We start from the raw sequence: 72,089 nt of genomic DNA on the forward strand, positions 1-72,089 counted from the left end.
AACAATATCTCCTTAGATAACTTTTGTGAATCTTTTTCTTTATCTCTCTTTGAAAATTACCTCTTCTATTGTGCTATTCATAACCTGATGTCCTTTCTTGAATGGAGTTATCCTTCATGCGAGCACATGTTTGTTACTTGGCTAGGATGTATTCCTTGTTTGAAACGATGTCTTTTATGAGAAATATCTCTCTATAAGTTGTGTAATTCTTCTCGTTGTCCTACACTTGGGGGGCAATGATCTCTGTCCTTCTCTCTTTCTCTAAGGATCCACTTTTCCCTATTGTGTGGATGGTGTGAGCTTTATTACTTGATGTCATGCCTTGTGTGAAATTGTTGGTTGTTTTCTCAAGGGTTCTCTCTTATACAAGAGGTGTTAGTCCTTGACTACAACCTCTTTTCACACTTGGTAATGTATATCTATGATAAATTCACCCATCCCTCATCGAGAATCCCTTTCACCTAGGAATAGGAGGAAGGATTACATTCTTGTTCATTACTTTTCTTGTTCTAGAAGATGTTATATTTGTCTATGACAACTCCTCTTGGGGATAGATGTCTTTTGAACAAATATCTCTTCTCCTCCAAGGATCACCTTTACACTTACAACAAGATATCTCTTTTCAACTATCTTATGCTTGCTTGAAGAGTATTCCCTCTCTTGCTTGGATTTATGACATTGTTGCATAGCAGATATCTTCTTTGTGATGAAGGTAGGTATCCTTGTTCCAGTTTCCTTAAGATATCAACATCAACCTATGTTGACATCTTAAGGGGGGGGGCACCCACACTGCTCCTTTGTACTATACTTCTCTTATACATTGTACAGTGAGACATTCTTGGAACCAGAGGGTGGCCTCTTAGAGAAAGATGTCATCACTTTTCTTGTACAGTGGGACATTCTTGGAACTAGAGGGAAGCCTCTTAGAGCAAGATGTTTTCACTTCTTCTTCTTTTTTACAGTGGGTCATTCTCAGAACCAGAGCATGGACTCTTAGAGTGAGATGACACCACTTTTCTCTTATGTAGGGTGATTATTCTCGGAACCAATGCACAAACTCTTAGAATGAGATATCACGCCTTTCTTAACACATGTACTATACATTTTATATAGGTTGTAGTGTACTCAGGCATAGAATCCTATGGAGTGCTTCAAATCTTACTTGCACACACATGCACTTGAGGTTGGTTGGAACTAATAGTGTTCCCACTCTTCCCCCTTTACATGGATCACCTAGATAGGCTCTAGGGGCTAGAATTCCATGTCCTTCTCTCCATGGATCACCTAGTTCTAGGGGTGATATATCCATGGTTTCTCTCTTGTTTGCCTTTCTTCTCATGGATCACCAAAGTGTGTATTCATGTCCTCTCTCTTCTTCCTCTCATGAACCCATAGTTTTGCTATTGATGGTTCATGGATGATGTCAGCTTTTCTCTTTTATGTGATTGCTTGTGTATATGTGATGGCATTGGTCTTTGTGTCCTGATTAGTTGTTGAGACATTTGAGTATCGAGGTCTCTTTGGCTAGTTGGTTTGTCGTCTTGTGTATTTTTTTTGTCATGTGTCTTTTGCACTTTTTGTTTTGTTTTGTACATCTTGATCCTTTTTGTTTTGTGTGCTCTTTCATATGTTTGAGTGAGTTAAGATCCTAAGATTGGGGGATTGGCTCCTCAATATTAGTGACAGCTTATACTCCTTGTGATCTTGCTCTGCATCTCTCATCTTCATCTCTCTTTTCTTCTACTTTACTGGTAGTATTGGCGTAAGCCATACTCCTGCTAAAGTGGGGGCTAAATGTAGTGTCTTAAAATTATGCCTCCTGCAATTTTAACCACATTTGAGGCCCTCACCTTGGCGACTCTCCTTTCTGATCAAGACCTCTTTCTGTATTTTCACCCCTTGACCCCTTCCTGTTTGAGCCATGAGGTAGCCTTAGGACCCTGTTTGGGCCCCAAGATAGGGCAGGACAGAGGCGTGCCACCCCTGTCCCACCCTCTTAGGGTGTCCCCAAGATAGGTCCCCCCGACCCTATCTGCACTTCGGGATCCCAAATCTCCCCGATGTCGGCCTTTGGTGAGATGAATTAATCTTCAGAGGCGTGTATAAAAGGGAGTTGGTTTTCTCATTTGTGAGAGGCAAAATTCAAGCAGGAATTATATAAGCAAGCATAGGCGAAGATATACTTCTTCAAGCATTCAAGCATTCAAGTCTTCTTCATTCATCCATTGGAGCAACATTACAACATTCTTTTGTAAGCATGTGTATGTGTTAGGGTTTTGTCATGTTACATGCCATTTCATGCAATACTTGTGATTACATTCAAGAAGCAAAGCAATCATCATTGACAAATTGTAGATCTACAAGGTATACATTTCCATTATTTACATTCAAGCATTTGCAATTACTTTCTTTCAAGGTTGATTCCTCAACCGGGGTTTGACTAAGGTAAACCCCTATCCACAACCCATTTTCTTCTCTTTTATGTGTGTAGGTTGTATATGCGCAGCTGTAATTGCAGGTTTTGGCTTCATTTGCAGATACGAAAGAACCCTTTTTCATTTTGCGGATTTTGTGGAGGACCATGTACACTCCCGCCACGGTTCCAATGACTTTTCTCCAAATTTGCAGGGCATATCCATATCAGTCTAGTTAGCTCATATCTGAAGTTACACCGCGATCCCGAACTCGTAGCTCCTCATTTCACTCATTTTCTCTCTTTTCCACATAGTCAACAAGTCAACTTTCCTATTTACAAAAGAGGGAAAATCACACTTCAAACCTTGCAATCCACTTGGAATTCGCATCCTTGTTTCCCTTGGATTTGGAGCTAGTGGATCCAATCCCCTTTTTTTAATGTAAAGTTTCTCCCAAGTGAAAATCATCCTAGTGACTTCCTTTCTCTCTCCTAGGTGGGGAGTCACTAGGATCCAATTTTTCACTTTACACATATCATGCCAAACCTCTAATCTACAATCAAAAGTGCATCATGACATAATATCAACCATGATAACATGTCAAATGAAAGCATAAAACCACATCTCAACCAAGGACTCCATGATTCCTCCAAGATGTCAACATACTCAAATATCATGAAGATCACATACTCCAAGTGAACATAACATGGTCTCAAGAGAAATGTATCATGCCAAACTCTAAATTGGTAATCAAGAGTAAACCATGACATAATAACATACTCTAAACCAAATATCACATATAACCATCTCCTACTAGTGCACCTACAAATGTGAAAGACCCTTTGCATCAATAGGACCAAGAGCTCCTCCAACATCTGCACACTAAGAAGATCATCCACCATCCAATTATGAATACACATCACTGCCAACAACTCCCACTGAACCATGATACCGAGTCACACATGGAATCGTGATAACCATCTCCTATATGAAGAACATCTAGGTCTACACACATACAACTAAAAAGTCAATAACATCAAGTGTAACCATGAACTCCAATCCAAGAAGATACATACAATCGCTAATAAAACCACCAATTAGGAATCAATCCTACACTGCCAATACATCACTACCAAAGCTCCCACTGAAAGTGTAACCAATTAATAACCAAGCTATCATGACATTGTGATAAATCACATGCTACAAGTCCCAAATCCAACTATCCAGGTACCATAAACATCATCCATCCTTCCTCTCAAAACAAACATACCAATGCACAAATGACCACATACAAGGCCAACTAACAAGTATGCACCACAATGAATCAAACCTGGTGGATATAGACAGTCCACATTTGAGCCATCCCACTGCAATTGAATAGGTGATCAACCCACACAACTACATAACTCATAGGTGAAATACTGAAATATGCAAACTCATCATCACATTAGTAAACTGCAAACTGAGATATCAAAGAGAATAATCCTATAGACCACATGACTCAAACACCAAATCAACATCCGATCTAATTTTCCAAAATAAGAAAACACTCCTAACATCAAACCAAATCACCACAAATGTGGTTGTGTCATGTCAATGCAAAACATATTCTTACATACCCATGGAATAATAATCATAACCAATGTTGCACCTACACTCAACTATCACCCACATGAAACTCCAAATCTCAAACCATATCCAAATCATGTCCTTAAACTGAGAACATCTTGTTTACCTGTCACCATTAAAGTCCAACTCTGAAAAATACTTGTAAATCTATACCAAGGAGCACCAAATTTGATAATCAGTTGTAGCATCATAAATGTCTCTTAAAAACATGTACTCCCTCAAGATTTTGCCTCATGACTCGTCCAAATGCACTCACACTTACACCTCGAATCTCAAGCACCTACAAGTGATCAAACAAGTACACACATCTCCAAACTCATCAAACTGATAAAATAGAAACAACACATTGTATTTAACTGAACATTCTCTCCAACGCTTGTTCGAAATCCAATTTCGTATGCAAAAGTTATGACCAAAACTGTGTAAAGGAGAACATTTGGCTTCCAGGCTCCAAAAACATGTCAAAATGGATAAATCATGGAACCAAACTAGTACCAAACTATAGTGCTCAAAATCATTTTTCCAATGAGTATAAGAAGTTGAAAAACAAACTCCTCGGGTGAAAGTTATGTTCAGTTGAATAAAACAACCAATTTCCTTAAATGAAAATAATTTGTGAATTATAAATTTTGTTTTAATTCTTCAAAACCAAAAAATTAATTAAACACTGTCCGTAATAAACATTTGTGGCATATTTAATATTTTCACTAATTCCAAAAAAAATTAACTAGCGGTTTAATTTTATTTTTGTTTTTAGCGTGGGGTAAATACCACCACGGGGTGGGGGGGGGAGTGCAGGGCCCATTTGACCGAGGGTCAGTGGGAATCCCACCAGCCTACAAAGTACAACCACAATCTGTGTGGTCGTGGGAGGACGGGGGTGGTAGCCCACCTCCCACCAAAATAACATTTTTCTAATTTTTTCCTTCTTTGCCCTTTTTCGCCCCCAATTGAAATTTTTCAGATTTTTTTTAATAAATTTTGTAGGTACATCGACAAGACATTTTTTATTTTATTTTATTTTTTGCAGACTATATACTCAAATTTGATGGTCGTCGTGGCCAGCAACCAAAACATTTTGCAATATTTTCAACTGTATACAAAATAGGGCAAGTTTTATATGATTTTCATTTCTTGGTTAACCTGTATCTAATGGTGAGGTCCATTTTGTCCCATGGGGTCATTTCTGGAAACTCCCCCTAAAACTCTCATTTATATGCACATTCAAAGGAAACCCTTTTGACCAAATATTTTCCAAACCCCAAATCTACAAACAACCCATCACAATAGAAAACCTAAAGCCCTCAGATCTACAATAAAACAACCTACAAGTGTGTTCCATACCTTGTAATGTCCCAATCCTTTCATGCATAGCCATGGCTTCCACTTTGCACCTCTTCCACTCAAACTAGGGTTATAATCCCTGTAGTCACATAAATATGTCCAGCTTAATTAAATGAATATTTCGTATTTATTTGATTAAAAATCCACTAGCCATCAATTAATTAAATTAATATTTAATTAATTTATCCCCAAACATTCTTCTATTAATTAAATAAATTATTCAATTTATTTTAATTAATTCATTAAATCAAATTCCATTCAATTAAATAAATAAAATCTATTTATTTAATTAAATCCCCCTATTCCTCTTTTAAATAAATTAAATAAAACATTTATTTAAATCATTATCGCCCCCCACTTGCATTTTCCTACAAATGCAACTTGCACACATTTATTGAAATAAATGAATTTTTATTTTAATAAAATCCTATTTTCCCTCACCCACCAAATCCACTTGCAAAATCTAATCCCCTTCTAGATTCTTCTAACCCCTTTCCTAATTAGCCTAAACCATCCCCTAAATATTATCACATTCATAAGCAAAATGGAGTCACTTCTCAAATGGCCCAAAGTCTTGGATAACCATTGAAGGTTTTCAACCTTCAACCACCAAAAACCCCAAAGTCTTTGAAAACCATTAAAGGCTTCCAACTTTCAACCACTTAATCCAAAAAGCCTCAATAACCATTAATGGTTAATTCAACTCTCCCACATGGTTAAAACATTTGTTTTGACTCAACCTCTACCCAACCCAAGGGTCTCATCAAGCCTTCAATGCTTTGACCATGATTATCTCTTAATCATTTGCACAAAGGTTTATCCTTGGATTAACTCTTAATCCAGTGGGTAATCCTAATTTAGGCTTGACTCTTAGCCTTTAGATAACCATGAGGTCTTCTCAGGCATTTAATGCCTCCAACCTCTTCTCTCAACCCAATCTTATGTTGACACTTGTCACCATTTCATTGGTGCAAATTATGCACATGGATCCCCAACTTTCAAGCTTGACCCTTGATTAAACCTTTCAATCCTGGCCATCCATTGCTCCATTTTTCCTATAAATAGAGCCCATTCCTTCATAATCCAGATCCTGAAAACTTGTAAGCATTTAGACTATAGCCATTTTAGAGAGCATTTAGCATAGCATAACTAAATCTTGTCTTTTTGGTAAAATCAATCATTTTAGCATTGAAAATAGCTTTTCATTTCATGTTTGGAGCTATTCTACAAATCTCAATCCTCCATAAGCATCCATAGTGCAAAAAGCTGCTGAGAGCTACACTATTTTGGAACTTGGAGAGGAGAGGAACAAGGGAGAAAGGAGCTAATATCGTGTTAAGAGATAGTTGGAGATATCTCATTGTCTTACTTCTTTAGTTAGATTCATTAGCATGTTTTTAGTGTCTCTCTTGGAATGCCTTCATATGTTTTAGTCTTTGATTGATTAACTCTAATGTCTTGTGTGTTTTGTGTTCTTCGATCTTAAACTAACATTGTGCCATTTAGGAGGGCATCAATCCCAATTCAACCATGAAAGCTCTGATACCACTTGTTAGGAAATAAGGCTTTCAACCCACATTCAAATAATCCATTTCCTACATAACCCATGAGAGAAAAACATGCATAGAAACTTATAAAATCACCATAATGCAAATATCAAAATAGACAAGCCACAAGATAACACAAGATGTATCCTAGGAAAACCCTAATGAGGGAAAAACCCAGCCTCCAAAAGAATCCATACTCCATTATATTAATCAACAATAAAGCAATATAGAGTTACAATGAATACCTCTAAATCGTCAAGCCCTCCAATGTATTCTCATGTATCCAAGAATTAATCCACACATCCCATGCCATGCTTCACAAATGCAATCCTCCAAAGGACTCAATACAATGATAGCCCAAAACCACCAACCTACTTTAACCACTAAACATGTGCTTTCTCATATAGACCCAAGCTCACACAAAAACATCTAGTGGTAAAGTAAAACCATGCGCTTACCTACCCCTTGACCCACATTTAATACAAGAAACTGAATTTTCTCTTTTTAAATATCTTTCCCCAATATTAAATAAATACAATGTAATAATCTCAATGTTACAATACAACTCATGAAGTGGCCCCGAGAATATTCCCAAAGAATCTCTACATGTTACACGTCCATGTGCAACATCACATAATAAATAATATATTACAATTACAACATTATTATGCAAGGTGTACAACACCTTATTTCACAACACAAAACACACATCAACATGTGTTCCTCCCTTTTACAACCCATTAATGTGTCTGATGCATTTTATATTTCTTATTTCAAGAGTCCAAACTTCTGGAGGCCATAACTTGTGAGCTAGGTGTTCGATTGATGAACTGTTTGATGCACTGGAAAGCTCGCAAAGTGCTCTATCACCTTGTAACCTGCTAAGCTAGTTATACCCACTTTTCAGGGTATTTCAGAGGGTCTAAAGTCCTCAAAATTAAATTTAAACCTTTCATCACACCTTCCAAAAATGGAAACTTTAATATCTTCAAAACTAGCTATGGTAGATTGCAATGAGAAACTATCAACATGATTATCTAGCCAATTTGAAGCTTTGGGGAGAATTTTGAATCATTTTATGTTCAAACAAAAACTTACTATAAATAGTAACCTCATGTAAATGCAAGGTTGAGACGCCATTTTCCCAACATTCTCCCACTTGTCTAACAAATTTCAAAAGAAAAAGGAGTATCAACATAATAAATTAATTACTAGGGGTCATGAGGCTCATAGACTCCAAACATCATCTGAGCTTCTTTGTGCTCATAGCCTTAGTCAAAGAATCTGCAACATTCATCAAAGTTTCTACCTTAACCAGCTTCACCCTACCACCTTCGACCATATCTATGACAAAATGATACTGAACATCATGTGCTTGGTCCGGGCATGAAATGTCGGGTTCTTAGTGAGGCCAATCGCACTCTGGCTGCCACAATAAATTGTCAATGCACCTTGTTTTATTCTAATATCTGAACACAATCTTTTAAGCCAAATGGATTCTTTACAAGAACAAGTAGCTTTCACATACTTTGCTTCCGTAGTGGACAAATTAACTACAACCTGTCGCTTACCCATCAACTAATTGCACCACCAAATAAAGTAAATACATAAGCACTAGTGGATCTTCTGCTATTAATATCATTTGCCCAGTCTGAATCCACATAACCATGAATATAAAGAGAAATCATGTCTCCAACCAAATTATCATGATAAAACAAAGAATACTCTAAGGTACCCTTCAAATATCTGAAGACTCTTTTGAATACATCCCAATGAACTCTACTAGGATTAGAAATATATCTGGAATGAACTCCCACTGCTTGGGCAATGTCTGGTCTAGTACAAAACATAACATACATCAAACTTCCAACTGCACTCTGGTAAGGCAATTTACTCATGTCTTCCATCTCTAATGGAGATGTAGGACAATATGAAACAGATAATTTTGTTCCAACTGTATAAGGAACACACAATGGTCTACAACCTTCGTAAAACTGAATTCACATACTTACTCTAGCTTAGCCATAGCTTTTTGTTCACTCTATCTCTTCTAATTCCCATCCCAAGAATGTGTTTTTCTGCACCAAGATCTTTCATTTCAAATTTAGCAGCAAGTTGAGACTTTAGTTCTCAAATCATACCTTTTCCTTTACCAATGAATAATGTATCATTAACATATAATGCAATGTACAAGAAATGATCACCATAATATTGTTGGCATTATGTGAACCGGTATGAGGACATAATGACATTGTATGTTGTCATTGATGTCAATATGTTGCGGAGGTGTGAACCGGCATATGTGAGAACCAGTATAACACTGTGAATCAGTATTTGTGCCAAAATGAAGCGGTGTGCTTGTTCAAGGTGAACCGGCATATGGTTATGGGAACCGGCACATGGAAGCGTTGTATGACTATCGGTTGGTAGTCTCAACTATATGGTTTTTGGTTGAAGTGCTTCAAGCTTGTGTGGCTCAACCGGTGACTTTGTGCGATTAGTTAGCATGATAACAAAGAACAAGATCATGTTGCCACGTAAGCCTTGTGTGCATGAAGGATCGTGCATGAAGAAGATCTTGCCTATCTACCTCAAGAATATGAGAAGACTGTAAAACGGTGATAACGTGTGATGGGTTATCAGCCGCCATGAAAATGGTGGAAAACAAATGATGGAGATTAATGCAGTATGCTCAACGGTCAGGATTGAACCATTTGAATTCCTTAACCTATTAGGTTTAGGGTTTAGGGTTTATGCTACTGACCTAACTATTTTCTATAAGCTCGATGTTGTGACTCTTTCTAGGGTTGTTGGCAAAAGTTGCGTGTGAGTATCCAAGAGAAGGGATACGTGATTCTTGCTAGACCAAAAGGAGAGAAGTGATACCTGCAGAGTGTAAGTGCAGAAGGTAAAGAGGAGCTTAAGTGGATCTGCATTGGCATTGAGTGTTGTTACGAGATCATTGTAATACCTGCTGATCTCTAACCACCTCAACAATTGGAAAATCCCTTAACAGGGTAGCCTTAACCGGCTTGCTATAAATCCTTTAACAGGGTAACTCTAAGCTACTAAGTTCGAAGTCCTTTAGCTATTGAGTTCTTGAAATCCTCTAACAAGGTAATCTTTAATAGGGTTTAACCCTTAATTGGGTATTGTAGCCATCCCTTAACCAGGTGATCTCTAACAGGATCGGTTCCTAGCAGAACCTATTGTAATGTCTCTAACCGGACAAGGCTCCTAACAAAGCGGACTTCCAAAGAGTTCAAAAATAGCTTGTGGGTATTCATCCCCACCGTGGTTTTTCCCAGTTGGGTTTCCACGTGAAAAATATGTGTGTTATGTGTGATGCTTTTATCTTGTGATGCTTTGCTATTGTTTGTCAAGCATATGATGGTTTTGTGTTTTATGCCTGTCAATAAAACATGTTGAACTAGCTGTTATTATGATCAGATGATAGATCACCTGTTTATGCATAAGGGTGAAATGGTAGTGTAGTCTTGAGTTGAGTGAAAAGCCAAGTGAGTAACCAGTTAATGCTTGTCTCAGACATTCTTAGCTTTACCGGTTGCACTCTATTTCAAACCGGTTTCACTACCTGCCAATCTTTTGAAGTGTTTGCTATCAAACCGGTTTTGGACTGTATTTTTGTCTGTACTAATTACCGGTTTGGTACTATTTGCTTATCATTGAGTTATCAAAAAAATATAATAAACACAATGATCTGATTTAGAACGTTCAAATCCCAAACCCAACACATATGTATCAAATTTCTAGTACCACATCCTAGGACTCTATTTGAGGCCATACAAATATTTCTTCAATTTACAGATCAAATTACTTTTACCTTTTACCTACTTTTACCTTTTACCACATAGTGCTATGGTTGTGTCATATAAATATCCTCCTCCAAATCACCATGAAGGAAAGCAGTTTTCATGTCCATTTTCTCAACCTCTAAATCATAAGCAACAACAATAGAAAGCAAAAATCTTATAGATGTCATTTTTGTAACAGGAGAAAATATCTCACCATAATGAACACCTTCAACCTAAGAGTAACCTTTTGCAACCAACCTTGTTTTATACTTCTTAATGCCTCCATCTGAACCAACCTTTTTCTTAAACACCCATTTACAACCAATAATTTTTCATCCTTTGGAAAATGGTACAAGATCCCATGTATCATTCTTTTTCAGCATTTTCATTTTTTCTTCCGTAGCAATCTTCTAGGATTATGCATCATTTATACCTAATGCCTCTTCTACAAATCTAGGTTCATCCACATTAGTATTCAAAGAAAAAATACATCTCCAATCATCAGGTGAATACTTTTCAGATGGCTGTCTATGTCTTGTAGATCTTCAAACAATTTGAGTTGGAGGTTCCTCCTCTTCTGAAGATTTAGAGCTAGATGAGCTCTCCTCAACTTCTTGCCTATCAAGTGGTTTCAATTCAACTCTTTCAGGCATAGAAGGGAATTGAATCACATCTTCCTACTTAGTTTGTTCTGACTGCAATGTAACAAAAGGAGACTTAATTTATTTTAAAATAACACTTCTAATATGTATTACCTTTTGTGCAACAGGGTCCCAAAGCTTGTATCCTTTCATACCATAACTATATCCAACAAAGATACATTTCACAACCTTTCTCTCTAACTTTGTTTGCTTCTCTTTTGGCACATGTGCATATGCTTCACAACCAAAAACTCTAAGATGTTTGAATGAAGGCTTTTGACCTAACCATTCTTCCATAGGAATTTTATCAACAAGAGCTGATGTAGGAGACCTATTAATCAAGTAGCAAGCAGTGGCAACAACTTCAACCCAAAATTTTTGTTCTAGACCAACATTGCTTAGTATACTCTTACCCTTCTCCATTAGTGTCTTGTTCATTCTTTCTAAAACTCCATTTTGATGTGGAGAATACAGAGTTTTCTTCAATCTATTAATGACACAGTCTTTACAGAATCTATCAAAATCATTAGAGCAAAATTCACCACCATTATCAGTCCTCAAACATTAATTTTTTTTTCTAGTTTGCAACTCAACCATAGCTTTAAATTCTTTAAAACAATTGAAAACTTCAAATTTACGAGATCTAGAAAGTATACCCATGTCCTTCTACTAAAATCATCAATAAATAAAACATAGTATGTGGATTTTCCAATGGAAGGAACATCTACAAGAACAAACACATTAGAATGAATAAGATCCAAAACACCACAAGATTTATGAGAACTCGCATAAAACAGAACATGGTTTTGTTTTTCATAAATGCAATGCTCACGGAAATCAAAATCAAGATTATAGTCATTCAAACCTTCAACAAGGTTTTTATTTTTCAAGGTCCTTAGACCCTTTTCTCCAATGTGGCCAAGCCTCTAGTGCCATAACATAGTCTTCTCTACATGTAACTTTTCTTTAGAAGAAAGATAACCCTTAGGTACCCAAAGACCAGGTCCATACGCTAAAGGTGAAACTCTCAAATATTTCGATGAGGTATACCTCTATCTTATACAAAGTATCAAACCTGACACCTCTAGCAATAGCCATGACACCCTTAATCATCTTACATCCTGCAACAAAAAATACTTCCTACACAGCCGCATCTATTAGTTTTCTCTCAGATAATAAATTTTGTTTTAAACTAGGGATATGAAACACACCGCTAATCCTTTTTATTCTACCATCAAGAAACTTGATTCTAACTTTACCATAACCAACAATATCTAAATGTGAATCATCACCCAAGTACACCTTACCTCCATTAAATTCTTCATATTCCAAAAACCAATCTTTATTTAAAATTCATATGAAAAGATGCACCTGAGTCAATTAACCATGCATCATTACATGCATGAGTATCCAAAGCTGCAATGAATGCATCACGATCTTCCTTCTCGAACTCATAATCTGAATTGAATTTCTTCTTTTCTTCTTTGGAGTCCTTACGAATGTGTCCTGATTTACCACAATTCCAACAAATGACTTTGGACTTTCCAAGAGATTTTGATCTCTCTCTGGACTTGGATTTATTACACTTATCATCATTATTGCCTTTTTCCTTAGTTCTTCCACAGACATTTAGGGCTTTGTTTGAACTGATGGATACCTTCCTCTAAATCTCTTCACCAAGTAGGGCACCCACCACATTTTCATACTTCAAAACAACAGAAGTACTACCGATAGTGATAACAAGATAATCCCACAAATTAGGTAAAGAACAAAGAAATATCTAGCATTTTTCCTCCCCGTCCATCTTAACACAAACAAATACCAATTGAGCCACCAACATATTAAATACTTCAAAGTGGTCTTTAATCCATCCACCATCTTCCATTCTCAAGGAATACAATTTCTTCCTCAAGAAAATCTGATTTAATAAAGATTTGGCTTGATACATCTCACCAAGCTTAGTCCATAACTTTTTTGTAGAGTTCTCTTTGTGGACATTGATTAGAATAGAGTCTACCAAGCATAATCTTATTAGGCCCTTGACTTTACAGTCCATAACATATATTGAGAAACTGTAGTAGGATCTGAGGGCCTAGAGACATTTGCATCAACATCCCACATATCTTGATCTATTAGTAGATCCTGCATCTTCAGCTTCCACATCTCAAAATTACTTTCAGAAATTTTGCCACCTCTATTCTCCCTAACGAACTTGCCATCTGAAAATTCCTGCAACAAGACAAAAAAGTATCTTCTGCACAAGCTCCCACAAAAATCTAGATTAGTTCAAAAAACTCAATAACCCACAACTGAAACGAAAGGTGATCAAGCTCTAAAACCACTTGTAAGGAAGTTAAGTAGAAAAAAAACTTCCTACATTAACCTTGAGAGGAGGGTAATGCAAAAACTTTTACATAATTATTACAATGGTTATAAAATCTTAACAAAATTAGACGTAATAACATGCATACCACAACACAATGATTTACGTGGGGAAAACCCTTTTGGGAGAAAAACCCCACACTCCAAAAACCACCCAATATATTATTCAAAAATCAATAATAGATTACAAGATAATTGTAGAGGAATCTCTTCACAGGAGTACCACCAACCAAAGATTCAGAGGTAACTCAATAACCATAAGACTCTTACACACAACCTCTATCTTAGGGACCTCATACATAGGAGATGCAATACAAGAAACAAATGGTATTACAAAATCATGTGCTAAACCCACCCAATAAAAAAGAGCCAACCTTATCTCCAATCTAGATGCCCTATGATGTGTCAAAACACACATCAACATGTGTTCCTCCCTTTTATAGCTCATTTATCTGTCCGATGCATTTTATATTTTCCTATTTCAAGAGTCCAAACTTTCAAGGGCCATAACTTGTGAATTGGGTGTCATATTAACGAGCTGTTTGATGCACTGGAAATCTCATGAAGTGCTCTATAACCTCGTAACTTTCTATGCTAATTACACCCACTTTTCAGGGTATTTTGAAGGGTCTAAAGTTCTCAAAAATAAATTTAAACCTTTCATCACACCTTCCAAAAATGAGAACTTTAATATCTTCAAAACTAGTTATGATCTTGTGACAAAACTTTACCCACATGCTTATCTAGCCAATCCAAATATCTGGGGAGAATTTCACACCATTTTGTGCTCAAACGAAAACTTACTATAAATAGTAACCTCATGTAAATGCAAGGTTGAGACACCATTTTCCCAACACAAAGCCAAGTGAAAATGGTAGAGGCAAAAAATCAAACCTTGATGGAGCAAAATAGGCTTCTTCCCTTGGATCTTGGCACTCTCAACAACTTTATTCATCGAACATTCTAGTGAATTGTGAAGGAAAAAAGGGAATGAAATGAGGCTAAAATTCCTGAAGTGGTTGAACAACGACAAGTGATAAAAGTAAAAAAAAATTAAATCTTCCTTCCAGGGTAAAATACTTCATAATCATGAGACATGCTTGGTTCCATGGGAACGATAATTTCTCTCTATCAAAACCACCATGTATCTTAACAGGGCTCTCGTTTCCCTTGAAAAACTGGTTGAGACTCTCATTGTTAGAAAATGTACTTTCTTTCTCCACTTCCTACTCATAGTTGGAAATCCCATAACTTGAGTGATGACCACTTCATTAACTTCAAAGAAAATTCTGCCAATAGAAACCCTTTTATCTGCCCACAAAGTTGCAAATTGAATTGAGAGGCCATCATCGTAGTTGTTGATACTCTTAATGAAATAAGACACACCACCCTCGTAGCGAATGTACTAGATGGTGGCATCATTTTTGAACTCATCGTGTTTTCTTGGTTCAATTAAAACCATGTCCCCACCCATTTTATCAATCTCATTCACAATAGCAAAAATCCCCACACAATTTTTAGAAAAACACTAAATCACATTGAAAAGGAAGGTAGACATAAATAACCAGATAAAGTTGTAATTATTAAAATGTGTGTCAACATTGTCCTTCAAACTCCTCGTCCTTCTCATAAAATCCCGCTCGTGCGCACAACACCTTCCTTTAAAAGTAATCAATATGACCTTAGATCACCAAATCTTTCTTTGGCTTTCCCAAATTTAAAATGCTTCAAAATTTTACCTTTTTCATCCCATCACGATGTCATCTCATCATTGGGGCCTCCTTCACAATACTCACAAGGTCCTTGCATCCCTGGGTGAACCACCTCATCTTATTACACGAGGACCCCTCCACATAATAATAAGATTTAGTTTATATTAATTTATTTTGTTTGTGAATGATATTTTATTATATCGATATGATTAATCATTCAAATTAAGAATCTAAAATTAGGTTCTTATTATGAATTTTACAATGATTTTTTATATGAATCAAAATAGGTTGCATCATTGAGGACGTGGATTTCTAAATTTATATTGTTTTGTTAAATTTCAATTGAAATGTACATTCCTTGTCCACAATAGTTTTCCGTTTGGAAGTTATTCAATGGAGTACACATCTTTTTGTTTTTTAAAAGTTTTTTTCAATAAGATGGGATAATTCAATTTAATTATCAATAGTTAAAGAAACAGTCTTGATATTTATTGGGATCATTTTTGTCCTTTTAATTTGTAGGTAGAAGGTATAGTCTCTAAAGTATTATCTTTATTTTCATTTAAAAAATAGAAGACAGTCAAAGGGTTGTAATTTAATTGGTTGAATACAATTAGTGAGGATAATGGTATATGATATAAGTCCATCCATCAAGGTTCAAACCCTTGAAGGTGCATTCAAGTTAGGTTCAACCCTTAGGTTGCTTTGATGGAGTGAATCCACTTGCACATGAATGTTAGTAAGTAGGTATATTATATCACAATGATTAATAAATTGAATTAAGAATCTAAAATTAAATTCATATTATAAAGATTAGAGTGATTATTTGTATGATACAAAACTAGGCCATGCTTATGGTTTAGTCTAAGGGTTTTTTAACCACATGGTCTACTCTTGATATTGTAGATTTATTCTTTACTAATGCAATATTTTGTGTTTTCTTCCTATCTTCATTATTCACATCTCATGAGGGTGTTATGCTAAAAATTGTTGTGTGGACTATTTTAAAATAGAGGGAAGATTGTCAACATCCATGACAAGAGTCAATCCCATTTATTGATGCAAAAAATTGAAAATATGTGAGTAATTGACCATAATGTACTACCTAGATTGATGTAGATTCAATGTAGTACTAATGCTTTTGTTATAAAGGATTTTGATTCAATCAATGCTAACAAATGCACTAGGATTATTTATAGATACAAGATCTTAGTCTATCAGCATGAGGTACTTGGCATTGGACCCCCTAATAATCAAATTTCAAGAAAGTCAATCTTAATAGTGGAAAATGTGTAATTTGAAGAGGGGGGACTAGGCCAAGTCTAGTCTAAGGGACAAGAACAGATATGTGGTTTAGTCTAGAAAGCTAAATTCTTAAGGGATTAAATTGGTCCCATCTAAAGTAATAGATAAGGTAATTTTCTTTGTGAGCATATGTGCTTGAAGATGGAGGGTCAAAAAGTGGTCAAAAGTGTTTTGGAGGGGAAATAAAAGATAGCACACTCATATTATAAAAATATATATAATGCATTCACATTATAATCTAAGAATGTTAAGGCTCAATTGCATTGTAAACATAAACACATTTAGGTTTGGTTAATCTAAATCTAATTCACTTGTGTTCTAATGTGTTCACATTATAGTGACATAAAACCAAAAATGTATAATAATCTAGAGTTGTCTTTTTTTAACTGTTAATAAAAAATGTGAACAAGAGAAAATATGAATGCATTTCGAATTTGAATCAAAATCATCTTCTCATCAATACTACCTTGGCAACTATTAATTTATTTATATTATATGAAAATTTTATTTAAAAATTAAATTATATTTTCTTGAATTGATTTTTTGATATGTGAATTTTTTTATAAGTTTAGTCCGATGCATTCGAGTTCTCGTAATGATTCCTTTGTCTAATCATTAAAAAAATGGCAGTACATTATTTTTTGTGACTTTTATAAAAGCATGCATGTGTATCCTTGAGGGAAATGATTAATAGGAAGAAGTTTCAAGGAGTTTGTGAGGAATATGAGAGACATAAATAAGGGAGCATAAGGATAAGAGCAATAAAATAATTGAAAGATTTTTTTTATATAGATTGAAGTAGTAAAAGTAAGGAATTGAATATCAAGCTATCAAAAAGACCATTCTAGAAAGGAACGCGATGGCAGGTTCTTGGTGGGTTCATGGCGGGTTTGAATCAAGGTCTGGTAGGGGGTTTGAGAGGCCAGGGAGCCCACGACGTTTCTATACTAGAGATCCTCCGCCGATGGTAAAGAAATCAGTGCATTTTCAAACTTCGCACTCATACCATATGCCCTCGATCACACAAGGGAAGAAGAATCAGACCCGACAAAGGCAATCTTGGCTGGGCTTTAATGCCTAGGCTGTAAACCCTCAAAATCACTCAAGCTTGAACTCCTGGGCTAAGAAAGTGGCCACATGCCCTAATAATATCCCCATCTCAGCTAGGGTTCAAAAATGCTCTGCATCCAATGCATCTCTGGCCCGCAACCATGATGGTCGCTAAACTAAGCAGACTTTCCCTGCAGCTTCTCCTTTCATGCCTTTCAGGAGTACCAAGAAATTAGGTTTCAAAAAACCCTTTTTCCACCATCCGCCTCCCATCTCTGCTTGCTAGGATCAGAAATGGAATCGGAAAACCATGGGTAGCAAACTCTTCATCCTACCTTTCGATTCCATCAACCCCATGATTGCCCGACTCAAATAAAATGCCTTTTTTGCACAATGGTGTGGTATAGGCGGGAACAACAAAGACATAATCTCCTGGTGGATGTCCTCTTTTCTAGGTTTGATCACAATCAGACCACTGCAGAATGATTTCTTTCTTCTAGAGTGTGTTGACTCTTCCCTAAAGAAAGTAATCATGGAAGGTTGCCCATTGTTCTTTCAAGGGTCATCTTTCAACTTTATAAACTGGAAACCAGACTTTGATCCGGTGAATCATAGATTTGAGAAATCCCCTGTTTGGTTGTCTTTAGTGGGCCTTCCATCTGAGTTTTGGTGCCCGGAGGCTTTGCTGAAAATTGGTGATGCTTTAGGAACCCTAGTGGGTATCGAGGAGGATTTTTTGAAAGGTCTTAAAGGAGATGTAGCAAACATCTATGCGGATATTGATCTTCAAAAAGGCTTCTACAACGTGCTAGAAATCATTTCAGAAATAGGAAGATGGAAGCAAAAAGTGCAAAGGCTGGGTAAGCAAATCCCTGGCAAATGTATTCTCTGAAACCAAATAATCAAAAACAACTCAATGGAAGCCTCAATGGGTGCTATTCACCTCACATACCAGCCTCAACATCGAGCTACCCCAGAGCAAGAAGGTCAGAAGCTGGTCAGGGATTAGGATAATCCATTGGTTCCACCTGTAGTGGAGGCAAACCAGCTAGGCAGGATCGCCATTTGTTAGCCTCAAGACAGAGCTCATGTCTCCTCTCTAGTGCCTTCAACTCCTCCAGAGCCTCAAATGCTTCTCACTCCTAGATCTACCCCCCGCCCTAAAGAATATCAAGGCCAGTTGCTGCCCTCTAGTACAGGTATGGTCTTCCCATTTTCTCCTCTTTCTCCTCATAGTTGTCCTCCTCTTATTCTCTCCCTGATTCTAAAGTTGTGGCCTCAAAAAGTAGTTAGAAGTCTATTTGGTCAAAAGCAAACTCCTTCCCTCTCTAGAGGAGCTTTTAATATCTTCTCTTAGCCTCCTTCCAAGGTACTTAAAAAGAAAAATAGTCTAAGGTATAACAAGCAAAAAGGTTCCCTCCACCTAAAGAAACCCATCAATAAACCTTTGCACATTCCCAAAATCCTGCAAGAAGAGGAGGTCATTGAAAATGATCTTATAGCTGATTTAGAAGAGGATCACGAGCCTCTTTTATCTGATGGTGAGATCCACTCTTCCTTAGATTTTCCCTCAATAGAACAGTATCTTAATCTATCAATGGGCAGCCCAATCCCATCCATGTTATCTTCAACTTCAGCTCCTCAAGATCTGGGCTTTTCCTTAGATCAAAATGCTAAGAAACTTCTGTAGGATCTAATGGTCCAGGATGAAGACCTGGACACAATTCTAGATACCCCTTTAGAATTACTGTACTCTCAGGTCAAAGAAAAAAGAACGTTAGGCCTACATCGGAATCAAGAGGGATTGGAAAAACCAGGCTTTGGCTCCTCCCGTCCTAAGAAAGGCCACAAATCTCTTATTGAAGCCAGATCTTTAGATGGTGCTGCTAAGAACCAATCAACACTTCAAGACCTCTAGAAAGTAGGGAAGGGGAATCCCCTTCCTGAACAACAATGAAAATCTTATCATGGAATGTTAGGGGCCTCAATGCCCCTAACAAAAAAAGGGTGATTAAAAGGAGGATTCTTTTGGTCAGTGCATAAATCATTTTTTTACAAGAAACAAAGCTGGATAATATGCAAGCAGTTGCATTTGGTAGTGGAATTAGCCCCCATTTTATTACTTCCTCACAAGTGATAGTGGACTCAGATGGGGCTTCAAGAGGCCTAATGATAATCTGGAAGCCTTCCCAAGTTAAAGTTGATGGCATTGCTTCAAATAGAAATTAGATCTTGGCAAAAGTTTCTCACTTCCAGTCCAATTCATCTTTCTTTGTTATAAATACTTATGGCCCAGTCTCCCCCCTCAAAAAACGTCTCTTATGGTCTTCCTTAGATGTAGTCCTGTCTTCTTTAACTAAGGAACAACTCTTTATAGGGGGTGACTTCAATGCTATCAGAAGAAATTTTGATAAAAGGGGAGGATTAATCCACTTAGGTGGATCTTAGCAGGACTTCAACGACTGGATTGACAGGAATGACCTGATGGAAATAGACTCAGGTGACTTGTTCACTTGGACAAATAGAAGGAAAGGTTTTACCAATATTGCGGAAAAATTAGATAGATTCTTATGGCAAGGAGATTTGAGGTGCTTTCCATTCTCCCCTTCCTGCTCAGTTATTCCCTGTTTAGGATCGGATCATTATCCCATATTGCTCTCCTTTCTTGGCAACAAGATAAATTGCAAAGCCCCATTCAGGTTTGAGAACATGTGGATGAAGGACCAAAACTTTCTCACTTTGATAGAAAACTAGTGGCAGGAGGCGTCAGTGGAAGGATCAAAACTCTTCTGCTTTAATGCTAAGCTGAAAATTGTCAAACACAAACTGCTTCAATGGAACTCCCAACACTTCAGAAATATCTTCTCAACAAAAAGTTCGATAGAAGGAAGAATGGAATCTCTAAATGATAAGATCATCCTGGAAGGTATGGACCTGGAATCCTTCCAACAAGAAAAGATGCTCCTATTGGAATATGAGGATATCTTGTCTAAAGAAGAAATATTCTGGAAGCAGAAATCGAGGAAGAATTGGCTTAGTATGGGAGACAAAAACACTAAGTTCTTCCACAACGTAACAAAGATTAGAAGGAGCAAGAACTGGATATCAAAACTGGAGTCCAAGGACAACCGGATCATAGAGGATCCTGATGAAATCAAGAAGGAAATCACCTCTTTCTTCTTCAATATTCTAAATAATCTTGAAGGTTCTCAGTTGTCAGAGAAAGAAAAGTTGTTGGAAGTGATCCCCAAGATCATAACAGATGAGCAGAACCAAAATCTTAATGAGAGAATAAAGATGGATGAAGTATTTCAAGCCCTCAATCAACTGCCCTCGGGTAAAGCTTCTGGCCCAGATGGCTTCCTAGTGGATTTTTTCAAGAAGTGCTGGCACATCTTAGGTCAGGATCTTGTGGAAGCTTTGGAATGCTCAAGAAGATCAGGAAGGCTTCTTAAGGAAGTAAACAACACATTCATCGTCCTCATCCCAAAGAAGGAGAATGCATTAAAACTGGGAGATTTCAGACCATCTCACTTTGCAATACAGTTTATAAAATCCTTTCAAAATTTATGATGAATATAATGAAGCCCCTCATGGAATCAATCATATCAGAAGAACAAATAGGGTTTGTTGTAGGTCGTTCAATTTTTGATGGGGCTATAATAGCACAAGAAGCAATCCATACTCTCCAAAGTACAAAAAGACCAGGTATGATGATTAAAGTAGATATTTCAAAGGCTTATGATAGTGTAGACTGGCGCTTCCTTTGCAAGGTTATGCAAGCCTTTGGTTTTGCAAAACATTGGATCGATTGGGTCTTTGAATGCATCTCCACTCTGAAATTATCAATCTTGGTAAATGGGAAACTAGAAGGCTTTTTTTCCTCAACAAGGGGAATCAAACAAGGAGAACCTATCTCTCCTTTTCTCTACACTATAATGGGGGAGGTTTTGGGAAGGAATTTAAAGAGAAGCCATATGAACAATCTGTTAGAGGGAATCAAAGTAACCAGAAACTTTGCAGTCACACACCAGCAGTTTGCAGATGATAATCTCCTCTTGGGGGCAGCAAAAATCAAAGAAGCTTCCCATCTAAAACAAATTCTAGACACCTTTGGGAAAGCTTCAGGCCAAATAAGGAATAAGGACAAGTCGAAGGTCTATTTCTTTTCTACCTCTACACTCTTGCAGTCTAAAATAATTTCAATTTTGGATTGTAGTGAAGGATCCCTCCCTTGTATCCATTTGGGAATCCCAATTGATCATGGCACGAGGAATGCTAAATCATGGGATCCTCTTAAGATAAAAGTGGATTAGACCTCAAACTCCTGGAAAGGGAAATGGCTATCTTGGGAGGAAGACTAGTGATGATTCAAGTAGTAATATTGGCCCTACCCATCTATCTATTATCCATTCTATCTCTCTTAGCAGGTGCAAATGCCTTTCTAATTAAGAAAATGAGGAATTTTTTTTGGCAAAATTAAGAGGAGAAACACATAATAGCTCTAATTGCATGGGAAAAAATAATCAAGCCCAAGGTCCTAGGGGGTTTAGGCATTAAGGACCTCAAATTGCAAAACAAAGCCCTAGGGGCCAAACTCGAATGGAAGTTCATTAAGAATCCCAATATCACATGGGCTAGAATGCTAGCTACCAAATATTTACCAGATCAAGAACCTATCAATCTTCTAAGAGCAAACTCATTCCCCAAGGGATCAAAAACATGGAATTTTTTAATCTTTTGCAGAAATCTGATCTTAGAACAGCTCACATGGGACATCCGGGATGGAGCATCAAGCCTCTTTTGGGAAGATTCTTGGGGAGGCTACCCACCTATTGCGAATTCACTTAACATTCCTATAACAGAGAACTGGCTTAAGCATCACTGGGGTGTCAAAGTGAGAGATTATCTGATTAATGATGACTCACCCAGCTCTCAAAGTTGGAGATGGAAATCATTGGAAGGAGTTCCAACCTCTAGGAATGATTTAGACCAACTCAAAGAGCTCTTAAAAGAAAGAAATGTCAATCCGAGAAGAGGGAATGATTCTTTAATTTGGGCACCTTCCAAAACAAGGCTCTACAATCCTAAAGATGGTTATAGAGTACTAGTCAGCAACGTTGTTCACGATCAACTGGATATTCCTAAGAAGTTGTTTTGGAGTTCTAAAGTCATTCCTAGGGAAAGGATCTTTGCATGGCTAGCCTATCCGAGGAAGATCTTAATTGCATAAAAGTTCACAAAAATGGGGTACGCATGACCCTCTAGGTGCATCATGTGCAAAGCTCAATCAGAGACAATGGTTCATCTACTACTCACTTGTCCCTTTGTGTCTAAATGTTGGCGATGGCTCTGTGCTAAACTTGGGTTGATCACAGCTCTACCAAATGACATTAAATCCCTGTTCCAAAGCTGGCCTATCCTAGCTAAGGAGTCCACCCCGAGCTTAATTATGGAAGTATCCCCTTCATGTTTAGTCTGGGAAATTTGGAAGGAGAGGAATCGTAGGCTATTTGATAACAAATCTAGAAGAATAGAAATAATCTTGAACTCAATTGAATCGGTTATAGTGGATTTAGTTAACTGTAAGATAGCCTTTTCTTTGGGACTACCTAAAGCTTTCTCATCATGGGATGAAAGCATTAGGAAAAACTGGCATAGAATCAAGATTTCTCCCTCCTTTGGGAAAAAAGACAATATGAGAAAGGCTGTTATCTGATCTCCTCCAAATCCTGGCTGGATAAAACTAAATTTTGATGGTGCTTCTAGAGGCAATCCGGGTCCTTCAGGCATAGGATATGTAATTAGAGATCACACAGGAGCAATTCTTGGGAAAATGGAAAAGCCGATCCCCCCAGACACAAACAACATAGCAGAATTCAAAGCATTGCAATTTGGACCAATAGATTGCATAAAACATGGTTTAAATAACATTTTAGTGGAGGGTGATTCAGAGATAGCAATAAATGCGATCAAGAGGAAAAATACTCCTAATTGGAGATTGCAGGGAATCCTAGAAAACATAATTGCAAGCCTGGACAGGATTGAAAACTATGAAGCTAAGCACATCTACATAGAAGCAAACTCAAAGGCAGATGCTCTCTCGAAAATAGCTGCTCAAGGAACCTATCTCTATAGTTGGGATCAGGGAAATCTACCTATTATTCATGCAGACCATCGCACTTGACAGGCAAGGGTCTCAAAGGATTTTAATCCAGATGCAAGAGTCTCTTCAAGAATATGAGAAAGCTATTTAAAGCTTCGCTAACAGGGCAAACATTAAATTTAACCTTGGTGGTTAAGTGTAACAGTTGCTTCAATTTCAAATTTGAATCTTACCTATTTCAGGGAGAGTGGGCCCGTATTCAATTACGTCATCCAAGCTGCAGTCATGACCTAAGCCTTCCCCGATCCTCCTTACGAGATCTAGCTGCCAAATTGTCAAATCAACTTATGGTTTGCGTGGCCTGAACGAGAGATTTGGCATGCCGAGGACAAACATCCCTCGCCACCTTAGCTGGCAAATTTATTGCATATCTGTCCCTCATTATTTGGTGTTAAAGAGTGTGCCAGCCTACTTATTCGCATTGGTTTTCTGCATTTTGTTCTCATTCTCATTCTCTTGCCAATTATTCTCAGAGTCCTGGTTAATTCTTCTTGTTTGATAGCCTGCATTGCCAACCATGTCGACAGAGCCTCCTTTTGGTTTCATAATGAGTGTGTATCCCAGACCCATATCCTATTTTGGAGCAGACACTCCAATTTCCCTCTCGGCATCGATGCACCCAGTTTCATTCCGAAAAATTATAGACCTGAGGCTCAAGCGCCTCCTCCTCTACTTAGATTTCCCTCTCATATTGGCAGTCAAGATGATCTTGGGTAGTGGACACCTGAACAGAGAGGAGTGTCCATAGGACAACACTAGCATCTCCTCAAGGTTTGTTGCCTCTTTGCTAGACCTAAAACTTGCCAAGCAGGCAGTTTGGACCCTCACGAAGAAGATTCTTCCAGAGGAGGTCACCCAAGAGCTCCAAGAAATTCTAAATAAGGCAATTCATGACTCTGGGGCTCCTCGGCCAGGCGATAGAATCCTATTCAATGCCCATGGAGAACTAATTAACTATTATCCTTTCCTGCTCGACCTGAAAGGAAAAGACTTGGATAGGCATCGGGTTTTCGCGGGAGTTGGCCTTGGCTACCTTAAATGACGGTTCCTGGGAGATAACTCAGAAGACTCGAGTAGAGAGGATGACCTAATCCAGTTTGCAAGACTCAACGACATTCTCCCTCCAAAAATAGAAGATGAGAACCCTCAAATGGAACAGCCATGCAGGGGTGGCGCTAGCAGGGGTCGTCGCGGGTCCAGACTAGGTCGTGGCAGGGGTTGCCCTCCGAGCAGAGGTCGTGGGAGAGAGAGGAATGCGCACCTACAATCTGAAGCCCACAAGGAAATTGCAAGCTAGGTCCCCTTTTAGTTATTTTAAAGCTTACTGTTTTGACTCTTGAGCGAGTATTTTGTTCTTATCAGCATAATTTCTGTTAATAGGGCAGCAAGCTTCTGCCATTTAGACTTTAAGTTTTTTAAAAGGGAATCTTAGACTTATATATGCTAAATTCGGAAGGACACGTTATGCCTTCCATGGACTGCCTGGTTGCATTCCTTCTACACTTATAGGTGCTTCCATTTTGAATTATGTTAAAAATCTATTAGCTATCTTAGCTCTGTAAATTCTACATAATCAATATAATTATGGCTTTGCCTTTACCGATCAAAAAAAAAAGTAAGGAATTGAATTATAAAAATTAAAGATTTTTGTTATTTTTTTAATAGTGATTTTTTTGGTAGCATTTTATATTTGAATGTTATCAATTGAATTTGACATTTTGACATGATATTTTTTATTATATTATCTTATGCTTGTATTTTTGGAGGCATTGATGTTACAATTGATTTCAAAGACACATAATATTAAGTGAATAAAGTATAAAATAGATAAACTGGAGGGTGGAGGATTCTTGCCATCTCAAACTAGCTTCTTGTTCAAAGATGTTGCTCTGTATTTGGTGTAAACTCAATATGGATTGCCATCTAAATAGTTTGGAAGTTTGTGGATCTTGGAATTATACTCTTTTGATGTAAACTCAATATGGATTGCCGCAATAAATAGTATGGGAGTTTGTGTATCTTGGAATTATACTCTTTGGAGGGCCATTGGACAATTTGATAGGGCATTGTAGAGGTAGCTTGACATAGATTATTGTCCAATAATGTGAAGACATTTGAGAGTTTGGGGAGGTGGTAATCTAAAACTCTAGAATTTAACTTGGAAACTACACCTTTATGAGGGTTACGAGACATCTTGATGAAAGTTTACTTAGATCGATAATTATTTAAAGAGAAGCTTTTAAAGAATCGTATTTGTGTTTTTTTTATTAGCATGTTTTGTCATGTTTAATGTAAATCTTAATGGGGAGAGGGTGTTGAAATATTAAAATTTATGTATTGTAATAAAGTCAACTTAGTGACTTTGTGGTTTATTATTTTAATTTAATATTTGTTGTTAAAATAAATAGTTTCTAGTAGGTAGTTTGAGAAGTCATTGCAATGCAATTCTTTATAATCATTTGTACAATTCATTGTAAAATCTGATGATTTTAAGAATAATATTATTATTCGTGTATTATTACTGTACAAATGTAGATGTTCTTCAATTTCCTCATTTATCATGCTTTTGTGACAACAAGCACTTAAGTGCATCCAATACATCTTGTCAACAATTAATATCAAAAGACATATTTTCTTAATCTCACATTTCAATTCTATCTGCATTATTAATTTATTATATATAATTTTGTAGATTTGAAAATAAGATGAGATGTGGTTGCATTGAAAGTGCTTGGACTTCTACTTTTACTCTTGTGATAGTTCTAAGAAATTGAAAAAATATAGCAACAAGATTAAAATGGAAATTTCTTTTAAAAATAAGAGTTTCATCTCCACAATTGCAAACTTGTGTTGATAAAGGGAAATTAAAAAAAATCTCTATCAACTTAAACTTTTATTTTTTTCCAATTCTAATTTCCATTTTCACGTAATGACTATAATTTCTCATATATAAATCTTTCACTTGCACTTACAAAGTCTTAATATAAAATAAAAATATCCATGAGACTCCTTAATCAAATTTCTTAATTTCCCTTCTAAGCTAAGAAATTTTAATCCACCCATCTTCATGGGAACAGTCTATTATAATTGATCAACTTGCCCTCCATTAGTTGAATTTACTGTCAACAAAGTCAAAGTCAGGGCATAATTGTTTACAGGCATTTCCAGACTTTAATTCATCCATTTTGTATGCCTAAGAAAGTGCAGCCAGTTGATGATATATAGGTCTGAACTCTTATGCTTTCTTTTTCTGTTGCATACAATACAAAAGTTCAGAGATTGGGGATTTGAAATGAAAGTAGTGTTTCTTCTTCATTTCTTGGAGTATGTTGTCTTCATGTTCTATACATGTAGTTCTGAACAAAGGCTAGAACATTTATGTTCTATGCATGTAGTTCTGAACAAAGGCTAATCATTTATGTTCTATAAAAGCTCATAGGATGAGGACTCTTCATTTCTGGGAGTATGGTGTCTTTATGTTCTATACATGTAGTTCTGAACAGCAACATATATATCAACATCTTGACAAAGTTGAGAGGTCATCATAGAATATCAACATCTTTTACTTCTGCATGCTCTCTATTTTCATTCTGATGATGGATCACGGAGTGTGATCCAAAACGTTGATACAAAATACTCACACACAATCTAATGTGGAAACATGCAAGATCAATAACTCATGGATTGTGGAAATCTGATATCTCTTACTGTAAGTGGTGTTCAAAGGTCAGAATATCTCTTCATCTTTCCAAACATTGCTTTCTTCTTCCTTGTAAATGAATTTCCTGGCAAAAGAGAGATAGATACATAAGAATAGTGAATTTAGTGCAGCCAGAAGCCAGTAGAAGTAGTCCAAATGAGCTCTGTTTAAGTTGTCTGTAAACCAGTTTTGTCCCATAACTCTGCTACTCAAATCCTCAATAATAGAAATAAGAATGCTGCTCAGGAAGCTACCAACTCCAAAAATACTCAAATACAGGGCGACTCCCAGGCTTCTCATTGAGTCAGGCATCTGATCATAGAAGTACTCTTGCAAGCCTAAATATGTGAAAACATCTGAAATACCAAATAGGATGTATTGAGGAAGCAGCCACCAAACGCTTAGTGGAATTGTCACTTGGGGCATGTCTATCAATCCATATTCTCTTGCTGCTTGAAGCCTTTTCATTTCTGTCATTGCTGCAACAATCATGGAAATGACAGAAATAAACATACCAACACCTATCCTCTGTAGCAGTGTTATACCACGTTCATTTCCAGTTATGCTTCTGGCCAGTGGGACAAAGATTCGATCATACACAGGCACTAGCACTAGAACAGTCAAACTGATAAAGCTTTGCATGTTTGCTGATGGGATTTTGAAGTCTCCAATGATCCTTCTATCCATTGTGCTCCCCTGTTTTGTAAAGAATGTTGGTGTTTGTGCACAAATAACACCATAAACCAAACAAGTCACCCAAATTGGAATCAATCTTAGAACAAGCTTGACCTGTTCAACCTGTGTGGCTGTGCATAGCCTCCAATCAATATTTGTTTTGTTCTCATGGTCCAAATCAGTTGCAATTGTAGCTTTATCAAGAAACCTACAAAACAACACCGAATGTCCTTAGAAGCATTTTCCTAAGTTTACCAAATGCATTTTAAAAAGCAGCAATGTCAAGCCTAAAACTAAACAGCAATGTAGCAACTTATGAATGAACTCTTCCAAATTGCATGAGCAGTAATCAGATGCAGATAAACAGGTAGAAATGAGGTATGCCTGAATTGATTGGAGGGCAAAAGTGTTCTCTTTTCATCCTTTAATCCTTGAATACCATATAACTTCCCTTCTCCTTGAGAATGAACAGAGACATTCCACTTGCAAATTGCTGCAACAAAAACCTGGACAATTTGAGTTACTGGACTGGTAGAAGGTATTTTATGTCGGTACATTTTTGTTCCACCGAGGAAGAGAGAAAGAGCTATAGCCATGGCTGCAGCTGGGAGAGCAAAACCCAAACTCCACCCAACGTTTTCTTGAATGTACACGACCACAGGAACCAATACAAATAAACCACTGCATAAGCCAAAATACCACCAATTGAAGAAGGAGCTCTTATTCTTCCTCTCTGCTGGGTCTCTCTCATCAAATTGGTCTGCCCCAAATGCTTGTAAACAGGGTCTGTGGCCTCCTTGACCCAAAGCAACCAAGTACAGTGAAATGAAAAAAAAAACCACCTGGAAAGCTGCAGGTCTGGGGCAGGAATATGATGTGTAGTCACATGGTGGTGGCCTAAGCAACGGCAGAGAAGCTGAAAGAGTCAAACAGATCAACCCCTGCACCAGAGAATATGAATGATGTCTTCTTTTTTCTGAATTATTTGTAATCTCAAACACACAAAACTGGTTAAAATATCTATACTGTCACTTTACTCTTTATTAAACATTATGCCATTCAACAAGATAAAAGTTTAACAATTATTTATTACTTTTCTATCTAAATAAAATTAAAATTCCTATTCTTTTAAATAGAGTGGACCAGTTATGGACATGGGTCATTAACCAAATAACCATAATGAGGTCTTCAGAAAGGTACCAGTTTCTATGATATAGATAATAGTTTGCAGTACAGGTACTCGTGGGGTAAAGACTGAGAATTGGTACACATGAACTGTGTAGATATAATCAAAATGATTTTGAGGTGGTGAGACAGAGGGCTTTAACACTATCACTCACTTATCAAGACCCATGTTAAGCTGAAAGTTCAGCTGTAAAGAGATTCTCAGATATGTACAAACAGCTGAATTTTGAATAAAATGAAGAATATTAGTGAATATAAAGTTAGCATGAATTGTTTCTGGATTTGATTGCGTGAATTTTTTTATGTTTATAATCAAATTCTATGATTCATCATTGCAAAGCAGAATATAAGAAAAAAGAAAAACAGACCAGTCAACAGACTAGTTAAAAAGAGTTAAAGCGAGTTTGATTCCTCATTAACAAGCAGAACACAAAAAAATAAATTTTCAGATATGTGAAAACAGTTTGAATTTTTACTAAAATTAAAAATATCAGTGAGTGTGTTCTTGTGTTCTAGGTCAAATCCTATGATTCAACATCACAAAGCAGAATATGAAAGAAAAGAAAATGAACAGTAATTAGCAGAAAGGGCTAGTTAAAAAGAGAAAAAAAAGTTTGATTCATCATCATGAAACAAAACCCAAGAAAAGAGAAATGAAAAGTTTTTACCAGACCAGACTAGTTGAAATGAGTAGGGAAAGAAAGAAGACTACTAACAGACCAGTCTAGTTAAAAAGAGTAGGGAAAGAAAGAAAAAAATTATTCATGTAACTGTCGGAGATTTTGTATCAATCTAATCAATGAGATGAAATCACATTTTTATCAATTTTCCATATTAATCATCAGAAAGTTTAAGGACAGTACAATTAAAAGAGGATGTTGGTTAAATAATACTGACCAGCAGATAGATGAGAGATGAGAACAGAATGGTCCAATACCGCCCAAAATAGGAATCTGCAAGAAAAGCTCCAAGAAGGGGAAGCATAGATGCAACACCATACCAGACATTGACATTCTTTGCAGCTGTAGCAGTGTTCTGTTGCATGACATTGGTGAGATATATAACCAAGTTGCCAGAAACACCAAAGTAGGCTAATCTCTCTGTCATTTCAACACCAATTATGAGAAGAGAAGCTGACCATCCTCCTGTAAGAAGTCTGCTTACAGGCCTTCCCCTAAGATCTGTAGACCCATCTTCAGCTATGTGGGTAATTGCAGGAGAATCAGAGAAGGAAATGGGTTCCATAGCTGAGTATTACCCCTTTCTGGGTCTTTCCCAAATTATATATGTTAAGTAGAGGCGGCAGGTGGTGGTGGGGTACCCACATGATGCATTTTTATATCAATTGCATTTTTGAGGATAGGGATTTATTAAAGTTTTTCTAATATTATTAAATTCCAAGTACCATGAAATATTTTTCTAATATTATTAAATTCCAACCACCCTGAATATTCACTGTCTGCAGTAGGTTTTGGTTTGGAAGTTATTCGATGGCGGCCGAATCATTTTGTTTTTTAAAAGTTCTTTTGGTAGGAAGGTGCGATAATTTAATTTAATAATTCAATTTAATTATCAATAGTTAAAGCAATGGACAACATGTTTATAGGGATTGTTTTGTACTTTTAATCTGATTGGTAGAAAGTTTAGGTAGTTTTATCCATATCCTCACTTTAAAAAATAAAAGACAGAAGAGTGAATTAAATTTAATAGTATAATATTGAGTAACAATTAGAATTGAATTGGATTAAGTCTGGAGAATTTGTGGTAGGTACGAGGTCATGAAGTCTAGTTTCTTACAGTCTATGTGGACGTGTTGCACCAATATCACTAGTTTCTTTCAGTCTATGTGGATGTGTTGCACCAATATCACTGATCACGTGTTGCACCAAAAGGTTTATTCAACATGTTGCAATTTATGGGCGACGACCAAAATTAAAGAAAAAAACAACAATTAGAATGGAGTCATTAGTTGTATTAAAATATAGAAATATAATGATAAATTAATATTTACTTTGTATTAATAATAATGATCTTGTTATGATTTTTAGTATGACAAGATTACTGATGTTCCTTGTCTAGTTTAAGGGTGATTTTTTTGTCACGTGGTCTACTCTTGATATTTGTAGAATTGTCTTTTGGAATTATTAACTGTATTAAAATATAGAAATGTAATGATAAATTAATATTTGTATTAATTTATTTTGTTAATAGAAATGATCTTGTTATTTTGTTATGATTGATGATTAGAATTGAGAATTTAAAATTATATTTGCATTGTGAAGTTTACTATGATTTCAGTATGACAAGACTACTGATGTCCTTTGTCTAATTTAAGGGTAATTTTTTTGTCCCATGGTCTACTCTTGATATTTGTAGATTTGTCCTCTAATGTAATATTTTTTGGTTTTCTCTATCTTTAATATTCACATACATAAAAATAATGATAAATCAATATTTATTTTGTATAAATTTATTATGTTAATAATATTTTTCTTGTTATTTTGTCATGATTGGTGATTGGAATTGAGAAATTTATATTAAATTTGCATTATAAGTTGTACTTGATTTTTAGTATGACAAGACTAGGTTGTCTATTGTCTATATTTTAGGGTGATGTTTTTGTCACGTGGTCTAGTCTTGATGTTGTAGATTTGTCCTTTGCTAATGTAGCCTTTTGTGGTTTTCTCTTTTCTTCAATATTCACATCTTGTACTAAAAAATGTAGCATGGCCTATTATAAAATTGAGGGAAGTTTGATGACTTCTATGATGAGAGTCTATCCCATTTATTAATTCAAATAAGTTGAAAACATGGCACATAATTGAATGAAACTTAGTACATAAGACTAGGTTGTCTATTGTCTATATTTTAGGGTGATGTTTTTGTCACATGGTCTAGTCTTGATGTTGTAGATTTGTCCTTTGCTAATGTAGCCTTTTGTGGTTTTCTCTTATCTTCAATATTCACATCTTGTACTAAAAAATGTAGCGTGGCCTATTATAAAATTGATGGAAGTTTGATGACTTCGATGATGAGAGTCTATCCCATTTATTAATTCAAATAAGTTGAAAACATGGCACACAATTGAATGAAACTTAGTACATAGGATGTGAGTTTTGATGTAAGTGATCCAGTGTAATGCAATACTTTTATTTTAGAGTATTCTAATTCAATCAATGCTATAAAAAATGAACTATGATTGTCTATAACTACGAGATCTTAGCTAATCAACTTGAGGTATTTGATATTGGTGCTGACAACATAATGATCAAATTATGAGGAAAACAACATTAATGGTAGGAAATGTATAATATGAAGAAAGACTATGCCACAATATGCTCTAATCCAAGGGACAAGACCACATATGTGGCGTAGTATAGGAAAACTAATGTCTTGAGGGATTATATTGATCCTAATTAAAGTAATAGATAAGGTATTTTCTAGGTGAGCATATGTGCACAAAGATGAGAGGCCAAAAAATTGCCAAAAAATATTCTGGAGGGGAAAAAAATTAACATGCCTACATTACAAAAAAACCATAATGCATTCACATTATAATGCAAGCATGTTAAGGCACAATTGCGTTGTAAGCATGAGCACATTAAAATTCAATTTAATCTAAAATTGAATACAATTGTGTTATAATGTGCTCACATTATACTAACATAAACTAAAACTATATAGCAATTGGAAATTTATCTTTTTTCATTTAATTTTCACCATTGGTAAGAAAATGCGACTAGGAGAAAACATGACTACATGTTTGAGTTGAATCAAAGTCAAATCTCCTCATCAACAATGGCTTATGTGCAAGAAGTAATTTATATCAGTTTTTTTAATTTTTAATTAAGATTAAATTATGTTATCTTGAATTGATTTTGATATGTTGAATTTTCTTTTCATCCAATTCAAACCCTCCTCTGCCTTAACACCCAACATTTGATGAAATGCTTGAAGAAAATTAGGTGTAAGAACATAGTCTACAAAACCCACCTCAAACTACTCTAGAAATTCCCATGCATACCCCTACGATACAAACATATTTTGGGGCAACATGAAAATAAAAAAATTGAGGTTAATGTGTTGATGGAAATGTTAAAAAATCCCAATTCAACAAGCACATGTTGCCAAGCTCTTGCAACATTATTGGACTCTTTAATATATCACATTGATTCTATCACAGTGAACATAAACACATGGGAAAAACATAGAGAAAATGACCACTAGTTTTATGCCACAAAATTATATTATGATTTAATGAAGGATAAAAAAATATATGCATTGTTTAGTAGCCCTCCAAAAATAAGTGAACTATTAGAAAAAAATTCCAAAAGATTTGTAATCCATTGGTGCAACCATGAGCAAATAAAGAACAAATTTTGAATAGTTGGTGGATGGTTTTTTACCAATAATAATCTAATAACTATGAAGTACCATGATATTTCTTGAGTAAATATATTATGATCTTGTCCTCAATGAGATCTTGAATTATTTGATTTTTTTTTATTTTTAAGGTAGAGATAAAGACTTTATGTTGTAGTCATGATAGAGGGGACCAACAGAACAACAAACTCATAAAAATAATTCATTAAATTAATTCAAATATCCACAATCACAATAAGCTTTTGTTGGATATGGTTGTTCATTGCTGCTGCTAGGATATGTTGTTGTCATTGATGCCAACATATTCCTTTGATTGGGAAGTTTTTCTAATCCGGTTTTGTAGTTTGGTTTTGATGATCACTGTTTTGCAGAATCTGGTATTTCCTCCGGTATATTTTGGTGTGTTCAGATCTGGTGCTGAGACTTTGGGATATTGTTTTGGTTGGTCTTATGTATCTTCATTTCAGATGGTTCGTGATTTGGTGATCCACAAGTTATCTTTCTTCGTGACAGTTGTTGATTGTTGTGTTCTTGAGCTTCTAGACGTTGACTGATTAAGATTTGAAAAGAGGTTTTGGTGCAACTGTTCCATATGGTTTTAATGTGCTTGATGGTGTTTCCTAGTCGTTTCCTATTTGTTTTGGTGATCTGTATTGATCATTGTGCGATTTTTTGGTGGTTTTTATCAACCGATATTAATTTCATGTTATGTGGTATTTATAGTGGTGTAGCGTGTTGCGGTTGATCTTGGCATTATTTCTGGTGGAGTTGATCATTTGGGAATTTGAATTAGGTCCATGATATTCTATGTAAATCATTATATTGGTCGGGTGGTCGATCTTTGTATCATGTGATGTGATTTTATAATTGAGGGTTGAGGGTTTAGCCGACGTTGTTATCAAGGTTGATGAATTGTATATATAGGTGAGTTATTCATTTAGTTTAGGTGTCGGTATTGTGTCTGCATTATCAGAGAGAGGTGAATGTGCGAACAAGAGATTTATCATTCAGTGAAGTGTTGAGGTGAGATTGGTGTTGCATAACAGATAATTGTGCTTAACTAGAACTGTCATCAGGAATTTGTAGATGCTATCATTGTAGTTCATTTCTTCCATATTGTAGTCTGAATCATATTGTAAGTCAGTGAGACTTCCCTGAAGGTTGTAGCCTTCCAGGCAAATATCTTTTGAGTAGTGAGCTCTAGGCAGTGTGCTCAAATGCATGTGCATTCCCCATTGTAATATTTTCACATACTACTGCAGAGTATCATCTTATTGTGGGTAGGTTCCCACCGTGGTTTTTCCCTTAACCGGGTTTTCCACGTCAAAAATCTTGGTGTTGTGTGTTGTGTTGTTAATTTTCTTATCTGTCTATTGTTGTGGTTTATCAGTTTTGTTTTGAAGTTTAATTTTCTGGATCCGGAGAAGACTGATTCACCCCCCCCTTCTTAATCTTCCTTCTTGATTGTTGCTAACAACTTCAATTTATTTATCAACAAGGGGAGTACAATGGTTACAAACTCACATACGATCATTACATGCCCTTAGAAAAAAGCTTTCTAGTGGTTTGATAGAACAAAAACTCACTCTATCATTCTTCTTCTCTAAATTTTTTGAGCCCCTTATATTGGTGGTTATCAACTCCTTTTATACAATAACTTGAGAGGTTTTAGAATTGTTAGTTATCCCATTCAAAATGGAATTTCAACTATCACCAAAAGAAAGGAAGTTAAGGTAGCAAAACAACTTCCTGTACACTAACCTTGAGAGGAGTGTTTTGCAAAAAACAAAACAAAAAAAAGATCTTTACAATAGTTACAAAAATTAAACAAAAATAACACAAACAACATCCATACCACAACACAATGATTTTCATGTGGAAAACCCTTTCAAGAGGAAAACTCCCACACTCCAAAAGATGCTCAATACATTATTCAAAAATCAACAACAAATTACAATATACTTGTAGAGAAAAATTTTCACATGAGTATCATTAATGGAGATCCAAAGGCAACTCAATATTTATTAAACTCTTATAGTACATCACAATACATAATCGTAATGCAATGCACTCATAAAATAAGGTTGCCTTCTAGGTAAATAAAAGTACACATAATATCCACCATTAGGTCTATGACCTAATGATAAATAGTAAAGATTTACAATGATAAATTATAAATAAAATGTAGCTTTTACGAGCAATACCCCTAAACTCCCATCGGGGAGAGTTGCCCTTGGAACTCATACCAAGGGGGGGCATTCCCCCCTAACCCACAAGGGGGTACCCTCTTTGCAAAAACCCACACTCATTTATCAATAGTAAATTTTAAAATCAAAAGGTTGAGATACCATTTTCCTAACACTAAGAATCTGAATAGTGTTGATTTGAATGGTCGCTCTACCTTTCATCTCTTCCCACCACATGCCTTTTGTAATAGATCTTTAAGATCATGCACAAGTATATTCACATTTATGACACCCTGTTACCAATGTTTCAACTTCACAAGAAAGCCGTTAAAATCCCCTCACTTAATTTTAGGGTTTTCAACTCTATCTCTTCACACTTTATTCAATTGAGTTGTTGAGCTTCAAAATCCTTAGTAACTATAGGATCCCTTATCTCTCTCTTCAAAATTTTTAAAGTTTGCAAAACTTATGCTTCAACAAAATCACCCTTTTGCAAACCCAAATATTTTTCTTGCCTTTTTTATAGTTGATGGCTTGACAACACCACAAACTTGGAATTCTTTATTTTTTTTCTTTTAGTGATCCATATAGTTTGCAAACTAAAGAAAAAGTTGAAACTGTCTTCTTTTAGTGATTTATTTTGTTGGTGAATTGAGGACTTCGTGAACTATTTTTGGTAGTTCAACAAGTTTGTGAACCTATGAACTTGTCGAAAATATTATCTTTTGATGTTGTTATGAGTTTTATAACTCATGATTTCACTGGCTAAATTCTATCTTAGGCCTTTTATTTTTCGAAAACTAAGTCATCGATGAACAGGGTCATCGATGAACTGAGTCATCCATGAACATAGCCATCAACAAACTAAACCATTGATGAACCAGGTGGTTATCAAACTTGTGAAATGATCAAAATTCCATAACTTGGCTAATACTTAGCCTTTTCATCAAATTTTCACCCTAGATACTGATTAAGCCATTTAACAAGATGACATATTCACTTTGGCCAAATTTATCCCAAATATGCTTCTTGAAGCAAACATCAAAATCAACTAAAACATGATAAAAAAATTGAACTAAAAAGAAAATTTATCTTGAAATTTATTTTTGTTTGATGTTGATTTCCTATGCACTTAGATGCTCCTGCATCAAACACATTGGGTAAATGAAATATTTTGCAAGTTTTAGAAACTCAAGAATATTTTAAGGTGCATGGGATGGTGATCCCATGTTCATTATTGATTCATCTTTGCTCCTTATCCATTGGAGCTTTTCCACTTCTTTCTTTCCAATCTTCCTATCCACCTATAACATGACCACTACTTTTTCTATGTAACACCCCGCCAAGGAACCCCAGAGGAAAACAACTAACTAAGCAATTAAAAATAAAAATATTTAGAAAAAAAAACAAATTACATAACATTACAAACTCAACATGAAATTAAATATAACTTTTACATGTGCAAAAGATAATAATTATCCTAACTGCGTCCTCTTGTGGGTTCCCTAACATCGCTACCTAAACAACACTCTAAACAACATCTAAGCCTCTAGAACCATAATAAAATAGCATAACATTACATAAATTATAAACATAAATTTCTAGCACTAGGTACATTTTAAACACCAAACTAAGTGTTCCTAAGATAACCTTTACATAAGACATAATGATACATAAACATCACATGAGGGTAGTTGATACCAACATCACACCACTAAATACTAATCTATATTACATTCATTTGATTACTACATATTGCATTACATTATATCAAATTACATCATTCTCCCTAAGGGAATATCCAAATTACAATGATAAAGAAACAATTACAATGTTACAATAGCAATGATAATAGATTACATAACATCTTTTAATACATCACTAAATCATCCGAATCAAGCATTGAGAGAAAAATAGAAAAGAGACATAGGATCCATCCAATGCACAAACATGTCCACAAGCCCCCAATGTTGGATATTGTTGCTGCTAGGATATGTTGTTGTCATTGATGTCAACATATTCCCGTGTTTTGTTGTTGCAGAGAGTTGTTTGGTGTTCCATGTTTGCATTGAGTTGATATGGTTGGTTTATCTATTTGGGATGCTGGGATACTTCATTCCTTATTGGTTTCGGTGATCCAGAAGTTTTACTTGATCATATTATTTGATCCGGTTTGCAATTTAGTTTTTCAGTTCAGTGGTTGGCAAAGTTTGGTATTTGATCTGTGAGCTCCGGTATGATCATATCTTTGGTTGCGGAATTGGGAGAATGTTTTGGATGTTCAAGTGTATCTTCAGTTTAGATAGTTCATGATTTGATGCTCTGCAAGCTATCCTTCTAGTCTGAATTGCTGTTGTTGAGTATTTCCGAGTTAGCATGTTGATGGATGAAGATTTGAATAAGTGGTGTTGGTGCAACTATTGCGGATGGTTCTAACGTACTTGTTGGTGTTTCCTGAGCATGTCCTATTTGTCTTGGTGGTTCGCATTGATCCTTGTGCACGTTCTTGATGATTTTGTTGATCTGATAATATTATTCATGTTATGCAGTATTTTTGATGGTGTAGTATGTTGTGGTTGATCTTGGAGAGATTTATGGTGGTGATGCATGTTTGGAGATTTGGTTTAGGTCCATTTTATGCTATCTATGTCATTATATTGGTTTGGTGGTTGATTTTTGAATCACGTGATGTAATTTTGTAATTAAGGGTTGAGGGTTTGGCCGACCTTGTAGTCAAGGTTGATGATTTTTATAAATAGGTGGTATAGTCATGTAATTTGGGTGTTGATGTTGTGTCTACATTATGACCAGAGAGAGGTGTATGTGTGCATAAGAGAATTTATCCTTTGGTGTAGTGTATTGAGTAGAGATTATTGCAGGGCAAACAAATGTGCTTAATCAGAATTGTCATTAGGCATTAGCAGATGCTATATTTGTAGTTTATGTATTTCGTATTGTAGTTTGATCATTATTGTAAGGTAGTGAACCTTCCCTGAGGGTTGGAACCTTCTGGGTCATCTTATTTTAAGCAGTGAGCTCTAGGTAGTGTGCCTGAATGCATGTGCATTCCCCATTGTAATATTTACACATACTATTGTAGAGTATCATCTTATTGTGGGTAGGTTCCCACTGTGGTTTTTCCCTTAACCGGGTTTTCCACGTCAAAAATACTGGTGTTATGAGTTGTGGTGTTATTGTATTTATCTTTATTCTTGTTGTAGTTGATTAGATCTGAGATTGTGCTTAATTTGTTTAATCTGGTGAAAACGGATTCACCCCCCCTCTCAATTTTCCTTCTTTGTTCTTGTTAACAATTGGTATTAAATCTAGATCCTCTGGAAGAAGGTTGACCGTTTGAGGAGATCCAGGATGACAACCTATGTGTTCAAGAAGGAGAGTCCTAGATTTGATGGAGGCAATTATACTATTTGGAAGGACCGGATGGAAGTTCATTTGAAATGTCTTGGAGATGAGTATTGGAAGATCTCAAAGAATGTCTACAATGTTCCTCAGAATGGACCGATTACTATCGTTGAGATCAAGGATGTTGAACATAACATAAGGGATAAGGAAGCATTGCTGAGTGCCTTGACTAATTCAGAGATGACAAATGTGATGGGTTTGCAGACTGCACATGAGATCTGGAAGAAGTTGGAGACCTTGTATGAAGGAGATGCACAAGTTAAAGCTGCTAAGTTGCAAAGTTTAAAAGGAAAGTATGAAGCATTGAAGATGGGAGAAGATGAGAACATAACATCCTTTATGACTAAAGTGAATGAGCTTGTCATGAATATTAGATGTGTCAGTGGAACCCTTGAAGAAGATGAGATTGTTGCTAAGGTGTTGAGATCATTGCCTCTTGCTTACAAACATAAGGTAGTTGCTATTGATGAGATCCAAAGTGTGACTACTTTGACTAGAGATATGTTGGCTGGAAAACTTGTTGCATTTGAGTTGAGTGAATTTGGAGAATCACATGGAAAATATGAGACTGCATTCAGAGCCTATGTATCCAAGAAGCAAATGTATGATCTGGGAGAAATTTCATGTTGGGTATCTAGATTTGAAAGAGAAAAGAGAGAGATGGGAGAACAAGAAAGAGAATTGGATGATCTTGCAACCCTTATTGCTCAGAGATTGCCTAAGGGAGCTGGTAAGTATGATGGGAAGTTACTTTTGAAATGTTTCTCTTGTAACAAGATAGGACATTTTGCTTCTAGGTTACCTGCGAGAATGTCTAGATATGATAAGCATGAAAGACATGATATATATGATAAGTATGATAGATATGAGAAGCATGACAAGAATGATAAGCCCTACAAGACTTACTGGAAGTACAAAAATCAGAAAAGATGCTACTATGTTGCTGATGAAGGTGTGACAGATGAAGAATCAAAGAATGGGAATTCAGGAGACGAATTTGTATTTATTACTATCAAGGAAGATGATTCGGTATTAGTGAATCCTACAAGCTACATTGTTGAGGAGAAAGCCTTGGTTGCTAATATTGAAGAGAAAGATGAATGGGTGATTGACAATGGTTGTTTACATCATATGACAGGTGATAAAAACAAATTTGTGAGTATGGAAAGGTATGATGGTGGTATAGTAAGATTTGGAGATGACAAAACTTGTATGATTCGTGGTAAAGGTTCTATATCTTTCAATGGTAAGCATGATACTAATGATGTCTTGTATGATGAAGGTTTCAAGCATAGAATTTTGAGTGTTTGACAGATGGTTGACAAGGGATATGGTTTGAAATTCAAGAATGGTAAATGCAAGATCCTAAATATCTTCGGTATAGAGATTGCATCTGGAACTAAGACCGAAGGCAATATCTTTCACTTGAATGCTGGTGAGAAAAGTTGTTTGATTGCTCAGATTGATGAAAGTTGGTTATGGTATAGAATAATGTGTCATGTTAATTTTGACTACATGGTAGGGATAAGTTCTACTCAAACTGTTAGAGATATGCCTAAGATTGTGAAGCCTGCTAATAAGGTAAGGAATGTTAGATGGGAAAGAAAATGAGAACTTCATTTAAGAGTAAGTTATATTTATCTAATGGATTGCTAGATCTTGTTCATACTGACTTATGTGGTCCTAATAGAGTGAGAATCATGCAGGGTGATAGATATTCCATGTTGCTGATTGATGATTATTCTAGGATGATGTAGATTACTTTCCTAAGGGAGAAATCAAAAGCATTCGAGAAATTCAAGATTTTCAAAGCTAGAGTGGAGACTGAGATGGGATTGAAGATGAAGTGGCTAAGATCTGACAAAGGAGGAGAATTTATATTAGGAGATTTTGATACATTCTGTGAGAGGAATGGAATTAGAAAACAATTATCTGCTCCTACAACCCCTCAACAAAATAGAGTTGTTGAAAGGAAGAACATAACTATCTTGGATGTTGCAAGGACTATGCTGATAGAAGGAAATGTTGCACAAACCTTTTGGAGAGAAGTTGTTAGCACTGTAGTTTACACATTCAGTCGAGCGCATATTAAAGGTGATTCTTGTAAGACTCATTACGAGCTATTGTTCGGTCATGTTCCTATAGATAGATATTTCAGAGTTTTTGAAAGTAAATGTTATATCAAAAGAGATGAGGATATAGGAAAGTTTGATGCAAGATGTGATGAAGGAATCTTCTTGGGATACTCTTCTAAGAGCAAGGCCTACCGGTTCTATAGTAAAAGACTAAAGAAGATAGTTGAGAATGCAAATTTAAAGGTAGATGAATGTCTTGGAAAGCATTTTAGAGCATGCAGATATGATTTTGATGATTTTAGTGTTGTTCCTAAGCCTGTGTAGACTAAAATCTTGAAGCAAAATGATCCGTTAGAGACAGGTAATTTGGATATTGATGTTGCTGGTGAAGAAGTGCAAGAGCCTAACAATCAGAATAATCAAAAGACTCTAAGGTATGTAAGATTAAATCATTCATAAAATAAAATTATTGGTGATAAGAATAAAGGTGTGATGACTAGGAGAAGGATTGTAGCTGAAGAGATATGTTTGATTTCAAAAATTGAGCCTAAAGATGTAGCAGAAGCATGTAAGAATGAGAAGGATAAAAGCAATGGAAGAAGAGATGAATCAAATTGAAAAGAACAACACTTGGGAGCTTGTTCCAAGACCTAAAGACAAGAATGTGATTGGTACTAAATGGGTATTCTAGAATAAACTGAATAAAGCCAGTAAAGTTTTCAGAAACAAAGCAAGATTGGTATGTATGGGGTGTTCTTAGATGGAAGGAATTGATTATGAGGATACTTTTGCTCCTGTAGCTAGAATTGAAGCTATTATATTTCTACTTGCATATGTTACTTATAAGAATTTCAAGGTGTATCAAATAGATGTCAAGTCAGCCTTTTTGAATGGTGATCTTCAAGAGGAAGTCTATATTGAGAAACCAGATGGATTTTATTTAGCAAATGAAGGAGATATGGTATGCAAATTGAAGAAAGATCTGTATGGACTAAAAATAGCCCCTAGAGCCAAGGATGCAAGATTGGATAAGTATTTATTGAAGCTAGGATTTTGTAAAGGTATTGTTGATAGTAACTTATACTTTAAAGTTGAAAATGATAACATTTTGATTGTTGAAGTCTATTGATGATATCATTTTTGGCAGTGATGATGATTTTAGTATGAAGCTTGTTGATGATATGCAAAAGGAATTTGAGATGTCTATGATAGGTGAGATGAAAGTCTTCTTAGGATTGCAAATTACTCAGACCAATAAAGGTATTTTCATTTTTTAATCTAAGTATGTGAAAGAATTATTGAAGAAGTTTGGATTAGCTGATTCTAAACTCGTTGGAACTCTGATGGTGACTGGATGCAAATTGTCTAAGGATGATGAATTTGAGAAAGTTAATCAGATTTTGTATAGATCTATGGTTGGTGGATTGTTGTACTTAACTCAAAAAAGACTGAATATAATGCATGTTGTTTGTCTTTGTGCTAGATTTCAATTCGATCCTAAAGAGACTCATGTTACTATTGTGGAGAGGATTTTCAGATACTTGAAGGGGACTTTTGACTATGGTTTGTGGTATTCAAAGAATGACAATTTCTTGTTATGTGCCTATACTAATGCTAATTGGGCTGGTGATTTTGAAGACCGGATTAGCACTACCAGTGGAGCATTATTTTTGGGAAAGAAGTTGATTTTAATGGTCCAGTAAGAAGCAAGATGTTGTATCTTTATCTACTATTGAATCTGAATATATTGTTGTTGCTAGTAACTATACTCAAGTAGTTTGGATGAAGCAAATGTTGAAGGATATTAGAGTGATTTATGATGAGCCTACTATTATATATTGTGACAATTCAAGTTCTATCAATATTTCAAAGAATTTGGTGCTGCATTCTAAAACAAAGCATGTATTGATAAAGTATCATTTCTTGAGGGAGAAAGTCAGTGATGAAGAAGTCAAATTGGAATATATATCTACAAAGAATCAGATTGCGGATATTTAAGCCTTTGCTTGCAAATACATTTCTCTATTTGAGAGACAAGTTAGGGATCTCTGCCCCTCCTGATGAGAACTAGATGCATGGAATTGAATCAATCCGGTGGATTTCGAAGCCTTATCCTTTTATTTGGGTTGACAAGTTGGTGTTGCTACTCAGTCGAAGTAGTTAGTGTGTGATTTTGATGATCAGTTGTGAGTTTATCGTAAGGGGGATATTGTTCTTCTTAGAAGATGAGTTTTGGGGAGAGATTGTCTTGGGGGAGTGAGAGCATAATTTGTATTATGTCTTTGGCATTGTTGTTAAAGGGGGAGAGAGGCATGTGAAATGCTGCTTTATCTTTGGAAGCTTTGTGTGCATGATCTTAGGGGGAGTTTGTTGCAGATTGCTAGTGTTGATTCATTCCTTTGCATTGAATTTTTTTTCACATTCATATGTTGCCATCAATGCCAAAAGGGGAGATTGTTGGATATTGCTGTTGCTAGGATATGTTGTTGTCATTGATTTTAACATATTCATGTGTTCTGGTGTTGTAGAGAGTTGTGTTGGTGTTTGGTGTTTGTATTGAGTTGATATGGTTGGTTTATCTTGTTGGGATGCTGGGATACTTCATTCCTTATTGGTTTCAGTGATATGAAAGTTTTACTTGATCATATTATTTGATCTGGTTTGCAGTTTAGTCTTTCAGTTTAGTGGTTGGCAGAGTTTGGTATTTGATCTGGTGAGCTCTGATATGATCATATCTTTGGTTGTGGATTTGGGAGAATGTTTTGAATGTTCATGTGTATCTTCAGTTCAGATGGTTTGTGATTTGGTCCTTCACAAGATATCCTTCTAGTCTTAATTACTGATATTGAGTTTTCTTGAGTTAGCATGTTGATCGATGAAGATTTGAATAAGTGGTGTTGGCGCAACTATTGTAGATGGTTCTAACGTGCTTGTTGGTGTTTCCTAATTGTGTCCTATTTGTCTTGGTGGTCTGCATTGATCCTTGTGCTCATTCTTGATGATTTTGTTGATCTAATGATATTCTTTGTGTTATGTGGTATTTTTGGTGGTGTAGCATGTTGTGATTGATCTTGGAGAGATTTCTAGTGGTGATGCATTTTTGGAGATTTGGTTTAGGTCCATGTTATTATATCTATGTCATTATATTGGTCCAATGGTTGATTTATGTATCGTGTGATGTAATTTTGTAATTAAGGGTTGAGGGTTTGGTCGATCTTGTAGTCAAGGTTGATGATTTGTATAAATAGGTGGTATAGTCATGTAATTTGGGTGTCGATGTTGTATGTGCATTATCAGAGAGATGTGTATAAGTGAATAAGAGAATTTATCCTTCAGTGTAGTGTATTGAGTAGATATTGTTGCTGGGCAGAGAAATGTGCTTAATCAGAACTGTCATCAGGCATTAGCAGATGTTATATTTGTAGTTCATGTATTTCAGATTGTAGTCCAATCATTATTGTAAGGTAGTGAACCTTCCTTGAGGGTTTGAGCCTGGGTCATCTTATTTTGAGCAGTGAGCTCTAGGCAGTGTCCTTGAATGCATGTGCATTCCCCATTGTAATATTTGCACATACTATTGTAGAGTGTCATCTTATTGTGGGTAGGTTCCCACCGTGATTTTTCCCTTAACTAGGTTTTCCACGTCAAAAATATTGGTGTTATGAGTTGTGGTGTTATTGTTTTTATCTTTATTCTTATTGCAATTGATTAGATATGATATTGTGCTTAATTTTTTTAATCCGATGACAACTTATTCACCCCCCTCTTAGTTTTCCTTCTTTGTTGCTACTAACACCCAATGGAGGTAGGTAACAACCTCTTGACCATGTGGAACCCTTATGTCCACCCCACCATGCTTTGGAGATAAACATGAGGCCCCACACAACACAAGAAAACAAGGTTGGCAACTAACATCCAAGGAGACACAAAGACACACATGGAAAATGCAAGACTTAACACAAGGTTTCACTAGAGGTCTTGACACCACCACCTAGGATAGGATATTAGGAAACAACTAGGAAAGAGTATCATCACATGATATCAACATGGGTTTCCCTGACAACCTCTCTGGGCCTTGGTGCTCATTCAACTGCACATGTGGAACCAAACAAACCTTTCATGAGGACAAGAGAGTTCAATTGTGCCAACTCCACATCCCTAGGACGGACAAGCCTTCCCAAACCCATCCTTAGTCTAAACTAGTACACAAGGCCATGGGTTGAAGAATCATAATTATCTTTCTTAATGTGTAATTCCCCCCAATTCATTTATTATGTTTTCACTTGTTAAAGAAACTCCCATTGAGATTCCTTCGTTGCCACTTAGGGCCCCGACACCCAAATGAGAACCACTCCCCCTAACTTGAACCTAGAGACCACTAACCTATGGCTTTCATTTATAGGAAAGTTAAAATTTATCCAAAAAGAGCTTTCACATGAATCCATACATGAATCAAGTCTGAAAAAACTGAACCAGAATACAACATATAGCCTTCCTAACCTTCCCAATCAGATACACAATATAGGTATGCCAAATGAACAAACAACTAAACATATATCCAACCAAGCATAGGAGAAACTCATAGAGATACAAATTAACATAAATTAGACCTTACAAATCCCATACATTGATCTACAATACAGAACAAACCCATGACAAACCTCTGGAATCCATCTGGACACTCGAATTGATGAACAAAGTCAAACAACAAGTATGCGCCTCAAATTGAAATGTCCACAATAGAGTATTAAGGATTTATTTTAGATCACATTATTCTGTCAATAATATATTAATGATTCATTTCAGATCTGAAAATGGATTCACAATTTATATTACCAAACCTATTGAAAACATCAAAACCAATCAACTAGACTTGCACAAAGGAACACCAAACTGAAGGAAATCTTATAAGACACCATGGAAATGTATTTTATAATATTTAAAAATAAAATATCATGTCTGAAATCTAATTTACCACAACAAAAAATGATATCTTTTATTTCAAAAATCTCTACCAAACCCACAAAACCGTGATAAAACTAGACTACCTGACTCACTTGAAACACTATAAATTGATTTTATTTGAATAAAAAATGAAAATAAAAACATATAAATAAGATTAAAACCATAATAAGAGAAGAATAATCTTGAAGCATATCAGTAAAACCCTACTCAACAAGAAATCCATACAATTATACTTGAAGATCACTGAAAACAACACAAAGATTTCTTAAAAAACAACCCCTAAAAACTCAAGGAAGAAGAGGGCATTGAAAGATAAAAGTACTCATACAAATTTTTAGAAATCAAAACCATTTTCAGATTGAAAGTAAAGGTGATTAGATTCACATTCTTTCACGAGGGCTTCAATTAGTAAACCTAGGTTATAGCACGTGTTCATGGCATACTAAAGAATCCCCCTATTCTCAAAAAATATTGCCCTAAACTCCTTTTTGGTCACCTCTCCCAATACCCAACCTGAATTAGAAGCCCCCTATTTTCACAGTATATTGTATTTTTTCATATCCGGAATTAAAAAACCCCTATTTTCACCGATATGCAATATATTGCACCCTCATTTTTGGGATATTAAATCCTCCAATATGAATGCATGTGATATAATATTGCTTAGCCAGTGAAGCCACCATGCATTCTTTCCATTCCCAAAGCAATGAGAACAGATCAAGCAAGAGGGAATCAAACCCTACCTCGAGTCCTATGGAGAAACTAAAAAATAAAGAAAGAAGAGGAAGATCAAATCATGAGGATAATCAACGCACAACCAACAATCCTCCCAATCAACAACCAAGAAAATGTAGCAACAAATCAACCGGTAATCCTCCATAAACAATCTCAAGAAAACTCTAACAAGAAACCCTCACCAAGTGCACAAATAATTGGAAAGAAATTCCAACCAAATCCTCTCCACACATCAAAATCATAAAACCTCTCAAACTCTAGTAAAAACCACCATTAATGAGTAGCCTTTTCTCTTAAAAAACAATACATAAAATAATGTAAAATCCCATCACATAATTGTCTAGGGGAAAACTCAACCAATTCCCACAAAATAAAAAATTAAAGCATAAACCAAGATTAAATGCATAAATGGAAACCAACTCCCCACCAATCAAAATCAATTAAATATATATCTAAAGCATAACATATATCATCCCACTTAAAACATATTTACACAACAACAACAATCATCAATATTTACATATAAAATAATATTATCATCCCAATAAAATATTACACATAAATACTTACACCATAACCAAGATAAAGACATCATTCACCACATACTCAAGCAATTGAATCACGGTAGTGAATATTGCCTTTAGGGTAAATTCAAATAGGTGAAAAATGACCAAAGATAATTGTCCTAATATGGGAGAATGATTAGGGTTAAGTCAACGTGGGTCTCTATGCCATCTCCATTACCACGATTGGGGATTGTTAGGCACACTTAGACCTGTGAAGCCAGGTGGAGTCAATGCCTAGTATCTGCAACCAAAACAAAACATAAAACACCTGCACACATACACATCCATATAAATACATCTAGCAAATATGATTAGTAACCATAATCAATCCTTATACACATTCATTCAAACATATGCTAGTACATCATAAACACAATACATTATCTATCATATAGCCATAAGAGATTATAATATAAAACCATAATATCATCATCATATCACTTCATCTCACATCTAATCATCAAGTAACCTTAAGCATTAAACCCTAATATTTCATTGTTATAGCCTCATCATAGATACACTACTAAGACATCATAGAAGTTATCATAACCTTAATGTCATTGAATGGTCCTTAAAATATAGATCATCATAACACAGTCATGCCTTAAAACATAGATCCACTATACATAAGCAACCTACCATAAATCAATTGAGTATGCCTACCTCTGACAAACAACATGCCACATAAGCCAACATGAATCCATAAGAACATAACCAAGAGAACAATGTTCATAGAAGGAATTACCCTAGATCATAATTCATTTTCCAAAGGAGATCATATAATAAACATGGTTGGAACAATCCACTTGTTAGTAACACATTATAACATTAGAAAAGTATCATTAAGTGACCATCTCCTAATTAGCACAATTGGAGTATTTCCATATTATACTAAGATATCCACATACACATATAAGAAACCAAAATATTAAATTCATGGGAAGGGAATTTAACATCAAATGCATTCTCCAATGATGTGATATCATCCCTTTCCATATGCCATCTCCATTACCACCATCGGGGATTGTTAGATACACTCAGACCTGTGAAGCTAGGTGGAGTCGATCCCTGGTGTTTGCAACCAAACCAAAACATAAAACACCTACACACATACACATCCATATAAATACATCTAAAAAATATGATTAGTAACCATAATCAATCCTTATACACAGTCATTCAAACCTATGCTAGTACATCATAAACACAATACATCATCTATCATATAGCCATAAGAGATTACAACATAAAATTATAACATCATCATCATATCACTTCATCTCACATCTAATAATCAAGTAACCTTAAGCATTAAACCCTAATATTTCATTGTTATAGTCTCATAATAGATATACTACTAAGACATCATAGAAGTAATCATAACCTTAATATCATTGAATGGTCCTTAAAATATAGATCATCATAACACAGTCCTGCCTTAAAACATAGATCCACTATACATAAGCAAACTACCATAAATCAATTGAGTATACCTACCTCTGACAAACAACATACCACATAAGTTAACATGAATCCATAAGAACTTAACCAAGAGAACAATGTTCATAGAAGACATTACCCTAGATCATAATTCATTTTCTAAAGGAGATCATATAATAAACATGGTTAGAACAATCCACTTGTTAACAACACATTACAACATTAGAAAAGTATCATTAAGTGACCATCTCCTAATTAGCACAATTGGAGTATTTCCTTATTATACCAAGGTATCCACATACACATATAAGAAACCAAAATACTAAATTCATGGGAATAGAATTTTAACATCAAATGCATTCTCCAATTATGTGATATCTTCTCTTTCCACCTAGTCATAAATATAGACATATTCATGCAACCATCCATAATTAACTATATTATTGGAAATGTTATCATCATAATTACCACAAATTTCTTTATCTACATTGATTATCATTTCAATACTTACATCCTCTACATTTAAGTGTAGGATCAATATCATAATACATGCTTTATCATGTGAGGATTAGAGGGGTATTACATGCCACTCTGGCTCCTTAAGAGTAAACTAAAGCCCACACAAGAATTTGGCAACTCCCCAACTTTAGCATGAGATGTAGTGTTCCCAAACCTCCACCTCGATGAACTTCACATATGATTGGTCTACTATTGTCTTTTCTTTTACATTGATGCTACAAAAAAGTAATATTCAATATAGTATTTACACTTGTAATCTATTCCTTAGGCACCATCATGGCAGTGTGCTCAGTCTTCACCCTCTCCTTTATAAGATATAATAAGACTAGCTTCCTTTCTTATTTTCTCCTCTTTTAGAGAACTTAAAACATATTATTTCCCATCTTTATTGACATTGTACACATTCTTCCTACCATCATAAATAGCCTCTTTGTTGAATTTTCATGGTCTTCCCAACAACACATGGAAAGAATTCATAGACATCACATATATCACATACCTAAATTTTATATATTATTTCATTCCAATTCTGAATTTTTTTTACTTTTAGTTCTATCATGGTAAATGGTTAGTAAATTGCTATGATTGTGAATGAAAGTTTGTTAACGACAAGATGAGATGTCAATTTAATTCTAACATGTACTTGAAGTTGCAATGACATAGTTTAGAAATGATTATAAGATGAGTTTTACTTATCTAACCCTAAATATGGAGATGGTCTAATCATTAGTTTGAATTTACCAAGTGCTATCCAAGAGAAGTGGTCATTAAGACAAGTTTTACTGAAAAAACAAGGAGAGTATCATTTGGGAGAGGAATATAGACAAGTGGGAATGTGTTAAAGTCATCTCAAGTCCATTGTACATTGAATTTCTTGAGTTCGAGTAAGTACTTTGGTCTTTAGCTTTAGGTATTTATAATTGTTTTAGTTAAAGTTATCATAAACCCTAATGTCAGTCTTGTGTCGAGTCAAAGTGCATAGGAATTAAGATCGTCATTGTAAGTTTGATTATTTTGTCATTTGGATGTGTAGACACCTAAAATTGTCATAGCCTAATTTAATTATTTTATCCCAAGCCTTCTAATTATTAAATAGATTTTTATTTATTTACTTAATTCACTTATCCTCTTCTAGCCTTTTCCCTATATAAATAAATGTTTTTATTTATTTAAATTGTCCTTTCCCTAAATAAAATAAATATTTTATTTATTTAATTGGTCCCACTTCTTCTATTGATTAAATAAATCTTTATGTATTTAATTAATTTATTATATTTTTTCCTCCATGACACTTGTCATTCATTTCTTAACCACCTCTCTAATATTTTCTCATTTTCTCTACCTACCCCCTAATCTCAGCCAACCATTTATCCCTCCACCTCTTAATCCTAGCTCTCCATTTCTAGGGTACTCTCTATAAAAGAGGATAATTTCATCCTCATCAATCCCTAAGATCCCTAATCACTCAATCAATCAATGCTTATGCAACCTTTTCATAGAGATCACTCAAGCATCTACACAACCACAATATGTTCTTTGTTGAGCTCTTGTGCATAATACAAAATCTGAGAGCAACCATATCAAAGCAAGATCAATGGAGATCAAACCCTACTAAGCATGTGAATGTTATAATCTTCCTATTTTGATGTTTTACATGTTTTAGGTTCTTCATTGGTGTACGGTGGATTTCATTGTAGAACTAGAGTTTTATGTGGTTAGATCTTTGTTTGGTTTTACAATATTTGAATTCTCAATTTCACCATATAGAGGATGTTTCTATTATAAGAGAGATATGTATGTGTTTGAGGAGAAATATATATGTTCATGCGTAAAGGAATATTTCTATAGATATATGTATATGTTTAAATGAATGTGATATTATATTACAAACAAATATATACATATATACATATGTAAGAGAAATATATAAATCTATGTATATATTTATTGATTTATAAGTAAGCATATAGTAATAAAAATTATTGTTTTCGAATATATCAAATTTTTATTTATAATACATGCATATATAAATTTTATATACATATACATATGTGTGTGTGTGTATACGTGTTGTAAAGGGGAAACTTAGGTGACTTGGCAATTTGCAAGATAGAAGGAGAAATCACCAAATCACCTATTTTTGCTTGGATGGGGATATGCCTTTACATTCAAAAGAGGGGGGAAATCCACTAGATTTAGTCACTAAAAAGATTAGGACTGAATACTAAGTAGATTGATTGAGATGGAATGTGTTTGAACCTCTTGTGTAAGTTGACTAGTTGAATTAAGACTAAGTGCAAGAAATGAAGACAAATCTGAGAAAACAATGAGTTGTAAATTTGGGATTTCATCGTGCACCCTCATGGTCCTCCAAGATTCCGATTGCTGAAAAGTGTTTTTCTATCTCTATGTCTAAAGCTTATCCCGAGAGTTACAGTTGTGCACCTGCTTTTCTACACACAAAAGAAAAGGGAAATGTGTTGGGTATAGGGGTTTGCCTTTAGCTCAAACCCCGATTTTGGAATTAACCAAGTGGTTGAAATAATGTAATTGAAATGATTGAAAGTAGAAATCCTGTCCAAGGGGTTGAGCTTAGTTGGTTAAAGCATTGAGTTCTCAATGCGGAGACCCAAGTTCAACTCCCATGAGGGACACCTTTATGTAGACTCTTGGTCTTCCTAAGTGGATTTCTAAGTTGTGACCCTTGGTCTTCCACTTGTTGTTAGTTTGCTCGAAAGGAGCTGATATTTGTAATAAGTTGGATGCTCAAATGAGCTGATATGTAATGCTTATATAATATCTAATCCAAAAAAAAAAGGTAGAAATCCTCCTCTTTGAGGGGATGTTGAATTGACTGCAAATGAAATGCTTATACCTTTTTGTGAAGTTTTGCTTGCCTCCACATGGAATTAGGACTTCATGAATGAGGATGATGATCTCCTCTTCAATGCTTTAAATCTTAACTCTATTACTGCTCCAAAGCTTGAAGGAAGACTGAAAATGCTCAATTGCTCTTGAATGCTTGAATTCTTGATCTCTTGAATGCTCAATGCTTGCTCATGAATGTCGCCTAATGATCAAATGAGAGGGAAAATCCTCTTATATACTTTCCCAAAGGGAAAATGAATTAATTTTCCGACATGAGCCGACATGGAGGGGTTTTTTCCTACTTAAATTTGAGATAGGACAGGGGGTCCAAAATAGGTCCCCATTATGGAGGACCAAGACGCCATGCCCTATTTTGGGGCAGGATCAAGGTGGCAATGAGGTGAAACTTTGAGCTAGATGGTGTTTATGACATGTATGAGCATATTCAGGTCTTCGATTAGGCCAAGGGGCACAAACACTAAGGCAAAGACCCAAACGTGATCACAAATTCCAATGGGTTCACTTTTAGGATGCTACATTTAGCCCCCACTTTAGCAAGAGTATGAGCTTACACAAATACTCACGATAAAGTACAAGAAGTTCAGATTGAAAGACTTTTAGCACGTGTCAAAGAGGCAAGATACACCAAGACCCTAATGGACTTTAGGATCTTACAACTTCAATGATAAGGTAAAAGAGAAGATCATGAGAGAGAGAACCATGACTACAACTAGTAAGATTCTCGTACTATGAGCCATGAAAGAAAAATACCAAAAATTACAAAGCAAAGACAAAGTTAGCTAAGTAACTTTAAGTATCAAGAGAGAGAATCATGAGCGGAGTGTATGCCCCCATGTTAAAGAGATTGCACACGCCTTGTTAGGAGCAATTGCTTTAAGGTGGGATATACCCGAAAAGACAAGCATGTTATCACAATATATTATCCCCCAAGAGAGGATAAATCAAAGGATAATGAACACAAAACACAAAGCACAGGGTGGCTTCACTTAACTTTGGAGTCGGTATGCTTTTTATGATAACTCATGTATAGCATATATATATATATATGGATAGAATTGTCCTAATCCCCCAAAGAAAGGAAACCACCATGGAAGAAGGGAACACAAGTGTCTTTTGAGTCAACATGGAAGAGACCAAAATAGATCTCAATGATTTGCATCATCCTCAATTAGCCAACACTAGGGACAAAAAATAGAAGAATAGGGAAACAAATAGAAGAAGGATCACAAACAAGCAAGAGAGGAGATAGAAAGAGAATCCATAGTGCTAATGAACCTAGTCAAGCATGTCATCCTCCCCCCAATCTTGCAGATTATTGTTTTGGGAAGGTGGACAACACGAAAGAGGAGTGACATCGAGCATAGTATATGGAGCTATCACATGTTCAAAACAAGGACCATGCTCTAATGATGAGTCACTTTGTTTGTTACTAGGAGCTAGGATTAATGGCTTTGAAAAATTTGCAGATAAATCATTGTCAACATCAACATATTCATATTCATCATCAAAAATATTAGGATCAACATTTTCATCATTAACAATATTTTCACCCATTTCTTCATCAAGATTAATAAAAATAGGATTTATAAGATGAATAGAACTTAAACCATCATTTGTCTTAAGCATTTTGTGTCTTGGAGAATTAGGTTGAACATCTTGTTTAGGAGAAAATTGAATCATGTCAACAGTTGGTGTTTAAGGACAAGAAATGTTTTGGGAAGAAACTTCATGAGCTCTAGCATGACGTCTTCATCGGCGTTATCTCGCACAATGATTTTGTCTAGTTTTGGCTGAAAGTCGAGGAGATTTAGGTTCATTAGATATAGGATTCTTCTCTTCTTTTAGGGAAGGATGAATGGGCTGAGTTTTTTTAGGTTGGAAAATAGGAGAGGCCGGTTGGTTCTCTTTGTAAGACGAAGGAAGAGGAACCACACCATATAAAGGAGGAATGAGGTGTAGGAAGGAGACCGGGTCCGTCATGAGGAGAAGGAATAGGTCTACCTTTATCTTGACATTTGGGAGGAGGATAATTTCTATCCTTGGAAGGAAGAGTGGACTCATCCATAGGAGAAGAAATAGATTCTTCCTTAGGAAAAATAATATTGCTTTCCTTAGGAGGAAAGATAGTCTTAACCTTAGGAGAAGAAATAGATTCTTCTTTGGGAAGAAGATTACTTCTTTCCTTACGAGGAAGAATAATATTATCCTCAAGAAGAGGCATATGATCATCATGAGAAAATCTAAGTGTTGGATTTCTTGGTTTACTCAAGGATAAAATCATCTCATTTTTCCAATTTTGATATGATTTAAATAGAGCATCACTTCTAGGTCGAAGAGGCTGGAATTTTTTGGACCAAAAGTAATTAAGACAAACATCTCCATGCCCCACTATAGGTTGATACATGCTATGATTAACAATGATTATTTTACCATTATTAGGAAATTTCAAACACTTATGAACAATAGAAGCAACCACTTTCATGGAAGAGAGCCAAGGATGTCCCAACTTCACATGAAATTGATTGGATGTAGGAATGATAACAAATTTAAAATCTAGGAATTTGGTGTTGACATCAATAGGAAGTGTGATAGAACCAATAACAAGACAAGAGAAGACATCAAAAACTCTAACTACCACATCAATATCATCATATATCACTTGATGCAATTGTAAAGTATAAAGAAATTCTCCAGTTATCACATTAACCATACAAGCAGGATCAATAAGCACTCCTATAGAAGGTATACCTTTGGTTTTTGCACTTATGTATAATGGGCCATCAAGTTCATTAATGGTCTCACTAGGATCAAATGTGATGCACAAGTCCTTAGGAGGTTCTTGTTGATCTACAAGGTTCACCATATTATTATATTCAAGGCCAACATCATTGGGAAAGAAAGCAAGATGACCAGTCTCAATCACATTAGTGGAATGGGATGGTAAATGATCAGTGAAAATCTGAAGATTTTAATTAGGAGATACGGATTTTTTTCCTCTATCATTCACACCTACCACAAATATGGTATTGTTATCAATCAAATCTTGAATCTTACTTCTCAATGAAAAACACTTTTCAGTGTCATGACCAGGTTAACAATGGTATTGACAAAAAGATTTAGCGTCAAAGTAAGGTGAAGTTGTCTTAGATGGATTAATTGGTTTGATTTGGGGAAGTTTTAACACATTCCTTTGTAATAACTAAGACATAATTCTATGCAAAGAGTCATTCAAATGAGTAAATTATTTTTTAATTTTAAAGTATTTGGACAAATGAGGCACACCTATAGTGGTTGCTACTTGAATTTTGTTGTTATTAAATTTGATGAATCCTTTGTTTGGTTTGAACTTCACAAACGGTTGTTGAGCACTATCACTCGGAGCCATGGAAGGAGATTGCTCTAGTTGACTCACAGTCAGTTGATAATTGTGAAGTACTGCGAAAAGGAAGTAAACTTAGTTGAGAGATGTTTATCCCTAATTTATTTTTGCAAATTCGTAATAAAAATTCTTTGGATATCTTGATCAGGCATAGGAAAAAAAATACGAGAATACAAATGCTTATATCTACCAATAAAATAAGTCACATTTTCTTTAACACCTTGTTTACAATGCATCAAATCAGTCAAAGTAATTTTATGACCAATGTTATTATGAAATTGTTGAATAAAAGTATTAGCCAATTGTTGAAAATAGGTAATAGAATAAGGAGGCAAAGAAAAATACTATTGCAAAGCTTTATCCCATAATGTCCTAGTACACAATATTGCTAACAATCTTTCATCATGAGCAAAGCCACTACACAAAGTTTGGAATGTTTTAACATGAGTTAAGGGATCACCTTTTCCATTATAAAGTTCCAATTGAGGGACTTCTACATGTTTCAGAGGGACAACTCTAACAATGTCATTGGATAATGGGCACGCTACATAAAATGTGAGAACATTATACTTAGATTGATTCATAGAAGCTATTTGTTGTTGTAAGGAGGACACTATTTGAGCTAGACTATTGATGGTACCTTCAGTAGAAGGATTGAAATTAGCCATGTTGGATTGAGAGGGAGGAGTAATATTGTTGAATGAAGAGAACAAGGAGGTGGGACACTATGGTAGATAGGTATTGGAGAATATTGGGTAACAAATGGAAGACTCATAAGAGAAGAAATGAAAGAAGAGGGATTTCCCCCATGACAAATATTTATAGGTAGTGTAGGTGATTTGATAATAAGGGGAGCACTCACAGTAGGAGGAATGAAAGAAGAGGTATTTACACCATGAATAAAACTTGTAGGCATGACATTTTGTGTAGAGGTAGCCATGATGTTTGATGTGAAGGTGGGAGCATTAGTTATAGGAATTGTCAAAGGAATGGAATGATTAACTTCACTAGGAGTGGTGCATGAGCACCTACCTATGAAAACATGAACCAAGAACAAGATGATTTTATATTAGCTAGAAGGAGTGTAATAAGGCCCTATGGGTCTTTTCTTGTAATTCATTGTCCTAGGAGTGTGACAAGATTGTCCATGTTTGGGCCAAATTGTCATCTAAGGTCTGGTAGAGCAAATTGAGTCAATAAGGGTCACAATGGTTTAAATTGAGGGACCAAGTGACCACAAGTCTATTTGAGTCATTTTTTTATGTTTTAGAATCAAATGTAATCATTTTGGGGGACTATGATAGTCTAGAGTCTAAGTTGGTTGAATTATGCAAAAGTTGTCATATTGTCAATTTGTTGTCATGACAATTTTGCACTTTTTGTAAGTCGTGATTCTCCAACGGCCAGTCAGTTTGAAAAAAAGAAAGAGGAGGTTGTGGTCATTTGGGAAACACCTTTAAAGGCCCCAAACACAAAAGAATGTATGTTGGTTGAGTTGGTTGATTTGGAAAGAAATTGAAGCATCAAGAATTGTTGGAAACTCATAAAACCGTCTAATTTTAGTTGATTGCATAATGAAGGAAGATTGGTAGGAATTATCTTGGCTTAGATCCTATAAATAGATTGTTTTACCTTTGTTTTTCTTTCCGTGTGAATTCTTGAAGTGATCTCTGCCCCGTTCTACAAGTAAATCGCTACCGGGTAGCCTTAAACCCTTAAACCCTTAGGGTTTGATTGCAATAATGGGTTTTGGCCTATCAATCCTTAAATGAACACTTTGCCATCATATGAGATGATATGCCACTGTATCATATTGTAGAGTATAAAAATGACCATATTCCTAAATGAATATTTTATGTTCATTTCTCTATTTAATTAAATCCAATTTAATTAAATTACCCGTATTCCTCTATTTAATTAAGTAAATTACTGAATTAAATTCACTATACCCATTTAATGAATAAATCATTTTATTCAATTAAAACCCTTCTATCCACTTTTAATTAAATTCAAATTTAATTAAATAGTTTATCCTAAATTAAATAAATCTAATTTATTTAATTTCCCCAATTGCAACCAAAATAAAGGAAATTCATTAAATTCAATTAAATCCTATTATCCCTCCATCCACTTGCAAAATCCTACATCTCCCACTTGCTTCTTAAACCCTATTCCTAACCCCCCTTCTAGACTCTTCTAATCGCTTCTAATTAGTCTAACCCATCTCCTAAGCTTTGTCACATCCCTAAGCAAAGGGAAGTCACTTCTCAAACCCTTAAAGTCTTTGATAACCATTAAAGGCTTCAAGTCTTCAACCACTTAATTTTCCAAAGTCTCCCAAACCATTAATGGTTAACTCAACCCTCTAGCATGATTAGAGACTTTCTCTAAACTCAACCTCCATGTAACCCAAGGGTCTCATCAAGCATTCATTGCTTTGACCATGGTTATCCCTTAATCATTTGCACAAGAGTTTATCCTTGGATTAAAACTTAATCCAATGGGTAATCTTAACTTAAGCTTGACCCTTACCCTCTAGATAACCATGAGGTCTTCTCATGCATTTAATGTCTCCAACCCCTTCTCTCAACCCAACCCTATGTTGACATTTGTCACCATTTCATTGGTGCCAATTGCAAACATGGATTCCCAACTTTCAAACTCAACCCTTGATTGCCTCTTTCAATCTTGACCATCCATTGCCCTGTTTTTGCTATAAATAGAGCTCTCATTCCTCCATTTAAGAGATCCAAGTCTTTAGCATCACACTTATACTTAAATCCATTCAAGCTTTCATATCTCATTTTATGCTTATCATTTAGCCTCTCTTTTAAATAGGAATTAATCTAAATATGCAATTTTAGAGTATGTTCCTTATCATTTAGTTTAAATCATGAACTAATATAGTATGCTAGGATAGTTTGTTTACTAACCTTGTCATCTTATAGTTAGTTTATTGCGTTTGTAGCATCATGCATAGCTTAGGATGCATCTCATATTAAATCAACAAAAAGCATCCCTCGTTCTTGCATTTGCCATTCCTAAACCATTTTGCTCAGTGATCTGAGAGAAAAAACATTGGTTTGAGGGACCATACAAGATAGAGAACCATGGAACCATCCTTGGGAACCCGAGTTATACTTCATGACTCCATAGCTTGCACCAAGAAGTCCTGTGGGTGTGTGAGCAAGGCTCCATAGAGCTCCATTTTCCACATTTTTAGTTCTATCGGACTGCTTTTCCCGCATACACATATGTCAGTACCAAAATAAATTAAGAGGATACAACAGGGTGAAGAGGATGGAGAACTAATCCTAGGTCTAGCATCTCTATTTGATAGACTAGTTTGATGAGTGCAGTGCATGAAAATTGAGTGGTAGAGCACTGGGAAAGGGTTTGAATGTGATAGAAGAGTACTTTGGAGGTTTACATAACATTTCATGGTTAGTGATGGAGACCCATTAGGAGAATCAAACCAGTTTGTGTAAGGTGTTTAGTCAAATAGGTCTAAAAGCCCTATTAGGTCTATTAGTGTAGCACCGGTTGGGATATCTGCAAGTTGACCCGATACCAGAAACTTGGATATTGTTGATAACTCCCAAAAGGGTATCTGAAAATATAATTTTTTTGCCTAGAACCTCAGGGTGTCAAAATTTATCACCTGATTCCTTCAAATGGAGGCTTAATAACAACCGGTCCTATTTGTGGGCAAGAGAGTCAAAATTGATGTTCCGGTAGATCTAAACCATGAAATCCTATTTCATTTGTGTTAAAGTGTTGTAAGAACACCCTTCCAAGGATCATTGTATTGAATTGGTCAAGTGGCCCATTCAAACCCTAAAGCTTAGTAGTAGCCCACTCATGTATGCAAGGGTGTGGGTAGTCACACAAGAACATGAGAAGTGTTAGTTGTTTGTAAGTGGACATAGTGGAGCCTTTGGGTTTTCCAAGGTGTTTTTTGGTGTCATTGAACCATTGCTAACTTGGTGTTGTGTAAGGATCTCTAGAATTAGGGGTTACTGGTTGAGTTTGTATGCCTTAGTGATTGACTAGTTCAAGGTCACCTCCTTCCGGTCTGTTGCCTCCTCATCATATTGGTATCAAAGTAGGATTTTGAAGATTACTTGGGTAGTGTGGTCTTAGTGTATGTCAAAGAAAGAGATTTAAATAGGGGCTGGCAGAATGCCTCCTAAGAGTATGTCATAGGATGCGGTGAAGAAGTTGATTGAAGAGATTCTTGAGTCCAAGCTTGAAGAATTGAAAAAGACTAAGGATAAGGAAGATGGAAGTGACATTGATGAAGAAGGGGATAAAGAAGATGGGGAATCCTTGAAGCGGGTAGAGGAGATACCTGTAGATCAGAGGGAATTTGTAGATGTGTTGAGGTCAGTCAATAGGGACACCATTGATGGGTTGCCTATATATAGTGGATGTATGGAAGAAGAAGAGGTGATAGACTAGATTGAGGCATTAACCAATCATTTTTAGTACAAATAAATCCCTAAAGATAAGAGAGTTAAGTTGGCAAAAGCAAGGTTGAAGGGGTCTACTCTTACATGGTGGAACTATGTACAAGGGGAGAGAGTTAATGAGGGAAAAAGTATGATAACCTCCTGGGAAATGATGAAGGCTAAATTCAAGGTACAATTCATGCTCATTGACTATGAAGTGCAGATGTATAGAAAATTACAGAACCTCAGACATAGAGACCTTGATGTGAATGCATATACGGAGTAGTGTCATAAACCCAGTCTCAGATCAAAGAGACAAGAAGAGGAGTCAGATAAAGTGGCTAGATACTTGAATGGCCTAAGGATGAACATCCAAGATGAGATCAACATCTTGGCATTGGAGATAGTGAACAAGTGTTTCCAATTGGACCTAAGGGCAAAAGAGAAACTAAAAAGAAGTAAGTAGACTAATAGAGGTACAGGAGGGAGAAATTTTAGAGGCAGAGGCAGCTTTGGAGGAAGAAGTCCTAACCAAAGGTCTAGTGGTGAGTCTAGCCAAGGAGAGAAAGTTGGGGACTCAAGTAGCAGAGGAGGCTACTATGGGAGAAGACCTAATGGAAGAGGTGGGACAAATGGATTAGGGAGAGGATCCAAGTTCTCTAGTATGAGATGCTATAACTGCAATCAGATGGGGCACCTAGCCTACAAGTGTCCAGAGAAGGCCTCAACTTCTCATGGCGGTGAGAGGAGAACCACTTTGACTCAAGAAGATGCAAGGAGTGTGACATCTCCTGAAGTGAATTTGACATCAGAGATGGGAGAGAACCTGATGATCAAGAGGACACTGCTCAAGGAACCAATGAAGACTGAGCCACCCCAAAGAAAGGCTTTATTTAGAGTCAACTATAAGATTCAAGGTAAGGTTTGTAAAGTTGTCATAGGTTCAAGATCTATTGATAATATTATATCTTTGGAAGTAGTGAACAAGTTGAACCTGGGAAGGCTACCCAATAATTTTCCATATAGGATTAGTTGGTTAAACAAAGGGCAACACATACTCATTAATGAAAAAGCATGGGTAGAGCAGTATTGGGGGGTATAAGGATAAAATTTTGTGTGACATCCTTCCAATGGATGCTTGCCATCTTTTGCTTGGCCGATCATGGCAGTCTGACATAAAGATTCATCATGATGGAGAAAATAATGCTTACTCTTTCCAAAAGGATGGTGTGACCTTTTGGATACAGTCGGTGGTAGAAGGGGATCCAAAACATGTAGGATCTAGTGTGATGATGGTAGGAGAAAAGGAATTCCTTGATTCACTAAAGGAGGAAGGTGGAGTAGGTTTTTCTTTGATTGTGAAGCCCAAGGAAGAAAGGAAGAAGAGTGTGAGTGAATTAGGACCTAAGGAGGCCAGAGAACTGCTAGACCGGTACAAAAGAGTGGTTGCAGAAGATATACCTTGATAATATGATAAAACTATAAGGATCTGGTAAAAAACTAAGAGGGGGGGTGAATCAGTAGATAGAAAATAAACTAAACTTTCACCAAAAAAAATTTCAACTCATAATCAAATCACTAAACTAACTAGTTTAGTCTCTCCATCAGAAACTGCAACTGCACTGTCAAACTTTACTGGTTGTCCTAATACTCAGTGACATAATGCAACAGATCTTGAAATTTAAATACCATTTAACCAAAACATTAAACCACTTTACTTATATCAATAATATCACATTACAAATCATTTCTAGTCATCTAAACATATCTAAGTGGATTTGCCATTCATTCATATCAACCACATCAAAAACACATCCACAAAATCATTCACCACTTGACACAATGATTTTTCATGTGGAAACCCAAATGGGAAAAACCACAGTGGGGATGAATACCCACAAGTATTTTGAAATCTTCTGAAGCTCGCCCTATTAGGAGCCAACCTGGTTAGGGTATTTAACTATTGTAATGGTTAGAGAAGAATAGGTTCTTTGCTGATTTGGTAATAGCATTACCTTTCTCAATCAGATCCTTTTCTGCTCCTATCTGCCTTCACAACATTCTGCAGACACACCTTCTAGTTCGGGAACAATCACACAACCAAATTTTCCAACACAATTACAAACAACTCATCAACCTTAAAAATAAATACAATAGGTCAGTAACACAACACAAACCTATAAATCTCATAACCTATAAATCTCATAGAGATTACAAACATATCGGTTCAATCTTGACTGTTAGATTACATAGCAATAAACTACACATTCTTCTAGACAACTTCAAGTTCTCCTAGATCACCACACTTTGAATCCTATATCTCATCACGCGTTTGTCACTTCATACTATACAATTGATCATTCCCAAGATAAACTGTTATCTCTATGCGCCAAATCCATTTCAAAACTCATAACGTGCAACATGCATACGTGACATCTTCATCTCCGATCACCATTTGGTCATAGATCATCACAACTGATTCTCCAAGCTCCATCGGTTAGGATTTTGCTTCTCAACTGGTTAGGGTTACCAGTTGATCTTTGCTTCAATAATATTGGTTGCCTTCATTTCTTTACTAACAGTTTCTTTATTGCATTATTACCGGTTGCAATACAACTTTGTTACCTATTGCTATTGACATTAATGACAACACTATACTTCATCAATGCAATCTTCATGCAATGCCAACATTCTCCCCCTTTGGCATTCATGGAAATACAAATATCAATACTACTTGATTGTCATGATTGAGAGTAAAGCATATACACAGGTATAGGAATCCTGGTTTACATTTTCCAATCATATTTTGTCCTTCAACTGTATCTCCATATCATCAGCTGGTAACTGGCTATCAATCATATACACTTCTTCTCCCCCTGTGACAGTAATGCCAAAGTGAAGGTAAACCATTCTGGTTCTCATCCATGCTTCACCGATCTACAATTAGGTGCTCCCCCTGTGGAATAGCTCCATTCTTCACCAATCCTTCTTTAATATTTTCAATAGGCTTCAGGATTGATGGCTTCCACATCTGCTTAATTGACTTCATGTAGGGGTACAACTCCTAACTTACCTCTAAGATATTCAAATGTAGCCTTAGGTAGAGGTTTAGTAAACATATTTGCTAGCTGTTCTTTAGTTGATACATGCTCCAGTGATACATCTTTTCTTTGCACTTTCTCTCTCAGGAAATGATACTTCAACTCTATATGCTTTGTTCTAGCATGCAACACTAGATTCTTAGAAATGTTTATAGCACCTGTGTTATCACAAAAAAATCTTACCGGTTCTGATATCTTCAACTTGAAACCTTCCAAAATGTGTTTCATCCAAATTTCTTGGGTACAATTCATGTAAGCTGCATCATATTCAGCTTCTGTAGTTGATTGAGAGATACAACTCTATTTCTTGCTGCTCCAAGATACTAGTTTGTCTCCAAGAAAAATGCTCCTCTAGTTGTACTCTTCCTGTCATCAATATTGCCTTCCCAATATACATATGTATAGACTTTTGAATCAAATTTTCCTACATATGGATACCATAATCCATAATCAATTTTTCCTTTCAAGCATCTGAAAATTCTTTTGGTTGCAACCATGTGTGTCTCCTTTGGAATTTTCTGAAATCTGGCAACCAATCCTATGGCATGAGCAATGTCTGGTCTGCTATGGACAATATAATGTAGTTTACCTATCATGGATCTGTACTCATTTTCATCAATTGATGCATAATCATCTTCCTTAGACAATTTATAGCCTGTAACCATTGGTGTTCCAACTGGTTTACAGTCTCCCATTCCAAAAGTTTTTAACACTTCTTTCACATACTTGGACTGTGTGATGAAAATTCCTTCCTTCATCTGTTGGATTTGCAAACCTATGAATTTTTTTATCTCACCTACCAGTGACATCTCAAATTCACTCTTCATTTCATTAGCAAAGTCATGACACATATCATCATTACCTCCAAAAATGTCATCATCCACAAATACCTCGCTTACCAGTATCTTATCTCCTCCTATCTTGAGATATATGTTACTGTCTTTACTGGTTCTTTGAAAACCTATCTTCACTAAGTGAGAGTACAATCTTTCATACCATGCTCCTAGTGCTTGTTTCAAACCATAAAGTGCCTTATGTAGCTTGCACACCATATCCTTTTCTACAGTTAAAGAATAACCATCTGGTTGTTCAATGTAGCCTTCCTCTTCCAATATTCCATTTAGGAATGTTGATTTAACATCCATCTGATACACCTTGAATCCTCTGTATGTTGCAAATGCAAGTAGAGTCCTTACTCCTTCCAATCTTGCAACTGGTGCGAATGTCTCATCATAATCTTCACCTTCCTCTTGTGCATATCCTTTCCATACCAGTTCGGCTTTATTCTTGACCACTACACCATCTTCATTCAATTTATTTCTGAATACCCATTTTGTACATATTACATTCTTGTTCTTTGGTTTGGGTACCAATGACCATGTATTGTTCTTCTATATCTGGTCAAGTTCTTCTTCCATTGCCTTGATCCAGTGTTCATCTCCAAAGGCTTCTTTTGTAGTTCTAGGCTCAATGGTGGAGATTATATAAGAATTCTCTCTTATCCCTCTTCTAGTTAATACACCTAGATTCATGTCTCCAATAATCTGATCGAGGCTATGATTGATTCTAAATAACCTTGGAATAACATGATCTTGGTTTTCAGGTTCTTCTTCTTCTTCTTCTTCTTCATTTTCTTAATCTTCTATAGGACCTTCCTGTTCCGGTTGAACTAGGGCTTCTCTGTTTAGTTCACCAACTTCTGGCTTTACTAGTTTCAATTCCAAAAACAGTGTGTAAGGTTCTTCTTCTTTCTTCTCCTTACTGGTTTCACCCGAATTTTCAAGAAATTCATCTACTCAGACATTAACACTTTCAATGATCTTCTTAGTCCGTTTGTTGTAACACTTGTAAGATTTTCTCTTGGTGGAGTAACCAAGAAATATGCCTTCATCACTCTTGGCATCAAACTTACCAATATAATCACCTCTTTTGATAAAACATCTACTACCAAATTTTTTAAAGTAACTAACATTAGGTGATCTACCATACCAATACTCATAGGGTGTTTTGTCCTTACCTCTTTTAACCAGTATCCAATTCATTGTATAAACAACTATGTTGACATCTTCTCTCCAGAATGTCTTACTACACCTCCTTGAATTATCATAGTCCTAGCAGCTTCAACTACTAACTGGTTGTTCCTTTCTACAATACCATTCTGCTGTGGTGTACTAGGTGCAGAAAGCTACCTCTTAATTCCATTGTTTTCACAGTATCTAGTGAATTTCTTAGAAGTAAATTCACCACCTTGATCAGTTCTTAAGAACTTAAGCTTTCTTCCACTTTCATTCTCAACCAAGGCTATGAATGCTTTAAACTTGCTAAAAGATTATGTCTTGTCTTTCAATAATGTGACCCGCATCATCCTTGAGCAGTCATCAGTAAAAATCATGAAGTACTGATCACCTTGAATACTCCTAGTCCTCATTGGTGCACAAAGGTCAGTATGAACCAAATCTAGCAAATGTTTAGCTAAGAAAGATTTTCTATTGAAGGTTGAGGATGTCATTTTCCCTAACTGACATTCCTTGCACAAAGCATTCACCGGTTTGTCCAACTGTGGCAAACCTCTTATTGATTTGGACTTACTAACTCTTACAATATTATCAAAATTTACATGACAAAATCTTCGATGCCAAAGCCAACTATCTTCTACTTTTGTAATCAAATAACTGTTGACTTTAGAGTTTAAGTGAAATAAGTTACCTCTGGTTTTCTTATCGGTCGCAATCAGTTCACCTTTGCTTCCAAAGATCTTGCAGACTCCTTTCTTGAATTCCAGTGGGTAACCTTTGTCATTGAGTTGAGAAACACTCAAAAGATTTTGTTTTAGTCCTTCAACCCAGTAGACATCATCTGCACTACTCTTACCATTCAGCAAGATGGATCCTTTCCCTTTCACCATGCAAGGAGTGTCATTCCCAAATCTCACAACACCTCCATCAAATTTCCTCAAAGTAAGAAACTTACTCCGGTCATTGGTCATGTGGTGTGAAAAACCATTGCCTATAATCGAGTCATCTGAACTATCCAAGTGAGAGACCAATGCCTTCTGATCTGATGTCTCTTCTTTAATAGAAACAAAGACAATATCCTCATTTGCATCTTCCTCAGATTCTTCTTTTGTATTTCCTCCATCCACTACAATGAGACAATTTCTTTTACCTTTGCCTTTATACTTCCTATACTTCTCATGTTTTTCCTCATTATCTCCATTTGGATAGTTAGCAACAATGTGTCCAATCCAGTTACATGCAAAACATTTCAATGGTAGTTTACCTCTGTACTTACCTGTATCTCTGGGTAATCTCTTGGCCAACAATTCTTCAAGCTCTATCAGACTATCTTCATCATCTACCTCTCTGCTAGATCTAGACTCATGACTGTAGCTCACTTATCTTCTTTTCCTTATCGGTGGGGTTGATACTGAGGCTTTAAATGCAGATTCTGATCTCTGAACACTTCCATCAAAACAATTTAATTTAAAAGCAGTCAGTTTACCAATGATAGAGTCAAGAGTTACCTTAGTCTTATCAATAGATTTGAGTGAATGGTTGCAACTCAGATAGCGTAGACCAGTAGAAGGGTTCTCAACACCTTGCTAGCCACTATGGTATCCTCCACTGTACCTCCAAAAATTTTGATTTCTCCAACTATCTCCTTGATCCTCTGACCATACTGCTGAATGTTTTCACCTTCAACCATCCACATATCATCAAATTTTCCTCTAAGACTCTCTTCCTTAGCAATCTTAATATGCTCATCACCGCTATAGATTTCTTCCAGTTTCTTCCAAACTTCATATTCAGTCTCCAATCCATGAATATCAACATATTCTAAATCGGACAAGGAACTGATGATGGCCTCCAATGCTTGATTGTTCTCCTGTTGCTCCTTCTTCTGATCATCTGTCAGAATCCCACTAGGAAAGTTATACTTAGTAACAACATGTTCCCAATATTGACTTCCTAAGCTATCGATATAGATCTTCATCCTATCACTCCAGATTCTATAATTTTCTCTATTGAACTTCAGACCTTCTTTCTTCATCATGTTCTCCTAGATCTTTTCCTCAAGCTATTAGGCTTAAACTCAAGAGGACCTAGACAACTCTAATACAAATTGATAATATGATGAAACTATAAGGATCCGGTCAACTACTGATAAGGGGGGTGAATTAGTAGATATAAAATAAACTAAACTTTCACCAAAAAAACTTTCAACTCAGAATCAAATCACTAAACTAACTGGTTTAGTCTCTATATCAAAAACTGCAACTGCATTGTCAAACTTTACTGATTGTCCTAATACTCAGTGACACAATGCAACAAATCTTGAAACTTAAATAGAATTTAACCAAAACATTAAAGCACTTTACTAATATCAGTAATAGCACATCTCAGATCATTTTTAGTCATCTAAACACATCTAAGTGGATTTACCAGTCATTCATATCAACCACATCAAAAACACATCCATAAAATCATTCACCACTTGACACAATGATTTTTCACATGGAAACCCAAATGGGAAAAACCATGATGGGGATGAATACCCACAAGTATTTTGAACTCTTCTGAAGTTTGCCCTGTTAGGAGCCAAGCCTTGTTAGAATCTTATACAATAATGTACTATTAAGAACAAATCCAGTTAAGGACCACCCAGTTAAGGGATTGACTACAATACCCTTTTAATGGTAACCTTGGTGAAGGATTTCAAATCTAAGCTAATGGATCAACTAGTTAGAGGATTTCAACAACAATCGTGTTAAAGATTACCCGGTTAGGGAATTTAATTGTTGTAATGGATAGAGAAAACATGTTCTTTGTTGATTTGGTAATAGCACTACCTTTCTCAATCAGATCCTTTTCTTCTCCTATCTGCCTTCACAACATTTTGTAGACACACCTTCTGGTTCGACAACAATCACACTTAGCCAAATTTGCCAACATAATTACAAACAACTCATCAAGCTTATAAACAAATATAATAGGTTGGTAACACAACACAAACCTACAAATCTCATAGAGATTAAAAACATATCGATTCAATCTTGACCGTTAGATTACATAGCAATCAACTACACATTCTTCTAGACAACTTCAATTGCTCCTGGATCACCGCACTTTGAATCTTGTAGCTCATCACGTGTTTATCACTTCATACTATGTAATTGATCATTCCCAAGATAAACGGTTATCTCTACGCACCAAATCCATTTCAAAACTCATCACGTGCAACATGCATACATGGCATCTTCATGATCTCTGATCACCATTCGGTCATAGATCATCACAAATGATTCTACAAGCTCCATCTGTAAGGGTTCTGCTTCTCAACTAGTTAGGATTACCAATTGATCTCTGCTTCAATAATATCAATTGCCTTCATTGCTTTACTACCGGTTGCTTTACTGCATTATTACCGGTTGCAATACAAATTCGTTACCGGTTGCTATTGACATCAATGGCAACACTATACTTCATCAATGCAATCTTCATGCAATGCCAACATACCTAACTCCCTGCCACCTATCAGAGATATTAGTCATCAGATTGACCTGGTATTTTGGTATGGTTTTGTCATTGATGTCAACACTTACTAAATACAAGCACTTTGGAGATCCAGCAATATTCATTGGCAAGCAGTAACTATTGCAACAGTTACTAGTATATGGTTCACCGGCACGATATAATGTTCACCGGTACTTGGAATGATATGGAAGACACTTGGTAATGTCGAAGACATCGTATGGACACATTGTTTTGAAGGATTGATCATTGGTATATTCATATTTGCATATTTGCTTTTACCGGCAAATAGGTCCAGGTTATCTAGGGTTACACCGACAGGTTTATCTTTTCCAGATCAGCATGGCACGGTATGGAGATGATTTATTATTGATGTAAATGCATTTAGCTGACATGTTTAATAGGTTATTGCATCGGATATTATATTGTTTGTAAAATGTTTTTATTGTAATATCTTGTAGAGTCGGCCTACTAAAATTGGTCTTAGGATATGGTATAAATGTAAGATCTTATTTGTAAGATCAAGTGTGGAATGCGAAAAAGAATTGTGTGAAGGTATATGCGAGATTAAGCAGAGGTATACACGAAGACATCATTTGAAGGTGAAGATAGGTTTTTATAGAAGCATATCAGCTTTACACCAGTACTGAATCCAGCATATGAAGATGCTATTTTGTGCAGTACATTCTTATTGGATTTAACCATCCAACTATAGTCAGTGTGACTCCCATTTGTGATTGAGCAGTGAGCTTTAGGTTGTTGGCCTTTCTGCATGTGCAGACCCCTTTTTGTACACTTACTATCTATAGTAGTATCATCTAATTGTGGGTAAGGTTTCCCACTGTGGTTTTTACCCTTACAAGGTTTCCACGTACAAATAATGGTGTTATGTGTTGTGGATGACTTTATGTTTATGTTTCATGCATTAATCCTTACCAGTATAGCAATTTACTGTTAACACTGTCTGCCGACACACTTAACTGGTTTACCGGTATTAAGCATTAAGTTGGTTAATTGGTTTTTGGTTTGAATTTATTAGACAACTGATTCACCCCCCCCTCTTAGTTTTCTCTGAGACCTAACAATTGGTATCAAAGCCTAGTCCTCTTTTGCAGAAGTTTAACAACTTGAGGAGATCCAATGAATACTAATTACTTCAGGAAGGATAGTCCTAAACTTGATGGAACCAACTATGGGATATGGAAGATTAGGATGGAGACACATCTGAATTGCATCGGTAAAGACATCTGGGAAGTTACAAAGAATGGTTATACTGCTGTTGTAGCTGGTCAGACTGCTCCAACTACCTTAGCCAAAGATGAAGAGAATGATTGCAAAGCAAGAGAAGCACTTTTGAGCGCATTATCAGATCAACAAATCATGGGATTATTAGATAGGTCTACTGCTAAATCTATTTGGGATCATTTGGAAACACTAAATGAAGGAGATTCCACAGTCAAGATTGCAAAACTTGAAAGCTTCCGAGTCAGGTATGAACATCTGAAAATGGAAGAAGATGAAAGGATTTCTGCTTTTATGGAAAGAGTAAATGAAATTGTTTTGGGTATTAAATGTTGTGGAGGAACCTTGAGTGAGGATGAAATTGTTTCAAAAATCTTAAGAGGTTTGCCACCAACATATAAAATGAAGGTTACTACTATAAATGAGTTGAGAACAATGCCTAATACGTTAGTGACTAGGGATACATTGATTGGAAAACTTTCAGCTTTTGAAATTGAGGAATTTTGTCTTGTTGCTACTATAAAAACTGATTTGGCTTTTAGAGCATCAACATCATCTGCTCCATCATTTGACAAATCAGAATGGAAAGCCTTTTATGCAAGAGAACTTGAAGAAACCAGGAAGGAGAATGAAGAGCTTGAAGAACTTGAAGCACTATTTGCAAGAAAAATGCCGAAAGGTCCTATTGGAAGTAAGTATGAAGGTAAAGCACCCTTTAAATGTTTTAACTGCAATAAGATTGGTCATATGGCTTCGAGATGCCCTGATAGACATGCTAGACTAAGAGAAGAAGCTAGAAGAACATACAAGCCTAATCCTGAATATCAGAGATACAGATTTAAGAAGAACAAAGACAAATCTTGTTACATTGCTGATGAAGGTGTGATTGATGATTCTGATGAGGATCCGGCAAGCAATGGATGGGTTTTTGTTGCTATAACAGAAGATCAACCGACACCTACTGCTCAACTGGTAGAATGAGCCCTAGCAGCTAAAGTTGAAGCAAAGGATGAATGGATCATTGACTTAGGATGCTCACATCACATGACTGGAGACAAAGGTAAATTCTTGAACTTTCAAGAATACAATGGAGGTTTAGTAAGATTTGGAGTTGACAAAGCCTATTCAATCAAAGGTAAGGGTTCAATATCTCTTGATGGTAAGCATAACACTGACAATGTCTACTATGTTGAAGGATTAAAGCATAATCTTTTAAGTGTTGGTCAATTAGTTGAGAAGGGATTTCAGTTACAATTTAAAAATGGAAAATGCAAAATCATGAATAGAACTGGTTTAGAAATTGCAACCGGAAATCAGACTAGAGGTAATATCTTTCATTTGAATAACAGTGAAAAGACATGCTTAATTGCACATATAGATGAAAGTTGGTTATAGCATAAGAGACTATGTCATGTAAACTTTGATTGCATGGTAAAAATCAGTACTTCTAAGGCACACCTTAGAACACATTTTGTAAGGAATGTCAATTTGGAAAACAAGTTAGAGCTAGTTTCAAAAGTATTCCAGAAAAATCCAATAATGCTCTTGATTTGATTCACACTGATTTATGTGGTCCAGCTAGAACTAAAAGCTTACAAGGTGATAGATTTTCATGCTAATTATTGATGATTATTCTAGA

General features: G+C 35.7%; 1 protein-coding gene across 1 annotated transcript; it reads right to left on the reverse strand.

Moving 5' to 3' along the window:
• Window positions 1-27,050: 27,050 nt before the first annotated feature.
• LOC131075797 (protein NRT1/ PTR FAMILY 5.10) lies at window positions 27,051-30,873 on the reverse strand. The gene is made up of 3 exons (XM_058012690.2): window positions 30,463-30,873; window positions 28,765-29,321; window positions 27,051-28,588 (listed from the first exon to the last, which is right to left on the reverse strand). The coding sequence occupies exons 1-3, from the start codon at window positions 30,808-30,810 to the stop codon at window positions 27,733-27,735; spliced, it is 1,761 nt and encodes a 586-aa protein (XP_057868673.2). The 5' UTR covers window positions 30,811-30,873; the 3' UTR covers window positions 27,051-27,732.
• Between the last annotated feature and the right edge of the window lie 41,216 nt (window positions 30,874-72,089).

Source organism: Cryptomeria japonica, chromosome 3 (genome assembly GCF_030272615.1).
Source record: "Cryptomeria japonica chromosome 3, Sugi_1.0, whole genome shotgun sequence".
NCBI lineage: Eukaryota > Viridiplantae > Streptophyta > Pinopsida > Cupressales > Cupressaceae > Cryptomeria > Cryptomeria japonica.

Bases quoted from the DNA above. Each gene is read 5' to 3' on its own strand.
- LOC131075797 (XM_058012690.2), bottom strand. From the start codon at position 30,810: ATGGAACCCATTTCCTTCTCTGATTCTCCTGCAATTACCCACATAGCT. The intron at 29,322-30,462 runs GTCAGTATTATT...TCTCTGGTGCAG, and splicing joins CATCTCTCATCTATCTGCTG to GGGTTGATCTGTTTGACTCT. The intron at 28,589-28,764 runs GCATACCTCATT...GTTGTTTTGTAG, and splicing joins TTGCCCTCCAATCAATTCAG to GTTTCTTGATAAAGCTACAA.